The 72089-nt window shown below is 46.7% G+C and overlaps 2 protein-coding genes across 2 annotated transcripts; one reads left to right on the top strand and one right to left on the bottom strand.

Annotated features, from left to right (window-relative positions):
* Nucleotides 1-2188: 2188 nt before the first annotated feature.
* On the top strand, nucleotides 2189-4130 carry LOC127295471 (uncharacterized). Its single transcript, XM_051325424.2, has 3 exons — nucleotides 2189-2397; nucleotides 2498-2599; nucleotides 2691-4130. The coding sequence occupies exon 3, from the start codon at nucleotides 2741-2743 to the stop codon at nucleotides 3800-3802; it is 1062 nt and encodes a 353-aa protein (XP_051181384.1). The 5' UTR covers nucleotides 2189-2397; nucleotides 2498-2599; nucleotides 2691-2740; the 3' UTR covers nucleotides 3803-4130.
* A 15908-nt stretch (nucleotides 4131-20038) lies between these two features.
* Nucleotides 20039-51440, bottom strand: LOC127347642 (uncharacterized). Its single transcript, XM_071818161.1, has 6 exons — nucleotides 51258-51440; nucleotides 32406-32541; nucleotides 32050-32334; nucleotides 31585-31954; nucleotides 20851-21079; nucleotides 20039-20077 (listed from the first exon to the last, which is right to left on the bottom strand). The coding sequence occupies exons 1-6, from the start codon at nucleotides 51438-51440 to the stop codon at nucleotides 20039-20041; spliced, it is 1242 nt and encodes a 413-aa protein (XP_071674262.1).
* Nucleotides 51441-72089: the final 20649 nt, after the last annotated feature.

The following is a 72089-nucleotide window of genomic DNA, read 5'->3' as shown; positions in this document are numbered from 1 at the left end:
AGACAAGGATATAGAGAATAGTTTTTTCCTAACTTCATCCATAGCAATACCTGCACACTTGAATAACCCGCATAATTCATGTAAAAACAGTAAATGATCTCCAGGATGGACTGTTCCATCCCCTTCATAGCGGTTATCCACAACACGTTCAATAATTTTCATAGGTATTTTGTATGGAACCTCTTTCTCACCTGTCGCCTCATCCACTACCTTTGCAGTAGTAGTAGATTTTCCAAATAGGAATTCAAGAGAAGATCTCTCCATAATGAATTATAACAGCAGACAGAAATAAAATCAGCACGTACAGTAAAGGTTTCCCTTACCAATTCCACTTACCAATAGCGCTTCACTCCCCGGCAACGGCGCTAGAAAATAGTCTTGATGACCCACAAGTATAGGGGGTGTATCGTAGTACTTTCGATAAATAAGAGTGTCGAACCCAACGAGGAGCAGAAGGTGTTGACAAGCAGTTTCGATAAAGGATTCACTGTAAATGCTCACAAATAAGTATTCAGGGGGTTTTGATATAGCAGATAAATAAAGTACAAGTAAATAAAATGCGAGAGTAATAGTTGCAGCAAGTGGCCCAATCCTTTTTAGCACAAAGGACAAGCCGGTTTGTTTACTTATAATGACCAAACTTTCTTGAGGACACACGGGAATTTAGTCTAGTGCTTTCGCTTCATATAGCTGATTAATCTTCATTGTTTTGATAAGTGTTGTGTGGGTGAACCTATGCTAATGCACCGCCCTTCCTAGGACTAATACATACTTGTGATTATACCCCTTGCAAGCATTCGCAAATACAAGAAAGTAATTAAGATAAATCTAACCACAGCCTTAAACTCTAAGATCCTGCTATCCCTCCTGCATCGATATACCAACGAGGGTTCAGGTTGCTGTCACTCCGGCAACCCCACAATTAGCAAACGAATACAAGATGTATTCTCCTAGGCCCATAAAGGTGAAGTATCATGTAGTCGACGTTCACATGACACCACTAGAAGAATAACACCACAACTTAAATATCATAGCATTGAATATTAATCAACATAGTTCACTACTAACATTTTGACTTCACCCATGTCCTCAAGAACTAAACGAACTACTCACGAGACATCATATGGAACATGATCAGAGGTGATATGATGATGAATAACAATCTGAACATAAACCTTGGTTCAATGGTTTCACTCAATAGCATCAATAACAAGGAGTAATCAATACCGGGAGAGTTTCCCCTATCAAACAATCAAGATTCAACCCTAGATGTTACAGCGGTGACGAGGTGCAGCGGTGGAGATGGCTGTGACGATGGTGGAGATGATGGTGATGATGATCCCAATGAAGTCCAGCTCGATGACGATGACGATGGCGTCGATTTCCCCCCTCCGAGAGGGAATTTCCCCGGCGGATTTCAGCCTACCGGAGAACTCTTTTCTCTCTGGTGTTTTCCGCCCCGCGGAGGCGGCTGTGTCTGTTCGCGATTATTCCCTGGAGCTTAGGTTTTCTGGCGAAGAAGTACGCGAAGGAGAGGCGGCCGAAGGGGGCTGTGGGCCCCCTCCCCACAAGGCGGCGCGGCCAGGCCAGGGCCCGCGCCGGCCTATGGGGGCCCATGGCGGCCCTCCTCGGTCCCTCCTTTTGGCTGGCTTCGTCTTCGGGAAAAATAAGATCTCCGGTGTAATTTCCGTCAAATGTTGATCTTCAGAAATATTGCATTCCGACGGTGTTTTTTTCAGCAGAATCCTGACTCCGGTGAATGATTCTTCAATAATCATGAAACATGCAAAATAGGTGAAATAACATAAGTATCATCTCTAAATATGAAATATATCAATGAATAATAGTAAATTATGATATAAAATAGTGATGAAAATGGACGTATCAGACCCCCCCCCCCCCCCCCGAAATCAGCCCGAGAAAAAACCAGGGGAGATGCTGGCCGTGATCGGAGCAAGTTCTCAACGCGCGGCGTCGCCGGCGAGAGGAAAAGTCCGAGTTCGCTTGGAACTCTCCATTCCTTGTATTTTCTAGTGAAGACTAAGTATATAGCAAGGATAAAAGATGAGAAAATTCAATGGCACCAAATATTTTGCCCGGCCCATTGGTAAGTGGTAATGGTAACTGAAAAAACAGACCGCTCAATTATTGGGCCCATGTATGGAGATTTTAATAGAGAGCCCTGGAAGGATCCATCCACTCCGCCGCTGCATCTTCTAAAAAACTAGGGTTTGATGCGAAACAAGATCAGGTCTCTGCGCCGCCGCCGCAGCTCTCGTGCTTCCCCTAGCCGGTTTTCACATGAGTTCATGTTGCTAGCTCCAGCAAACCTCGCCGTGCCGCTCGCCTGACGTTGTTTGACCATACAGTCCAACCGCAGCTCGGTTTGCTCAAAGGGTATACATCGATTTCTCTCTTCTTTGAGCATCTTATGTATATAATTATCGGTATAAATATCCTCCTTCCCAGCGGAACTTACGAGAATGTTTGGCTGCAGGTAGCGATCTTCAATATAATGTATTAAGCTGCAGAAGCGTAGGTAATTTAGATCCCGGCGGTTGTTACTTACATCTAGATCTTCTGACAGACGGCCGCAGGGGTACAGATCTGGTTCTCGTTTCTCCACATTTGATTTTAACAGTAAGAGACGTGGGGAGGTTGAACACTTATTATCTCTTTCGCCTTTTCAGAATCAGCTTGCCAATACCAACCGTCAGGAAAGACGAAGGGGGGATTGACGATGAAACGCCAGTTTGTTAATCTGGTACTTGGTACATTCAGGAGTGGCTCCTTCGGGATGCACCGCATCAAATCGTCGAGTCTCTTCCACCCAAAGAATCAGAACCGACGGTCACTGCCACTGACATCGCTGGAAGAAGCTGAGCTGCCTAAACCTGCATGGACACTCAGTCTTTCCATCCTCAAGGAAGATGGCGGGGACCTTATGTTCATGCCCTTTGGCAGCAGCAGGGACAAGATTGTCAGCGCAGACCAGGATGGCATCGTCCTTGTTCACGACATCTGCCAGAACAGGCTCTCCTGCAAGCCCAGGCTCAAGAATGGGTGGAATGCTAACTCCATCGCCATCACCCTTGGTGACGACTTGTATCTCATCAACAGGTGCCCTCGCGTGCCTGACCGGTTTCAGCCCTATCGACCCTGCTTCCAAGCCCTCATCAATGGTGTACCTCCAGCCGATGTCCGTGGTCTTCCAGGGTGGTACTGGCACTCTCTTCCACTGCCCCCTTACGTGGAGACGTCTGGGTACGAGCATAGCTGCGCTTCCAAAATCGTCTCCTCAACCGTGGTTCGTGACAGCATCTGGGTGTCTACCAGGGGTGACGACATTGGTACCTACTCCTTTGACAAGGTCAGCCATGAGTGGAGCAAAGTTGGCAGCTGGGAGCTCCCATTCTGCGGTGATGCTCAGTATGTCCCTGAGCTTGATCGCTGGCTTGGATTCTCATGTGGACGAGATGACCAGTTCTTGTGTGCTTCAGACCTCTCGGTGGCGGCTGCAGATGGGGCAGTGCCCACTGTGTGCCGCGTTTGGAAGGAAGACATTGCTACAAACCCGCAGAACTGGGAGCTCCTAAGGTCTGACCTTGTGCGTGTTGATAACGGCAGGTTCTGCATCGCCAGGCAGTTTCATGTCTATGATGACCACCCCTTTCTCGATGAGAATTTTGCTGTGTTGACGGGTGTGGAGTTGGAGCATACAGCTGAGGACGGGATCCAGGTGGTCAAGCACAAATCCATACGCTACAACTTTAATGGTAAGCTGCTCCAATTGGTATGTTAAGTGGAGTATTAGGTCAGAGGGATAGCAAATAATGATTTTCTATGATGGGATGGATGATGTGTGGATCAACCTCATGGCATGTGTGGGACGTAGGTAGATGAATGTTTGCTCTGGAATCACGATACTCAGTCAGCCCCTTGGACCAAAAAACTGAATTAAGTGAGCAAGTGATGCTGAGTAAGTTGATCAGAACTTCCATGATGTTTGTGTTTTGAGTTTATGCATCGTAGTGGGACTCTAGAGCTATTCGAATTTTCTTCGGATTGTAATGTACTTAATAATACTAGTAAGCTTGCACGTGACTATCAACTAATATGTATTCAGCCAACCATTTTACAACCACTTAAATTTAAATTGATGTATGTGGCAAAGTAACATAGCTCATGTGTCCAAATATTAAAAGAAACATGACAGGTTTCGTGCCGAAGTCAGTAAAATGATCAGCTTGCCAAATTGAGCGGCGTACATTTCAGTTTAGCTGCATAGTCTCCGTCGCGATATAATTTCCTGCGATTACTTGACCAAGACCTTTCATTGAGTTGTCGAGGAAGTTCTTCAAACCATGACCTTTCATCGAGTTGTCAAGGCCGTATGTACACGATGTTTGGTCAGTAAAACTGAACGCATCTCGGAGTAGCAGAGTTGTACCTAAGCATTTAATGGGTCTCAACAAAGCTGAATGACCACTTGGATCATTCCTTATACTATGTTTAGAATCGGAAATGCTATTTGGCTCCCGGGTCTATTTGCTCCCGGTTCCTAGCCACCACTAGCCATTTTCCTACCCCCGGTACAGATGGTGGGCAGACAACTTGTACCAACACCGATCTTGGATTTCTGCAACTGAAGTACTCCTAAATCCACTACACATTTTTATGTCCGGCCTTCATCCATAGGATTTTAGTTACAGCAAATCCATCAAGGTATCATATCTGATTATCTGGGAAACGTGAACCACATGGTGCTGGAGTCTATCCTAGACAACAGAAACACATAAAATGATTGTCTAGGTTGCCCGCAAACCTGCTCGTCAGCTAGCTTCACAGCCCGGCGTCGGAGACGATGGGGTAGTAGAACACGGCGACACCCAGCATCACGGCCACGTTGAAGCTGCTCCTTACAGTAATCCCCCTCGGCTTCTCCGTGATAGCAGCGGACACAGCACCGGCAGCCTGTTTGATGTTGCCAGCATCGAGCGACTGCTGCCAGCACCCCGTCCCCGGCCACACCGCCGCCTCGTCGTCGCTTGGATTGGAGGCATCACGGTCGGCAACGAGCCGCCACCTACCAATCACAGAGAAGAAATTGGTTAGCTATATTTGATACCATCAAGCGCATGGAACACCATTGGAACAAAGATGTGTATCAATGGCAGAAACATACGGAGACAAACTAAGAGATTCACGAACAAAAGCTCACGCGGTAGCTAGCAGATTCAAGGCTCTAAATCTGGCCAGGTTTGCATAACTCCTGCTTGCCTCGCTTAGCGAATCGAAAGTTGTACCAAGGCAAGGATCCAAACTTCTCTGCATACCCATGTATCTACTTCTCAAGGGCACTCGGTCTCGAAGGACATGGTGCCCTGTCAGGTGGTGCTTGACCCACCCTTACCCTGCATCAATTCACAGCAAGTACCGAGTTTTAATCCTGGCTAATTATTCCTCAAAGGAGGGACTGCAATAATTCTTTCAGCATTTTAACTATTGAAGCGGCCTCTACTATATTACACTGTTTTCACTCAGCTAGCCAGCAATGGAAATTCATGCCCACATGCTGTGTGTGAATTGGTCATAATTCTTGCTCATATTTTCTGCAACAAGTACACCAAATAACCGAACATTTCTGTCTTTATTCATGAATGCATTATTCGGCAGATCCAGCAATTCAGCAAACTATGAATGAACTACAAAGGACAATCCTTTTTTTTTGGCCACTAACTTGACCAATGTTCAAGAAATCGTTAATCTTAACTTATCGGTCGGCCTTAAAATGAAGATTAATCGTTTATCGGCCGGTTAATCGATTTTATCGGTCAGCCATTTATCGGTTTATTTTTTGCAAATCCTAATTTTTTACACTAAATATTCTGTAATATGCTATGCAAAAAAATAATATTTAAGCATTGCACATAAGTATTACCTTGATTCCTTGCATTTGAATCAATAATAATGGAAAATTTGAGCTAATGCACAATTCTACAAAATCATAGGACGAAAATATCAACTATCATACTAAATATCATTGAAATTTCACTGACAATCAGCCGAAATATCGGCCATGAGAGTTAAAATCGGACGAAATATCGGCTCTCATGCAGAAAATCGGCTGAAATGTCGATGGCGGGATAAACTGGCCGATATACCAAAATCTTATCGGTTACCACCCGATTCACGATAAATCTGCTCATAAATTGGTATCTCGGCCGATTTTTAGAACAGTGAACTTGACAGGCCTGCATCATTTACACACAAAAAATTATCTACAAAGCACGATCATGGGTTTCACTAACTCACTAGGTCTGCAGCTATTTTCCGCTTCCCCTGTTTTCCCATGTGTCGGTAATATCAGGCCTATCAAAATTAGATCACAGTACAGCTCTATATTAGGGATGTTATTACTCAATCGTTACTAGATTAGAGTCTATCAGTTACTTTCGCAGATGTCACAATGCAAATTTGTATCACATCAGTTGGGCAGCACGTTTACCTCTTGGTCCAGTCCGTAGATGCTTCGTTCTGAACTCTGAACTTTTGATTCACAGTACACTTTGCTGAATCAGCTTGCTCCTCACCATCTCCGTTGCCGGCACCAGCTACTGCTTGTAGGATGCCCGCCACAGACGGATCAGGCTCCACTGACCCGACATAATTGCACGCACTGTCTTCCACCGCTACATCACCATTTGCAGCAGCATCAGCAGATCAGCTCCACCGTCATACATTGACACACTGCAACAATGCCAGACAGAAATCCTCCCACTAAAAGCATCTTTAGCAGAGCCCGTAAAAATACAAACCGAAAAACTTGAGTTCAGTCTTCCGAAAAAGTGTTTACGGATCGCAAAACGGCTAGCGCAGAACAGACCCTGTAAAATAAAACTGAAAAACGAAATATTCGAAAAATAGTCATCTTCTTCGCAAGAACTATCTGCGTGCTGCCTAGATCTTCCGGCGCCACCGCCGCCCAAGCAGCAAAACACATAATAAGCAAGCACGCGCAAGCAGCTAGTAGATGCGCCTTAAGCAACAAAGCATCTAGCACCTAAGCAGCAAAGCATCGGCATGCGCAATTAGCAAAACCAGATTCGTCCAGGCAGCTCAGCACTTGTCCACGCAGCTCGGCCTCGCACAAGCGGCACAAGCGGAAGCAGCAAAGCAAAGCAAAGCACCCAGCTCGGCCACGCACCTTCCAGCTAAATTGATTCGTTGGGATTTGTCGGGAATTCGTGCCACGCACCGTTCCAGCGAATCGCTCCGTCGATCTCCTCAAGAACACCACCTAGCTAGCAAAATTCGTCGGGAATTGACATAGACATGGTTGGAATTAGAGCGGACTGATATGATGTTTGATTGGCGATGCATAATTTTAGTAAAGCAGATAGAAATCGGCGGCTGGAGGCGGTTGTACGGACGGCGGCGCTGGAGGAGTGGTGAGAAAACCGTTCAGTTTTGGGCATGTAAACTGCCCTTCGGTCTGTATTAATAGAGGTCGAGTGTGAAATTTTTTGGGCCCCTGAAAAAGTTTTTCGGGCCGGGCAGCGAGTTTAGTCTCTGTTCTGCGTCACTTTCAACCTGAACCCGTAAATCGACCGGAAAAATACGGTTTCGGCGTGGTTTACGGGCTCTGTTAGAGTTGCTCTAAGGGCATGAGCTACGGGGGCATATACATGTCACTTCCCCATCAATCCACCTAGGTAAAAGTCAGCTGGAGCATCTACCGAAACTACAATCTTCCAACGCGAGCTGCACCCTCTTGTCTTCACCTTCGTACCTTTTTCTCACCCGGTCCTGACTCTCTCTCTCTCAGCTTTCTTCCCTATGTAACCGTGTGTGCATACCTTTTTCTTTGCTTTCTCTCTACAATTTGTTTTTGGCAAGGAGGAGGTCGCCTCCTTTGCAAGAGACCACTTTCCTCTGCAAGCGACATGCAAAGCTGTCCCGGACCACCCGATCCTACGTATACAGCTGGGGAAGCTGTCCAGAATGGAGCGTTGACCATGCCCTAAGAATCCAAGACAAAATTGCCTACCACTGTTTCGAATCGGGAAAGTCACATCTTCTTACCTGCTTGCGGGTACCAAAGGGAACTCCATTGTATCGCTCATTTGCCCCCAGCACCGCTCTCAGCAGTGAACAGTGCCTCTCCTCCTTGAGAGTAGTTGAGCGGGGCACGGCTCCTCTCCCTCCCCTCTCCGGCGGCCTTGCCGGCCGGAGTTGGAGAGGGAGAGGAGGCTGTTTGACACGAGAAATAATAAAAGGTGGACTAAATATTATGTCTCTACGCGCCAGGGGAAAATGAATATGCGGGCGTGCCAGTGTACATAAGTACACAAATAAAATATAGGGAAACATGTATTTTTTATTAATCTCTCAATGGAGAAACGAAATTACAAGATCCCTTTACATATGCGCTCCGTGGCCTGCTAGCGTGGCCGATATGACTTGGGCGATTGTGTATTCTGGTTCATGGGGCCTCGGAAGGCTCCCGACTAATTACATCCGCGAGTCAACGCCGCGGACCACCTCCGATTAAGCTTCTGCAATGGTCGTCGTCTTCAAGTCTCGTCTTCTCCATGCACTTGGCGTAGACGATGATGATGTGATGGTGAGTGGAAAGCGGGACGGTACGTCCGTCGCCCCGGCGATGCTTAGCCATACTCTCCGGCTTGTCGATGTCCGATGATGAAGATGTCTGGCCTCGTCAGCTCAGACAGATGGGCGGCCTTCGCCTCGTCGGTGCCAGGCCTGGTGGTGTCCGCCTCGTCGGTGTCGGACTTGATGTCTTGCCTTCGCCTCGTCGGTGCCCGGCAAGAAATGGTTTGCTTCATCGGAGAAAAGACATGTTGGTGGAGTGGCTTCGCCTCGTCGGTGCTAGGCCGATGTTGGGAAAGAGGGTTGATGTGGTTGTCAGAGTAGACCTAAACGTCATTGCGTGGCAGCGTGGCTTGATGACGATGATGTATGAACTTGGCGATGTAGATCTTGTAATGCCGGAGGTGTGCATGGGCCCATGGAGGCTTGATATGTGCTGCTTGCGTGAGGCAGTTCCTTGTGACGGTAAAGCACACGTCCGTTGGGAACCCCAAGAGGAAGGTATGATGAGTACAGCAGCGAGTTTTCCTTCAGTAAGAAACCAAGGTTTATCGAACCAGTAGGAGATGAAGGCCACGTGAAGGTTGTTGGTGAAGGAGTGTAGTGCGGCGCAACACCAGTGATTCCGGCGCCAACGTGGAACCTGCACAACACAATCAAACTACTTTGCCCCAACTTAACAGTGAGGTTGCCAATCTCACCGGCTTGCTGAAAACAAAGGATTAAACGTATGGTGTGGAGAATTATGTTTGCTTGTAGAAAACAACAGAGAACAATGATTGCAGTAGATTATATTTCAGATGTAAAAGAATGGACCGGGGTCCACAGTTCACTAGTGGTGTCTCTCCAATAAGATAAATAGCATGTTGGGTGAACAAATTACAGTTGGGCAATTAACAGAATAGAGAAGCATATACATATCATGATGGCTACTATGAGATTTACTTAGGGCATTACGACAAAGAACATAGACCGCCATCCAGCATGCATCTATGCCTAAAAAGTCCACCTTCGGGTTAGCATCTGCACCCCTTCCAGTATTAAGTTGCAAACAACAGACAATTGCATTAAGTACTGCGCGTAATGTAATCAACACAAATATCCTTAGACAAAGCATTGATGTTTTATCCCTAGTGGCAACAGCACATCCACAACCTTAGGGGTTGCTGTCACTCCCCTAGATTCAATGGAGACATGAACCCACTATCTAGCATAAATACTCCCTCTTGGAGTCACAAGTATCAACTTGGCCAGAGCCTCTACTAGCAACGGAGAGCATGCAAGAACATAAATAACACATATATGATATATCAATAATCAACTTGACATAGCATTCAATATTCATCGGATCCCAACAAACACAACATGTAGCATTACAAATAGATGATCTTGATCATGATAGGCAGCTCACAAGATCTAAACATGATATCACAAGAGGAGAAGACAACCATCTAGCTACTGCTATGGACCCGTAGTCCAAGGATGAACTACTCACGCATCAGTGCGGAGGCGGGCATGGTAATGTAGAGCCCTCCGATGATGATTCCCCTCTCCGGCAGGGTGCCGGAGGCGATCTTCAGAACCCCCCTGAGACGGGGTTGACGGCGGTGGCGTCTCAGTAACTTTTCTCGTATCGTGGCTCTCGGTACTAAAGTTTTCGCGACAGAAGGAATAAATAGGCGAAGGGGCAGAGTCGGGGGACGCCCGAGGGGCCCACCCCATATGGCGGCGCGGCCAGGGGTGGGGCCGCGCCCCCCTATGGTGTGGCCGCCTCGCGTCCCCTCTTCGTCTCCTCTTCGGTGTTCTGGAAGGCTCCGTGGAAAATAGGACCGTGGGCTTTTGTTTCATCCAATTCCGAGAATATTTCCTGTGTAGGATTTCTGAAACCAAAAACAGCAGAAAACAGGAACTGGCACTGCGGCATCTTGTTAATAGGTTAGTCTCGGAAAATGCATAAAAACATTATAAAGTATGACTAACACATGTTGGTATTGTCATAAAACTAGCATGGAACATAAGAAATTATAGATACGTTGGAGACGTATCAAGCATCCCCAAGCTTAGTTCCTACTCGCCCTCAAGTAGGTAAACGATAAAAATAATAATTTCTGAAGTGACATGCTACCAACACAATCTTGATCAATACTATTGTAAAGCATATGAGATGAATGAAGTGATTCAAAGCAATGGTATATAGTTTTTCTAACAAAAAGATAATGACTAAACAACTGAATCATATAGCAAAAACTTTTCATGAATAGTACTTTCAAGACAAGTATCAAAAAGACTTGCATAAGAGTTAACTCATAAAGCAATAGATTCTTAATAAGAAGTGTTGAAGCAACACAAAGGAAGATTTAAGTTTCAGCAATTGCTTTCAACTTGAACATGTATATCTCATGGATAATTGTCAACACAAAGTAATATAATAAGTGCAATAAGTAAACATGTAAGAATCAGTGCACACAGTTGACACAAGTGTTTGCTTCTAAGATAGAAAGAAGTAGGCAAACGGACTCAACATAAAGTAAAAGAAAGGCCCTTCGTAGAGGGAAGTAGGGATTACTCATGTGCTAGAGATTTTTATTTTGAAAACATGGAAATAATTGTGTCAACGGTAGTAATAATTCATATGTGTTATGCATAAAACCTCCTATAAGTTGCAAGCCTCATGCATCGAATACTAATAGTGCCCGCACCTTGTCCTAATTAGCTCGGATTTCCATGGATTATCATTGCATTACATATGTTTCAACCAAGTGTCACAAAGGGGTACCTCTATGCCACCTGTACAAAGGTCCAAGGAGATAAATCGCATTTGATTTCTCGATTTTGATAGATCTCAACTTGAGGACATCCATACCGGGACAACATAGAAAACAGATAATGGACTCCTCTTTTTAATGCTTTAAGCATTCAACAACAAATAATATTCTCATAAGAGATTCTGAGGATTAATGTCCAAGCTGAAACTTCCACCATGATACATGGCTTTGGTTGGCGGCCCAATGTTCTTCTCTAACAATATGCATACTCAAACCATTCAACTCATGGCAAATCTCCCTTACTTCAGACAAGACGAACATGCATAGCAACTCACATGATATTCAACAAGGGTGTGACAGGTTGATGGCGTCCCCAGAAACATGGTTACCGCTCAACAAGCAACTTATAAGAACTAAGATACATAAACAACATATTCATTACCACAATAGTATTTTAGGCTACTTTCCCATGAGCTATGTATTGCAAAGACAAGGAATGAAATTTTAAAGGTAGCACGCAAGCAATTTACTTTGGAATGGCAGAAAAATACCACATATAGGTAGTTATGGTGGACACAAATGGCATAGGTTTTGGCTCAAGGTTTTTGGATGCACGAGAAGCATTTCCTCTCAGTACAAGGCTTTGGCTAGCAAGGTTGTTTGAAGCAAACACAAGTATGAACCAGTACAGCAAAAACTTACACAACAACATATTGCAAGCATTATAAGACTCTACACTGTCTTCCTTGTTGTTCAAACACTTTTACCAGAAAATATCTAGACCTTTGATGTCTACGCACGCTTCTATTCCTGTAGACAGTGTTGGGCCTCCAAGAGCAGAGGTTTGTAGAACAGCAACAAGTTTCCCTTAAGTGAATCACCCAAGGTTTATCGAACTCAGCAAGGTAGAGGTCAAAGATATCCCTCTCAAGCAACCCTGCAATTAAGATACAAGAAGTCTCTTGTGTCCCCAACACATCTAATACACTTGTCAGATGTATAGGTGTACTAGTTCGGCGAAGAGATAGTGAAATACAAGTAATATGGATGATTGTAAGTAGTAATTGCAATCTGAAATAAAAATGGCAGCAAGCGAACATGTAGCAGAACTTGTTGGAAACGGTATTTCAATGCTTAGAAACAAGGCCTAGGGATCATACTTTCACTAGTGGACACTCTCAACAATGATCACATAATAAATAAATAACTTCTCCTCACTTGTGCTACTCTTAAACACTCTTTTGTTGGATAACAAACACCATTCATTGTGTAGGGCTACAAGAGCACCCTCAAGCCGGAGTAAACAAGCTCCACAACTTCATAAAGGAATCACACACGATGCGCACACTGTCACCGTCACACCGTGGAGAGTGAATCCGGAGTTCATATTAAAGTAACCTCTAGAGTGCATAATAGAACGTTGCAATTTAGACCGAGTACTAACATAGCATACACACTATCAACAATAGCTATGAAAGGGGGAATAGATTGCATCAATACTGTCATAGTAATAGTTAACTTCATAATCTACAAGAGATTACAATCATAACCTATGCCAAGTACTACATGATGCACACACTGTCAACTTTACATCATGGAGGAGGAATAGACTACTTTAATAACATCACTAGAGTAGCACATAGATTAATAGTGATACAAAGCTCATGATCACATAAAGATCACACCATGTGAGAGAGAGATGAACCACATAGCTACCGGTAGAGCCCTCAGCCTCGGGGGAGAACTACTCCCTCCTCATCATGGGAGACAGCAACGGCGATGAAGATGACGATGAAGTCGTTGGAGATGGATTCCGGGGGCACTTTCCCGTCCCGGCGGCGTGCCGGAACAGAGACTTCTGTCCCCCGAACTTGGCTTCGCGATGGCGGCGGCTATGTAACTCTTCGTGGAATATGACTGATTGTTTTAGGGTTTTCGCGACGGAGAGAATATATAGGCGGAAGGGCTGCCTCGGAGGAGCCAGGGGGTGGCCTCCCCATAGGCTGGCGCGCCTGGGGGCCTGGCCGCGCCGCCCTGTGGTGTGGGCCCCCTGCTGGCCGCCTCCGACTCTCCTTCGATGTTCTGGAACCCTCCGTGGAAAATAGGAAGTTTGGCTTTTATTTCGTCCAATTTCGAGAATATTTCTTGTGTAACATTTCTGAAACCAAAAACAGCAGAAAACAGGAACTGGCACTTCGGCATCTTGTTAATAGGTTAGTCCCGGAAAATGCATAAAAATGATATAAAGTGTGAATAAAACATGTAGGTATTGTCATAATATAAGAATGGAACATCAGAAGTTATAGATACGTTGGAGACGTATCAAGCATCCCCAAGCTTAGTTCCTACTCGCCCTCGAGTAGGTAAACGATAAAAAGAATAATTTCTGAAGTGACATGCTACCAACATAATCTTGATCAACACTATTGTAAAGCATATGAGATGAATGAAGTGACTCAAAGCAATCTTATATATTTACTAATTGGAGGCACCGTAAAAGACTCCACGTTAATCCATATCATTAGAATAATTAAGACTGTTAGATCTAAATTTTACGGTTAAGATTAGTCTAAAAATCGTTATTTATAATGTACCATTTAAAATCACGTTGACTCGTTACCTTTGATTTCTGTTGCATCGTAAGAGTTTTCACGTTTATCGTAGGAGTAATCAATTGCGATTCCAGCGCATCCTAATTCTGCCCGTTTGATCGCACCATGTTGTAGTCCATATCATTCACGTCTCTTTTCTTTCGTTAGGCTCCACGATTTCTTCCTGTCCTACTCCAGATTCGTATTTTTTTTTCTCCGGTAAGTCCGGCTATGGATGATAGAGGCGGCTGACTGATCATACTCCAGATTACTCCAGATTCATTTTTTTTCCGGTAACTCAGGCTATGGATGATTGAGGCGGCTGGCTGATCATACTCCAGATTCGTATCTCCCTTTCTCTGGTAACTCCTGCGATGGATGATTGAGGCGGTTGGCTAATTCGTCGAGATTGTTTCTTCCTTGGGTTGACCGATGCTCACCAGTAGGCATGTTGATTTGATCCCAGAAAAATAGTATCCAGAAACCAGATGTTGTTATCGATACATTGCATGACCAGCGGCCTCTATCCTCAAGAAAATATGGCGCTGAAATTGCAGTGTGAGGCTATGAATGACTCATTGCTTCTCCCTAATGGATGTCATTGCACCGCTCTTCTCAAGTTTTGATTTGAGGTACGAAACACACATTGCTTCTCCCTAATGGATGTCATTGCTCAACATTATTTAATATTTGTGGCGTATGCATGCTCTTCTCAGTGTATCAGATTTTCTTGCTGCAAATTGATGCGTATCAAAACGTCCGGGATTGATGGATCATGTCATTATTTTTATGCAGTGATTGCTCTAAAACATTAAGGTTGAACTTTTCTTTTTCCTGTGCGTTTAATATCATCAGGTGGAGATAATAATTTATCTCGCAGCATGATGGTATATACGCATTTAAGTTCAACATAAGTTAATTAGTCAAAGTGGATTCCCTGTAAAAAAGTACAAGTGGAATGTCTACCACAAAAAGATTTAATTATTTCACAAATGTTATTTTTTGTGTGCCAAAAAACATACTTTGTGACATCATTTACAGCCGTTTCTTCTGTTTCAAATGAAAACATAATTTTGTAGACCATGCAAGGAAAAAAAAATGTTAGTTTAGCTAATATTTATATAAGCAGGAGAAACTCAATTGTTTTTTGAAAAACTGATAGGAAGAACTGATGAAAGCTATAGTAATTAAAAGTGGGTTTAAAAAAAATTCCTACTAGCATGTAGGACAATGAAGACGTTGTATTCATATATCAGTTAACGAAGGTAACAACTCCCTTCATTAATTAGAATCTAGGTTAACCAACTTGGATTTATAGACACTAGTGGAAAACTGCTCTTTTGCACCGGTTCAAAAGGCCCATATGCACCGGATGGCCAACCGGTGCAAACCATCTGTTACAAACCGGTGCTAAAGGGGGCACCACGTGGCCGTCTGTGGAGAGTCCGGCGGGGGACCTTTTGCACCGGTTCGTAATACGAACCGGTGCAAAAGGGTTGTGCCGCGGCAGGGTTTTGGTGCCATTCCCTGCCGCGGCAGACTCTGCCGCGGCAGGAATTTTCACTAAAACGCTGCCGTGGCAGACTCTGCGTCCATTCGAAACACGGTATAATATTAATGCAAACAATTCAAATATATATATAGGAAACCATTGTATTACATATATCGATCAAAGTGACACACGTTCATGCATATATATATATGTCTACATCAACATTGATATTGGCGGTTGTCCACATAGTGTTCTCCATCTGGAGCTATGACTTGCTCAAGTAAGAACCCCGCCAGTTCTTCTTGAATTGCTCGTACACGCTCTGTTGCTAGAAGACCGTCCCGCAACCGTTCGATCTAATAATTTGAAGAAGGTACGATGGTCAGTATATATATATGTGTGTATGTGAATGAAACACAAGGTGATAAAATAAAGCCATGAATGTTGTTTAATTACTTACATCAAGTTGTTCCAAAATGTCCCTCACATGATGGGTATTCTGGCGGATGAACTCGCAAACGTAGAACCCGCATAAATTATTCCCGTCCTCTTGCCTCAAGCACTTTACGAGAACAAAGTTCAATCAAAATAATATATATATAATCAAGGATGATAATAATTGTATTGAAACTAGAATCAAAGAGATGCGCGGCCTAGCCATTAGTACTTACCGGTACATGTTTTATTCGAAGATCTTTATTCTTTAAACCCGGAGCTTTGTTGGTGAACCGTTTCCAAGCCTTGTGGAGGATATCAGCCATGTCCCCCCACGCCTCAAGGGGTTTACTCTTCGAGTCCATGACTTCTACTATCCCGGTGTCGGGTTCAATGACTAGCAAGATATAGTGAAACCTGCGGACACACACATATATATAAATGCATATAACTCATCAATTACACTTAACACATGGAGTAAGGGAAAAAGATTTAATGTGTGAAGAGAGTAACACTCACGCGAAGTTGTAAGGAAATAGTATTGCCCTTTTGTATGAGTTTTTCCTTAAGACATGTACCAAGTTATTCTCCGTGTCCTTGGGAGAGTTGTCGACAGTATACCCATTCACGGTATATGGGTCAACGAACCCAAGATCATAGATTTGCCCCTTGCGGCATTCGCGAATCTTCATTCTGCATAATACAGTGAGAGTATGGTTATATGCTAGCAATAATGGACGAGCCGCGGTAGAGACTTAATTACATAAATAATACTTACAGACAGTATGCACTCAGCAGAGATTTGTCGAGGGCGTCTTGATTGAATAACTGAAATAATTCACAAAATTCGATGTTCATCACGTCAGTTCGCCCGTAGTGCTCATCTCTTATTGCCACCATGATCCAGTTCTGGCCGTCCTTACATGCATCCAAGTACCAATTATGTAGTCTTCGCAGCTGTGTTGATAGATTAGGCAACTCCGCAGCTCTGACAAGAGGTTCCCCGTATGTGTAATGGTATGCTAATTGGACATCGTCCGTGGCCATGAATTCGATGCGGCTTAAGTACTCGGGAATACTCATACCGCCGCATCTGCCTCATCTTTGTATAGTTTTACCATCGTTGGATCAAGGCACGCTAGGACATCGGGATACACTTGGAGCGGGGGGCACGAGTTTTTCTGGGCTCCAAGCTGGGAAACTGGTTTCCCATCTACCTTACTTTTTTCCCACCGCTCTTTTGCTAACACATTTGACTTGCGAATAGACCGGTCATAGTTCGATGAAAGACTTGGCTCAGGTTGATGAAGGTTCTTCAGCAGTTTCAACTTCTTTTCCAGAGATATAGCTGGCTCCAGCTCAAGCTGGGGCTTTTTAAGTTTCAACATTTGTTGCTTGTGCTGTTCAGCTACGATCTTGGCATTTTCCTCAACTGTATAGTCATAAGGTCTCTTGGGAGCAACCTTAGGCACTCTTGGGAGGGGCTCTTGTTTGTGTCTCGGTGATTTGTTACGACTCAGCTGTGTCGTAGCGGTCCGCCTAATTTTCCTCTTATACTTGGGCGGCGGAGAAGGCTCTCGCGGCGGCGGAGATGGCTCACGCGCCGGCGGGGAAGGCTCACGCGGCGGCGGAGATGGCTCACGCGCCGGCGGGGAAGGCTCACGCGCCGGCGGGGAAGGCTCACGCACTGGAGACGGCTGCATCGGTGGAGAATGCTGGCTCGGTGGAGACCTTGTTGGCGCCTTCCAACCCGGAATCACAATGAATTCCTTTCGCCATAGAACTGTAGTGTTCTTGGCCTCTCCCAGCTCTAGCAAATCCCCTTCACCGGCAGGGTGGTCAAGCCTCAGCGGCCCATACCCATCCATAACTTGATCCACCCCGGCAACAGCGTATCCAGGTGGAACTGGCTTGAAGTGATATCTTTGATCAGGTACCGGCGGTAAGACATAGCCGATCGCCGCCTTGAGCGTTAAGTAGCCCATCGTTTGGAAATGTAGCTCACAAGGTGTCGACTCTGTGATAAAGTCCACAGGGTAGAGATCAGAAGGCATCTGCGGATCCACAGGGGAGGGAGGAGCCATCTGCGGATCCACATCTACATCATCACCAGGCAGCTCCGTGGAAGCCACGCTGCTCTTCCGCTGAGATCCCTGGCCGGTAGCATCGAATGCAACTTCTTCTATCCGCGGATTAGGTTGAGGTTGGGTGACTGTGATTGAGCCTGACATTATCATCCTCACTTGCTCCTCTAGCTTAGCAATGCGTTCTTGAACCACATCCTTTTGCCTCTGACGGCTTCTATCGGGATATTTCTTCGTTTCTGCAGGAAACCCAATACACCACGGCTTGCCACCTGGTATGGTTCGTGTTCGTCCTGGGTGTTCATGATTCCCAAGGGCGCGTGTGAGCTGGTCCTTCTCTCTTTCGGGACGGAACTTCCCCTCTTCAACTTCCTTTGCAGCATTTCTAAAGGCTTCGATGGGAAGTGGGTTTTCCCGATGTCTTTGTGTATATATGCAGAACCCTTGTGCGTCCAACATGCCCCCATGCGCGTAAAACCAATCCCTTGACCGCTGGTTCCATTTCCGTACCTCTGGCTGGATCCCGTTCTTAATTAGGTCATTCTCCCATTTCTCCCACTTAGGTCTGCCAGCCTTGTAGCCTCCTCGCCCCATGGTATGGAAGTACATCTTATTAGCAACATTTTTCTTGTTGGTGTCTGACCTTGTCTTTGCCCTCTCCGATGTCTTGTACTTCACAAATGCCTCCCAGTGGTCTTTTATCTTCTCATAGGGGCCCTTGAAATCTGGAGTCTTCTTTTGCTTGACAAAGGAGTTGTCCAATTTCTTCTTGTAGTCGTTGAACTGCGTTGCCATCTTCTTAAGAGCCCACTTCTTGACTCTTCGTTGTATGCTATTCAGCTCGGGATCCTCGTGGTCCTGGCCTTTTATTATCACTATCAGAGTCAGCTGGCTCCGGAAATGTGAAATTTACCATGAGTTTCCTAAACATCAGATTTTTGGATCTCGTATCGACGTAAGTAACTCCTTCGTCCTCCTTTGCAGGTTTCTTCCATTCTTGAGTGGTGATCGGGATGGTGTCCCTAACAATAACTCCGCATTGACTTACAAACTTTTTTGCGTGATCCTTGGGAGAAATCGGTTCGCCGTCTATAGCGATTTCCGTGATGATGCACCTTTCATGCTCTTCCATCTTTCGGCCGCGCCTCGTTTAGTTCTGCCGTTAGAGTGTGTTGATTGGGAGGTCTAAAAGAAGAAACAACGTTAATATATGTATATGCACATATCTGTAGGCTTGGTTAATTAATATATATACACCTCGACGTGGTGAGCTTCTCCCTCGCAGTCGTCACCTTCTCCTCACCGGAGCCGTCTCCACGGTGGTCTTGATCATCTTCCTCATCGGAGCCGTCTCCTCGGGTTCGCTCGTCTCCCTCGCCGGATTGGTTTAGGTAAAGAGAGGTGATATCGTCATCATCACGGATAATCTCCTCGACGAGGTATTCTTGTTCTAGGTCTCTTTCCATAGTTTCTGCAAAGACTTAAAAGTTATTCTAATGCTATAAACACAACGAAGCTAGATTCTACAAAGACTTACAAGTTTCTGCAAAGACTTACAAGTAATTAAGAATAATGCTCAATACATGATCAATAATAGTGCTGAAAGCAGATAGTGCAGTTACATGCATACATAGATCGATAATACATCAATCACTACTACAAACACTCAACCGCGCAGACCGGGTCCTAGAGGGCGCCGACCGGGTCCTGAGCCGCGCTGGGTGTACCCCCAAAGCCACGGAACAACAACGGGAGCATAGCTAACATGAGATCCCTGCATAACGCTCCATCCGGTCCTATACATGTTGTCTAACGCATACATGTAACGGCGAACGTGCTGGTCCTCCGCTTCAATGCGCTGAGCTACCTCCTCCGGCGGGGCCGGCTCCCTCTGAAACGAACGTGGCCCATAAGACCTCCACCAGAGAATATCCGGGTTGACGACGGGACCCGGATTCCGCACCAAGGTGCGCGCCCCGGAAGATAACACCTCCCGAGTGCCACCGGCGGAGCCGGTCCCGGACTTCCCCATCTCGCCGCATCTCCTCTAAAACTGTCCTAGCTCCAGGACGCGGAGGCCGCGGCATCGTATGCAAACTAACAAATATAATAATAAAGTACTTATGAATATGAATGAAACTAACTAAATTTTGTCTAACACATACTAATAAAGTACTTACTACTTTTTTCTAACACATACTAATAAAGTACTTACTACTTTTTTCTAACTAAATAACTAAATTTTCTAACTAAATAACCTAACTAAAATCTCGAACTAAATTTTCTAACTAAAACTAACAAATTTAAACCTAACTAATTAAAATCTAACAAAACCTAACAAATATTCTAATAAAACCTAACAAAAATGTAACTAAAATCTAACTAATTCTAACTAAAATCTACTAAAATCTAACAAAATCTACTAAAATCTAACAAAATCTAACTAATTCTAACAAAACTAAAATCTAACTAATTCTAACAAAACCTAACAAAAATCTAACAAAATCTAACTAATTCTAACAAAAATGTAATTAAAATCTACTAAAATCTAACTAAAAAAAGAAAAAAAGGAGGGCCGGGGGGTGCGGCCTCACCTTGCCGGCGCGCGGCGGAGGGCGGCGCGGCAGGAGGAGGCGACGGCCGCGGGCGGCGGCGGCGCGGAGAGGCGTGCGGGCGGGCGCGCGGAGTGGTGGGGCGGCGGCGGCGCGGAGGAGGAAGAGCAGCAGGCGGCGCGGGCGGGCTGGCGGCGGCGCGCGGCGGCGTGCGGCGACGGCCGGCGACGGCGCGGGCGGCGGCGGCGATGGCCGGCGACGGCGAGCGGCGGCCGGCGACGGCGCGCGAGGAGGAAGAGGCGGGCGACGGCGGCGTACGGCGCGGAGGAGGAAGAGGCGGGCGGGCGCGGCGGCGGCCAACGGCGGGCGGACGGCCGGGACGGGCGCGGAGGAGGCGGCGGCACGGTCGACGACGGCGCGGGCGGCGTGGGTGCGCGGCCGACGGCGGCGGCGGGGGACGGAAAATTTGGGCAGAGTTTCACTACGATTTGTGTCCTCGCGCGAAATGGAGAAGAAGGGGCGCGCGGGGGCAGTTATATCATCGACCCTTTTGCACCGGTTCGTGGCTGGAACCGGTGCAAAGACCCTTTTGCACCGGTTCCAGCCACGAACCGGTGCAAAAGGGTCAAATTTCGGCTGAAATTTTTTGCTTTCTTCCCGCCTTTTTTCTCTGATTCGCGCGGGATCGAGTTCCCGCCACAACGCTGCGCGGGTTTCCGCCACGACGCCGCGCGGGATATGTTCCCGCCACGACACCGCGCGGGACATTTTCTGCGCCACGACGCCGCGCGGGATATTTTCCCGCCACGACGCGTAGCGCGGAGATTTCCCGCCTAAACGCCCTCTATAAATAGTACGCCCCCGTGTCTCCCATTTCACTCATCACCAAACCCTAGCCCATTGCACAATGCCCCCAAAGCCGCACCCGCCGCCGGTGGAAGTGGACCCGCAGCTCGCGGAGATAGAGGAGTGGGAGGAGCTGCTGCGGCAAGAGGCGGCAACCAGGAGGGCAGCAGCGGATGAGGTGGACCCGCAGCTCGCAGAGATAGAGGAGTGGGAGGAGGCAGCGCTAGCGGCTACCATAGAAGCATTTGAGAGGCAGAGTCTCCAGGAACTGCATAAGCGGCCGCGTGTGACGGATCTGGATAGTGAGGAGATGCATAAGCGTCGTCGTGAGGAGGAGCTGCGGCAGGAGGCGGCATCCAGGAGGGCAGCAGCGGATGCGCGGAAGAACTAGTAGAAGTTGTTATTTTAGTTTAAGTTTAGTTAACGTATCTTGTTAAATTTCAATAAAGTCGTTGTCGTTTTATCCCGGTTAATGGCTGGAACCGGTTCTAAAGACGGTTGATTAGTTTATATACCCCTTTTATCCCTAAGCATCGGCTGGAACCGGTGATAAAGATGGTGGATTAGTTTATATATCCTTTTATCTCGGTTCCTGGCTGGAACCGGTGCTAAAGATGGGGGGCTAAATCTGGGGGAGGCTTATCTGTTATTTGCCTTATCTGGGGTGGTTTCATCTGGGGGGAGGGGATTATCTGGAGGCACACACCGCTATATATCTGGAGGCACACAGCGCGGAGTTTCTCGAAGATGTCTTAGATGGACGGCCGTCTTAGACATCTTCGGAAGCTCCGCCCGAGTAACTCTTCCCGCAAGTCCCGCTCGGAAGCTGCTACTATACACCCAACAACTAGTAGGTGAGGATAAATTTGCAAACATGTGTATCTACAAAATAATAAACTTGGATAATTGCATTTAGTTCAAACGACCAATGTTACTGATACATATCACAACAAACGCTTCACAATATGAGCTCAAGGTACATTATGATCGCTTCGACCGTAACCATGGAGTATCTTCAGCATTTAACGCGATGGTTGGATCAATGTTCACTGTGAAGGGCGGAATTTCAGCAAACTTATTATAATCTTCTGACATGTCCGTCTTGTCCTCGACTCCCACGATGGTTCTTTTCCCTGAAAGAACTATGTGACGCTTTGGCTCATCGGATGAGCTCGTTTCCTTATGTTTTCTTTTCTTCGGTCTAGAGGACATGTCCTTCACATAGAAAATCTGAGCTACATCATTGGCTAGGACGAATGGTTCGTCTCTGTAACCAAGATTGTTGGTATCCACTGTTGTCATTCCGTACAGCTGGTCTACCTTTACCCCTTTTCCATCCAGCTTGAACCATTTGCACCGAAATAAAGGGACCTTAAAAGAAGGTCCATAGTCAAGTTCCCATATCTCCTCTATGTAACCATAATATGTGTCCTTTTTGCCACTGCTAGTGTTTGTTGCATCAATGCGGACACCACTGTTTTGGTTGGTGCTCTTTTTATCTTGGGCGAACGTGTAGAAGGTATTTCCATTTATCTCGTACCCCTGGAAAGTCACTATAGTCGAAGATGGTGACTGTTGTGGGTATACTTCATAGGTGTACCATCGACAGTGCCTAGATCCGGCAAGCCCGGGTGGCCCACAGATGGTGATGAGGCATGTGGCCCATCGGGCGGCCCAGTTGCTGTTGATCATGAAGGAAGAAGTCCAGCCCAGGATCAGCAGGCCGGATCCGTACCGACCTAGGAGTGACCCGGATCCAGGGAGGCCCATGAGGAACCCGGATCCAGTACGACGTGTATGGAAGGCGGATCCGTGACGTGCACGGCAAGATATTGTACCGTAGCTAGGCTATCTGTAATCCGGCTAGGACTCTCCATGTAAACCCTAGATCCGTGCGCCTTTATAAGCCGGATCCCGGGAGCCCTAGAGGCACAACCACAACTCATTGTAACAACGCGAAAGCGCCCAGATAATATCAGACAAGCAGCAGTAGGCCCTGTCATCGTGCAGGTGTTCCGAAGCTGGGTAACTCGCGTACCACCGTCCCGTGTGCACTCCGCCCTATGGCCCCTACTTCTTCTCCCCCTCGTGAGGATCCCTCCTCCGAGGTACCGTCGATTAGGCAACGACAGTTGGCGCCCACCGTGGGGCCTGTGGCGTCTGGAGGCCGGAACCGGGAGGGTTCCGCCATGGGAAGCTACGACGACACCATCGCTGTGGGGCGCGTCCTTTACGCCGGAAATCTGCCGATCGTCCCTCCGGATGAGTGCTGGATTCCGGCTAGGACAAACCCCGTCAAGCTCTCCATCGTCCCAATTGGCGGCATTCACATCTTCATCGGGGAAACCGTCGATTCCGACGGAAACCCACTGGTAAGTAACGCAGACGCGACCGCCGCAGAGCTGGACGCTGTCGCGAAGATCCGATCTGAGATGCAGGAGCTTCCCAAGGAAGATTCCGCCTCGGATCTGGAAATTTCAAAGCCCACCCAATCCGCCCCCGAGCAGGAAACAAAGGTGGAAGACCAATGCAGATCCGCCAGGGTTTCCTGTGTGTTAGAAAAGCAGAGGTGCCACTTCGTACACTTCTTGGCCCATACCGCCGGAACCGCCCCTCAAGAAGACGGAGTTGGTCCTGAGCAGGTAGAGGCACCGGAAAGCGGCGCAGATCCGGATCAGGCTCAGCTTGTCGGAGAAAGCGAAGCTCCGGTTGAAGAGTCGATTTTGGGCAATCTGAGCCCAATTTCCGGCGACACCCCGTCCACGGAATCTGATGACTTCGTTCGCAAGATAAGGGAGTACGGATACGGCGATCAGCCTGAAGTCGACTCCGCCCAGCCCAAGCAGGTTCTCGCAACGGTAGCAGCGCTGGGACAAACTGGATCCGGAGACCAAGTCAGCCAATCGACCCCCAACCATCCCATCAAGGATCTCCAATGTCTCGAGTGCGACCCCAAAGGGATTCTCCCTCGGAGGAAATCTTGTCGGCGAGAGGAGGTGGCCGCGCGAGCAGTTCTTAACACACCTATAACCCCGGGCGACGCCGCAGATCCGGAGGCCCTAGAGACCGCCAGAAGGAAATGCTGGCCACAGCCAAGAGGCTCGCCGATACCGAAGCTGCGTTAAGGATAGGAAGGGCAGATCATGCAGCACGGACGGAAAACTTCGAGAGACAGGACCGCGAGATTGCTGCCACACTCGAGCAGGTCAAGAGCATGAGGGCTGAGTGGGAGGTAAAGATGACCTATGCGCAGGCGGAGGCCGATCGAATTGTTAGAGAAGCAATTCCGCCTCGCAGAATACCCTTCAACACGCCCGCAGATCACCAGCCGCTGGAAACTCCAAAGGACAACATGCAGAAAGCTGCGGAATTGCTGAAGAAGAAGGACGAAGAAGTTGATATCAACTATCTCCGCACACTTGTCGCTTCAGCAATGCAGCAGCAGAACAAGGCAGATACTTCGCGCAGGTTGGAATCCAATCCGGATAACTGTGTATCTACCGCGCAGAAGGACGATGAATCGCACACCGGATCGTCGGAGCGCAGAAGAAGGGCCAGGGAGCACCCAAATCCGATCCCCGTTCCGTCACAGACGCCTCCGTCGGATCCAAGGAAGGGAAAGGACGCGATGTACTCCGGAAGAGACAAATACCGCAACCCCTCACCTCCACCCAACGGTTACCCGCGACCCCCTCGCCGCCGTAGTCCAGCCGGAAACACCAGGCCCGTAGGGCATGGTGCGCTTGTTATCCGCGACAACGTGCTGCCAAGAAACAGAAACAGGGAGCGCTCGCCGGAACCTCGCCGGAATCAGAACAATGTTCATGAGCCTGAGCCCAGGAGGAGTCGGAATGAAGATCGCGGTCCAGAGCCTCGCCGGAACCGCGATCCAGAACCTCGTCGGAGCCGCGATCCGTAACCTCGCAGAGCCGGGACCCGAGCCTCGTCGGAGCCGTGACCCGGAGCCTCGCCGGAACGACCAGGGCAGCCAGCGCCAAGGCGAAGGCAGCCACAGGAGCCGGAGTCAGCACCAGGAAGGCCGAGGAGATTCAGATGGCGGAAGCAAGAAGTCAGACCGCCCACCTCGCAGGTCTCCCTCACCACCACCTAGCGGTGGCGGCGGAGGTGGAGGCGGAGGCAATGGCCGGAGATCTCGCTCTCGCTCCAAGTCTCCTCGCCACGGCTCGCGCGACGCGCGGGACCGCCTTAACGAGTACAGAACCGACTACATTGGTCCGAAGTGCTTTGGCAGGATGATTCGAGAGGAACCAAAGCCAAGGATGAACCTCAAGCTACCCGGAAATCTGAAGCATTATGATGGCACCGAAAGGCCGGATACCTGGATTGAGGATTACTACAATGCTGTAACCTTCGCCGGAGGAACCCCTAACATCGCCTGCCGCATGCTCCAGTTGTACCTTGTAGGTCCAGCCCGGATCCGGCTCGGCGACCTCGAGAAGAACTCCATCTTTTGCTGGTTCGACCTGAAGAACGCTTTTGAGAAACACTTCAGGGCACCTACAAGAGACCTGCCACAACAAGCGACCTACAGGCTTGCATCCGTAAGAAGGGCGAAACATCAAGGAATTTCCTTACCCGATGGTTGGCATGCGTAAACGAGTGCGAGAACGTTGACAACCGCACGGCAATGCACGCCTTCATTGGGGGCTTGCAGCGAGGAGGATTGCTGCGACACAAGCTAACCTGCATGGTCAATGCAAATCAACTGACGTTGGATGACATGATCACCATCGCTAGCGATCACACTGCCGCCGACGACGACGCAGGCGGTGATCTCGCAGCCACAGCAATCCCCCTGCACCAACAAAAGAAGAACCGTGACAACGGCGGCAGCAGCAGCCATAAGCGCAAGAACCCTGATGACCAGAAGAGTGGCGGATCCGAGATGGTCGCCATGGCGTTTCAACGCGGAGGTCCAGGAGGCGGAAGAGGACGCGGACGCGGAGGCGGAGCCGGCAGGGGTCAGCAGCATACCTCCGAGGTCACTGCTGCCGGATCCCGCGCACCGCAAACCTATGAGGAGTACAGAGACATGCCCTGCCTGGCCATCTGGATCCGGTTACAGGGAAGTCCACTCATACCAACCGCAATCGCAAGTGGGTCAATGATCTAAAGAACGACCCGGAGGCCGGATACAAGCGCGCCCGGAAGCACCGCCCTCGCGGAAAAGGTGGCAAGGGCAAGAACAAGGACAAGGAGGACGATAGTTCCGAGGCGATGGATGAGGATGATAACTCGCCGGATCCCAAGGCAGGATCCGCAGGAAAATCCAACCCATTCGACAAAAAGAGCGTGGGGGCTTACCACACTTTCCTCGGAACCCCAACAGTACGCGCCTCCAAGTCAGCTACCCGGATCCTGAACGCCATAGTTCCGGCTGTGCCGCAGTACGTCAGGTGGTCGGAAATCCCGTGCACATTTGATCGGAAGGATCATCCCGCAATTGTGCCGAAGGAATGCTACGCCTTGGTTGTAAGTCCCCGCATCGATGGGTATGACTTCTCCAAGTGCCTCATGGATGGTGGAGCTAGCCTGAACATCATGTACCTGGAGACTCTAGAGCGGATGAACCTCACCAAGGAACAGCTCAAACACAAAGCACCACCGAGTTTCATGGCGTGGTTCCGGTAAGAAGGCGAACTCCTCGGCAGCATCACACTTCCCGTGGCTTTTGGCGATGTTCATAATTTCCGCGAAGAGAAGATCACGTTTGAAGTTGTGCCCTTCAAGAGCTCCTACCACGTCATCTTCGGCAGGCCCACCTACCACAAGTTCCACGCAAGAGCGTGCTACATCTACAACAAGCTCAAGATTCCGGGTCCTAAAGGTATGATTACCGTATCCGGAGACTACAAAAAAGCTCATGAGTGCGAGTTAGGCGAAGCCGCCTTCGCATAGTCTGTGATAGCCGGAGAAGAGCTGAAAGGCTACGAGCCGCGGTGGATACTACTGAGATGCAGACCACCAAGAAGCAAATCTCCGAGCAGAAAACCTCCTTCAAGCCCGCGATAGAAACCAAGAAGCACGACCTCATCCCATGTGACTCTTCCAAGCAGGTTTCAGTCGGAGCCAACATGGACCCCAAATAGGAAAGCGCGCTCGTCGAGTTCCTCCGCGCTAACATGGATATCTTCGCATGGCAACCTTCTGACATGTCCGGAGTACCTAGGGAACTCGCCGAGCACTACCTCAACATAAATCCGGCCAAACCAGTGAAGCAAGCTATGCGACGCTTTGGAGATAAGAAGCGCCGCGCCATAGGAATGGAACTAGCAAAGTTACTAGAAGCAGGTTTTGTAATAGAAGTTATCCATACCGATTGGGTCGCGAATCCCGTCCTTGTACCCAAAAAGAACACTGAAATACTAAGAATGTGCATCGATTACTCTGGCTTGAACAAACATTGCCCGAAGGATCCGTTCCCCTTGCCGCGCATTGACCAAGTCATTGATTCGACGGCGGGGGCGGAACTTCGTGTTTTCTTGATGCGTATTCCGGGTATCATCAGATCCGGATGAAGGAATCCGACCAAAAGGCGACTTCATTCATTACCCCGTTTGGTACTTACTGCTATGTTACTATGCCTTTTGGTTTGAAAAATGCAGGTGCTACTTACCAACGTACGATGCAGCGGTGCCTGAAGGACCAAATTGGCCGGAACGTGCACGCTTACGTCGACGACATCGCGGTCATGACCCGGAAAGGATCCGACTTGATCAGCGATCTCACAGAAACCTTCGACAACCTCCGCAGGTACAAGATGATGTTGAATCCGCTGAAGTGCGTCTTTGGCGTGCCAGCCGGAAAACTCCTTGGCTTCATAGTCTCTCACAGAGGCATTGAGGTTAACCCGGAAAAGATCAAGGCAATCCTGTGCATCAAAAGGCCAACTTGTCTCAAAGATGTGCAACGACTAACTGGTTGTGTTGCAGCAATCAGTAGGTTTGTCAGCCGTCTTGGCGAGAAGGCACTACCTCTGTACAAGCTGCTGAAGAAAACAGACAAATTTGTCTGGGACGACGCAGCTGATGCAGCTCTTCGAGGGTTGAAGGAGATACTCACCTCCCCTCCTATCTTGGCAGCTCCAGCAGAGTCAGAGCCAATGCTCCTTTACCTGGCAGCTACCAACAAAGTCGTCAGCCTCGTCATCGTGGTGGAGCGAAAGGAAGAAGGTCATGAATATGACGTCCAGAGACCTGTCTACTACATCGGCGAGGTGCTGACGGAATCAAAACAGAGATATCCTCACTTTCGGTAAGCTAGCTTATGGCGTGTTCCTAGGCAGCCGGAAGTTGAGGCATTATTTCCAAGAGCATCCAAGAATGTGATCGTGAGCAAGGCTCCGCTGTCAACAATCCTCAACAACGCTGACGCAACAGGACGTACGGCTAAATGGGGCATCGAATTATCCGCCTTCGACATCGCTTACAAGCCAAGGACTGCGGTAAAATCTCAGGTTCTGGCAGATTTCGTTGCAGATTGGACAGAAGCTCCGGATGCAAGTCTGGAGCCGGAACCAGAAACATGGGTCATGCACTTCGACGGATCCAAGCAGCATCAAGGCTCAGGAGCCGGAGTCACCCTGAAGTCCCCTACCGGAGAAGAATTGCAGTATGTTCTGCGAGATCCACTTCGAAGCTACCAACAACATGGCGGAATATGAGGCTCTACTACACGGTCTGCGCATCGCTAAGGAAATAGGGATCAAGCACATCATATGCTGTGGAGATTCCGACCTGGTGGCACAACAAGTAGCCGGAACCTGGAACGCCAGAAATTCCGTCATGGCGGCCTACAGAGACGAAGTTGACGAGATTGCCAAGAGCTTCCTCGGATACGAAGTCAAGTACGTCAGGAGAGACGATAACACAGCGGCAGACATGCTATCCAAGCTCGGATCCGGCAGGAAACCAATTCCGCCTGGCATTTTCCTGGAGCATCTCCGGATACCCTCAGTTAAGGGCGCTAACCCGGAAAACCCAGAGGTGGCAGTGTCTCCGGCTAGGGAAGTGATGGCTATCATTCCGGCCTGGACCCAGCCTTTCCTGGACTACCTCATCGATCAGAAGTTGCCAGAGGACGAGGTCCTCGCACGACGTATCGTCAAAGCGAGCACGAACCTACACAATAGTTGATGGACAGCTCTACAAACGAAGTGCAGCAGGGGTATTTCTTAAATGCGTCTCCAATCAAGATGGCATTGAAATCCTCAGAGAGATCCACGCAGGGGACTGCGGGCATCACGCCGCTCCCAGATCACTCGTTGCAAAAGCTTTTCGGTTAGGTTTCTATTGGCTTACAATAAAGAAGACGCTGATAAAATAGTCAAGACCTGCCGAGGTTGTCGGTATTTACGCTACTCAACCAAACGCTCCAGCCCAAGAGCTGAAGACCATACCTATCACCTGGCCATTTGCGGTGCGGGGGCTTGATATGGTTGGTAAGTTAAAAAATCATCTCCTGGCGGTTTTGAGTACCTCCTGGTCGCTGTTGACAAGTTCGGCAAATGGATCGAGGCTAAGCCGTTGAGAAAAGCCGACGGTGCTACCGCACTACACCTCGTCTGCAGCCTCGTGAAGAGAATCGGCATCCCGCACGGCATAATCACAGATAATGGCACGAACTTTGCTCAAGGAGAATTGAGGGATTATTGTGAGACAATGGGGATACGATCGGACCTCGCATCTGTGGCTCATCCACAGTCCAATGGTCAGGTTGAAAGGGCTAACGGCCTAATATTATCAGGAATTAAACCACGCCTTGAAGGACCGCTGCGACGAGCAGCCGGAGCTTGGGCTGATGAGTTGGAGGCTGTTCTGTGGAGTTTACGAACTACCCCTAACAGATCAACAGGGTTTACCCCTTTTTTCCTGGTATACGGATCCGAAGCCGTACTTCCCTCCGACATCATCCACGATTCACCGCGAAGTTTCCGCCTACAATGAAGAAACAAATTGACGAGGCAAGACAGCTATCTGTGGACCTGATCGAGGAAGCTCGGAACTTAGCAGATCGTAGATCCGCCATCTATCAGCAAAAGCTCCGACGTTATCACAGCCAAGCCGAGTTCGGAAACGCTCCTTCATGGCAGGAGACCTGGTCCTCCGCCTTCGACAGGTGAAAGACCATAAGCTGCAATCTCCATGGGAAGGACCCTTCGTCGTTAGCAAAGTGCTTCATAACGGGTCGTACTACCTTGTCGATTTCCGCGAGTTAAGGGATAGACCTGCTAATTGGCACCGGAAACGCAAGCGTGAGGATCCGGATGACATCTACGATGAAACAGATCGCCCTTGGAATATCGCACAGCTACGTCCTTTCTACACTTAGCATATATTTTCCGAGTTCTAAACTCTGTAATAGTTATACATGATCAATGAAATAAAGCTTCTGGTTCACTCTTTTGAGTCTTTTACCTCCTTTACTTGTTCATTTTAGATCGTGTATGTTTTTTCCAACTAAAACCGCAGAGCTGGATTTTTTCCGCCTAGGCGTGTATGAAAGTTGTGATTTTCAAAATCGTCCTTTAGGACGTAAGCTTAAGTTTTCTCGATAAAGTTGTTATCTCGTTGCGAACTCGTGGATTCCTAGTAGCGATTTCCGGCACCTATGCCTGGGGCTTGTTTCCACGGTTATGGACGGACTGCCATTGGGCTTCGTCGCCGCTGGCGAGCGTTTCCGGCTAAGGTTTTCCGGCTCGTGGAAGGTCAAGCGAGCAAGCCGGAAAATAACGAAGTCAGCACTTGCTTTCCGACATAAAACGAAACATGCACACAATATTTAACGGATAGCAGGATAAGTGTTTCCGCCCCATGCATAATTGTTTCGTTCCTAGCTACTTAAGAATTTAAAGTCTTATTACAAACCCTCGCTGGGGCCAAAATGATGCATTGCTTTTCCCGCAGGAATAAAAGTTCTCACTCCCCCTTAGCCGGAGAAGTTTTGCCCTCTGGATCTTGTTCCTTGGCGCCTTCGGCCGGAGAAGATACGTCTTCTTCACTTTCCTTTTCTTCGGAAGCAGCAGTGCTGGTCTTGGGTTCTTCTTGGGGCGCATCCTTGGAGCTGGTCCAGGTAAACTCGGCTCCGGATTCCGCAGGTCGAGCCTGGGCGTCGAGATCCTTCAAAAGTTCCGCTTCTAAGGCCTCGTCAGCAGCGAGGACGACCTTGTCGTAGAATTCCTCGTGCCGGATCCTGCGCGCGATGCGGGTGTCGTAGCCGCTCACTGCATCCAGCAGCTCGCCGACATCCGCATCCGGAGGAACGCCCGTGGTCACTTCATCAAGATCAAGACCCGGAGTATGTGCTAGGCACATGGTCAAGGCCATTGCAGCTGCGCCTCGGGCTGAAGATGCTTGTAGATCAATCACCAGCTCCGGCAGAACGTCCATCTTACCAATAAGCTTGCGCACGTCACAAGTGCGGCTCCTTTTGATGTTCAAATTATGGCATATTTTGCGGGAGGCGGAGATGAGATCCTTGCAGTCATCACCCGCGAGTTGCAGAAGATCGTCTCGTGGGAACAAATTCCGGCGCTGTTCCGGGTACCCAAGCGGCTCTACATAAAAAGATAATCAGGATATAGGCATGCAATTTGAGCGCAAAGTAAAAAAGAATCGGAGCAAATATCTTGACAAGGTTCCGATATCATACCCAAGATGTTCTCATTGAGCAAGTCCCAGTGCTGCTCCGCTGTCTCCATGAATTTCCGGAGTCCGTTGAGCTCCTTTTGCTGCCTCCTGATGGTCTCGCTGTCAGCATTCTTTTTCAGCTCCAGCTCGCCCTTCTCCCTGATATGCTCGGAGTTTTTCTCCGCCAGCTGCTTTTCGGCCTGCTCCCTCTTAAGTTCCGCCTCCTTTAGCTTCGTCTCCAATTCTTGGTACGAGGAGCGCAGGTTCTCAAGTTCAGTCGAAGCTGTTGCAAGGGAGGAGGATGCGCCTATAATAATATACGTTAACAGCAAATTTGAAGTCGGAATTTGGTTAATAACGAAGAAGGTGGAAACCAACCTTGGGCGTCTGCCAGTTGTTTAGCCAGTTCCGCATTCTCATCCTTCAGGGTCCGGATATTTTCCGCCTGACTCAGAGTAACGCGGCGCTGCAGGGCAATGTTCTTGTGCAGCTCGTAGTGCAGCGCCTGCTGTTCCTGTAAAATTTAAACGGTGCAGGAGTAAAATTTCCGCCTGTAGCAGTGGTTTCTTTTAAAGCATCATTGCCGGAACTTTTCCGCCATAATGCTTGGGGGCTACTGGTCCATTCTAAAAAAAAAACTTTCCCGAAAGTAATTTTTCTCTAAGCATTTAAGCGCTAACTACTTTTTGAGTTTCCGCCTACATGCTTGGGGGCTACTGGGGAGTACCTTTTGCTTGCAGATAAGTTGATCGCAGAACTGGCCAATGTTTTTCTTGAAGTCCTGAATCTCCGATGTCCTGGAATCCGGCTTCCCCCAGGCGTTGTTCAGCATGGCGTTGAGCAGGTCTTGTTCAAGTTCCCACTTCTCCGCCTCAGTCAGCTTGTTAAAAAACTTGGTGGCATACGCCTTGGGGGTGGAAGTGGTGTCCGCCGGATCTCCGAAGTTCTTCGGAAAAACGACTATGTCGCCAGCACCCTCTCCAGCCTTCTCGGAAGTGACTTCCGCATCTCCTTGGCCTTGTGTTTCCGCCTCTTCTTGGGCAGGGCTTTTGGCCTTGGGATCTTCTTCCTCCAGGTGCCCGCTGCTAACCGGAATTATCTCCGGTGGAGTGTTTGCGGCAGGCGGGGGAGATGGGTCAGCCTGAGGAGGCGACGGTTGAGGAGTTGGGTGGGAAGCGCTGGGTGGAACTGGAGTAGAGGGACCAACAGCCGGAGATTTCTTCATGTACTTCGTGATGGGCTCCTGGCTGGTGGTCCGCGTGGCAGCGGTTTTCGGATTCCTGCAAACAAGTGAAAGGGTTTAGACAAGAAATAATTTCGCTAAGTAAAAATCGCATCATGCTCGGAAACTCACGGGGCGCCGGGAATGATGGGGCGTGTGCCCTGGCCAGCCGTCGAGAGCATCCGTAGACGCGCACGCTCCGCCTTCCTTGAGTCAAGCGGAGGTGGTTTCGTCGTCTTTGGCTTCTTGGCGGAGGCCTCGCCGCTAGCTCCGGCTTCAGAGCCGGAAGCCTTGGCGCGGGGACGCTTTGTAGGTCGAGGGGCCGCCTTGCGGGGTGCCTGGTCCTCTTCCTCCTCGTCGTCTTCCGGAGCCTCCTCCGCCGTGTCGCTGGTAACGGGGACGCGAATGATGGTGCGGAAGTTGTCCTCCGCCAAAGTATTGAGCTGGAAGGAAAATGAACAGAAGTTAGAGTTATCCTTGTGAAGTTTGAAGCAACGGAAAGAACGAAGCTTACCGGAGGACACTGATCGTTCGTGTAGATATCCTTGAACAGTTCCGGGACCGGTTGGCCCCTCGGAATCTTCACCAGCGTCTTGAATCTTCTTTTCAGAGAGTCAGCCGGAAGATCATGGCGGGTAACCCGGAGAAGATCATCCGCCCCGGTGTAAGAGCACATCAACCGCGCGTTGTAGCGAAGGGGCTGGATTCTCCGGGAAAACCAGCTAAGTGTAAGCTGGGCTCCGGTAAGTCCGTCGTGGACTAGCCAGGAGATTCTCCGCGCAGCTTTCTCCAAGGTTGGAGTCAGGGCGAGTGGAGGGACGAAGCTCCAGCTTGCAAGTTCTTCCGGAGGTTCGTTGACGAAAAGGCCTTCGTGGACATCCGGAACAGGAGCATTCTTCTCGTAGAACCATCCGGCGTTCCAGTACCGGACGGACTCGTGTGAATCATGGGGAGGATACATACGATTAGGGCGGAGCATAAACGTCATGCTTCCGCAGTTCACCATTGCTTTGTCCTTAGTTTCTTTCTTCACTCGGAAAAAGAATTGCCACAACTTGACATCTGGCCGGATCCCAAGATGTCCTTCGCAGAGAGTCACGAAGTTGGACAAGAGAAGGTATGAATTGGGGCAAATGTTGTGGGGCTGGAGCCCGTAGGTGTTGAGGATGGAGAGAAAAAATTCCGAACAAGGGAGTGAAAGACCGCGTTCCACCCAAGCCTTGGTCATGACAACTTCTCCGGCTTCTGGCTTTGGGGCGTCGGAGTCACGAACGAAACTCCAGTGTGTGGAGATCATTCCCTCGTTCTGGAGCTCTCTAAGCTCCACGTCGGTGGTTGCGCAAGGCCACCATTGACCTCGTTCTCCTTCACGGATCCGGGCCTTGGACGCCCTCTTGTTTTCCGCCTCCTGCACCTTTGCTGCCATCCGAGCTTGTCCCTCGAGTTCTTCTTGGAGCTCTTGGAGGGTAGGGATCCGGCTTGGAGCGGTGCTGGAAGATGCGGAAAAGGTTGAGCTAGTCTGATGTCGGAAACATACGGTGGCAGGAATGATATAGGATCCGGGCATATGGGTTCTATTTGGTTGGGATCCGGGCTACTCGAAGAGCTACCAAAGGCAAAGTGACGATTCGAGTGGCATGCTTCCGGCTGCACCCATACAAAGTGTCTGAGTACCCGGATCACTAAGCCTATCTTCTACACTAGGTTGTCTTCTACAAGTCCGGCGTACTTACCGCTAATGGCGCGGTGGTGCGACGGAGCTCCGGCGGAAGATGAGGTCGCCGAACTTGAAGGAAATCGGCCCGCGTGACCACGAATCGGCGGCGGAGCAAGTTTCCCGTTCAAACGTGAGAATCTTGGAGCGAGGGAAGCCTTGGTTCGGCGGCACTCGAAGTTCACCGGGGCGAAGTTCGCCGGAATCAAGATCTGGCGGGCGGCGCGGCGCGAGGAGGAAGACGATGTGGTGAGAGGGGGTGAAAGAATGAATTTTTACCGGGCCGCGGGGTATTTATAGGCCGCGCTCGGAGATTCGGGATCCGGATCCAACGGTGGAAACTGAACGGTCGCGCCGTTGGATGGATGACACGTGTTTAGGTCAAATGCGGTCAAACGACGTGGAGGTAACTTAACCATGCACTCGAAAATTCCGGTTGAAGATTTGCATCTGCGAAACTTTAGCGCGGGAAATGAGTAAGTTGTGCGCGGGAAATACGGAACTTCCGTTGTTAAGCATGATCTGAAGATGAAGGATTTCCGAAACCGTTAGAGTCTTTTAAGATTCCGGGTGATTCTGTGAAGATAAGATTGGCTTTCGTTCAAGCAGGGAGTAACCCGGAAATGTTCTTTGGAACGTCGATGGATGAAGTCCCTCGGGATGGGAGCATTTTCCGGCTATAAGTTGGAAAAAGAAGAAAATGCAAAGTTGGAGCTCTTCAAGTTTCTCCGCGTTACCAACGTTTGCCGGAGATCATGATGGACCAGCAAGACGGAGACTGCAGGGGAAACTCGGAGAACTCTGGGGGCTACTGTTGTGGGTATACTTCATAGGTGTACCATCGACAAGGTTTCAGATCCGGCAAGCCCGGGTGGCCCACAGATGGTGATGAGGCATGTGGCCCATCGGGCGGCCCAGTTGCTGTTGATCATGAAGGAAGAAGTCCAGCCCAGGATCAGCAGGCCGGATCCGTACCGACCTAGGAGTGACCCGGATCCAGGGAGGCCCATGAGGAACCCGGATCCAGTACGACGTGTATGGAAGGCGGATCCGTGACGTGCACGGCAAGATATTGTACCGTAGCTAGGCTATCTGTAATCCGGCTAGGACTCTCCATGTAAACCCTAGATCCGTGCGCCTTTATAAGCCGGATCCCGGGAGCCCTAGAGGCACAACCACAACTCATTGTAACAACGCGAAAGCGCCCAGATAATATCAGACAAGCAGCAGTAGGCCCTGTCATCGTGCAGGTGTTCCGAAGCTGGGTAACTCGCGTACCACCGTCCCGTGTGCACTCCGCCCTATGGCCCCTACTTCTTCTCCCCCTCGTGAGGATCCCTCCTCCGAGGTACCGTCGATTAGGCAACGACAGTGACCCAGCCAACATGTACAACTGATCTACAATATTGTTGTTATTAATGAGATGTTCTCGGAGCCAACCGCCGAATGTCTGCATATGTTTATGCGTAATCCAGTCTTCAGACTGCCCCAGATGTTCTGAGCGCACAATATTCTTGTGATCAGTGATATACGGGGCCACCAAGGTGGAACTTTGTAGAACTATGTAGTGTGCTTGAGTGAAAGAAATGCCGTCCCTACATATCATTGATTTCCTTCCTAGCGTGCCTTTTCCACTTAGTCGCCCCTCATGTCGCGATTCAGGAACACCAATCGACTTAAGGTCAGGAATGAAGTCAACGCAGAACTCGATGACCTCCTCTGTTCCATAGCCATTGGAGATGCTTCCTTCTGGCCTAGCACGGTTATGAACATATTTCTTTAAGACCCCCATGAACCTCTCGAAGGGGAACATATTGTGTAGAAAGACAGGACCGAGGATGGCAATCTCTTCGACAAGGTGAACCAGGAGATGTGTCATAATATTGAAGAAAGATGGTGGAAACACCAACTCAAAGCTAACAAGACATTGCACCACATCCTTCTGTAACCTTGGAAGACTAGCTGGATCGATTACCTTCTGAGATATCGCATTAAGGAATGCACATAGCTTCACAATGGGTATTCGAACATTTTCCGGCAGAAGCCCCCTCAGTGCAACCGGAAGCAACTGCGTCATAATAATGTGGCAGTCATGCGACTTCAGGTTCTGGAATGTTTTCTTCTCCATATTTATAATTCCCTTTATATTGGAGGAGAAGCCAGACGGGACCTTGATACTGTAAAGGACTTCAAAAAAGATATCCTTCTCTGCTTTGGTAAGAGCGTAGCTGGCAGGACTTAAGCGACTCCCTGTATCCTTGTAATCCTGTTCTTGCTTGTCTTTTGGGACTTTCATACGATACTGGTCCTCCCGTGCTTCTGGTGTATCTTTTGTCTTCCCATACACGCCTAAGAAACCTAGCAGGTTCACGCAAAGATTCTTCATCACGTGCATCACGTCGATTGAAGAGCGGACCTCTAGGACTTTCCAATAGGGCACCTTGGGTCTCATCTAAACAGTGCGTGCATGCATTGTATCCCTTGTTTGTCTGTCCTGAAAGGTTACTAAGAGCAGGCCAATCATTGATGGTCACGAAAAGCAACGCTCGTAGGTTAAATGACTCCTGTTTGTACTCATCCCATGCATGTACACCTGGTTTGCTCCACAACTGTAAGAGTTCTTCAAATAATGGCTGTAGGTACACATCAATGTCGTTGCCGGGTTGCTTTGGGCCTTGGATGAGCACTGGCATCATAATGAACTTCCGCTTCATGCACAACCAAGGCGGAAGGTTATAGATACATAGAGTTACAGGCCAAGTGCTATGACTGCAGCTCTGCTCCCCAAAAGGATTCATTCCATATGTACTTAGGCCAAACCTTAAGTTCCTCGCGTCATCTGCAAAATCCGGGAACTCTCTATCGATTGTCCTCCACTGCGACCCATCAGCGGGGTGTCTCAGCATCTCGTCTTTCTTACGGTCTTCTTTGTGCCATCGCAACAACCTGGCATGCTCTTTATTTCTGAACAGACGTTTCAACCGTGGTATTATAGGAGCATACCACATAACCTTGGCAGGAACCCTCTTCCTAGGGGGCTCGCCCTCAACATCACCAGGGTCATCTCGCCTGATCTTATACCGAAGTGCAGTGCATACCGGACATTTTTCCAAATTTTCATACTCAGCGCGGTAGAGGATGCAGTCATTAATGCATGCATGTATCTTCAGCACCTCTAATCCTAGAGGGCAGAGAACCTTCTTTGCTTCGTACGTACTGTCAGGCAATTCGTTATTCTTTGGAAACCTCCTCTTCATTATTTTCAGTAACTTCTCAAATGGCTTGTCACATATACCAGCCTCTGCCTTCCATTGCAGCAACTCCAGGGTGGCACCGAGCTTTGTGTTGCCATCTTCGCAATTTGGGTATAACTTCTTTTTGTGATCATCTAACATGCCCTTTAACTTTCGCTTCTCGTTTTCTGTTTCTGCATCTCTGTGTGCATCGGCGATGGCCCGACGAAGATCATCATCAACGGGCTCATCTGATGCCTCTTCATCTTGATCACCTCCTCCTGCATCTTCATCTTCATCATGCCCTGTTGCAGTATCACCGTAGTTAGGGTACATATCATCATCCTCTTCTTCTTCTTCATCGTCTTCCATCATAACCCCTCTTTCTCCATGCTTGGTCCAACAATTATAGCTGGGCATGAAATCTTTCCAAAGCAGGTGTGAGTGAATGACTTGCCATTCAGGGTATTGCTTCAAGTTATGGCAATCAACACATGGACAACACATAAAACCATCCGCCTGTGGGTTTTCCTGAGCCACACGGATAAATTCTTCCAGGCCCGATCTGAACTCGGGTAGACGTCGGTCAACGTACATCCATTGCCGCCGGTTCATCTACATCAAATAATTAATTAAGTTTATCAATAAACAATTACAAAACATCATAATATTTATAAATAGTGGAAATTAGCACCGTACAAATGAAAGGGTTAAGTTGTTGCTTAAACCTTGATCGAGGAGGAAAGAAAGAGAAGAAAGCTTAAGTGTCGCTCCGGCACCTCATCTCATTTTTGTTGGGTGTAAAATCAAGCGGCATCACTCTCACACACATTTCATCGAGCACCTTATGTGCATGCCAAAGAGAAGCAACTTAGCACTCAACACACACACCTTCTCCTAGCAAAAATGAAGTGAGCTGGGCTGTTTGGCCGGTAGCTGAGCTGAAATAGGGCTGGGGACCTTTTAGCACCGGTTCGTGTTACGAACCGGTGCAAATGGTCTATCTTTTGCACCGGTTCGAACCGGTGCTAAAGGTTCCTCGGCTGACACGTGCCTGGTGACGAACCTTTTGCACCGGTTTGTGTTACGAACCGGTGCAAAAGATGGATCATTTGCACCGGTTCGTAACACGAACCGGTGCAAAAGGTCCCTCGGCCGGCTGCTCCCCACGAACCGGTTCGTGCCAAATCCGGTGCAAATGACATTTGGGGCAAAAAACCAAAGCCCTTGTTTCTACTAGTGAGAAGATCTACTTTCACTTCTCGCTCTTTATTTCTCATTGTCTTCTTGCCTAGATATATTGTCCAGGGATGTAAAGCCACCGGCAACGTCTGAAGCTCGATGATGTATGTCGTCTGGCCATCTAGGACTTAGACGCCACGGACGACATCCAAAGCTCGACACGGCAATGCGTCTGGCCACCGTGAGGCCTATGTTTGGAATTCAATTTCAGATATCCATCTAGCGCGCTGTTCATCAACATCAAACATGGTTGCGGTGTACACCAATATCTGCTCCCAAGTCTATAATGTATGCATGTACATATCACTATCTTCATAACGCCGGTATCGATCATGGGCCATACCTAACATGTTCTTTATTTCGATGAATCATACGTATGCACAGGAAGTTCCAAACCATACAAGTGGTGGCTGGACATGGACTGCAATATCAACTACGAGCAATTGAATCCGGTGTCCACATGAAAGCACCGGCTGCTGCAAGAACATACTTTCGGAAGGGTGAAAGAAGAGTCCAGTAGAGAAAAAAATATCACTACATATTTGCGCGTCATCATACAATACATGCATCTCCTTTACATTATTCATATCTGCGCCTGGTCTCCAATTTTTCCCAGGTAACATGAGTTTATCTTATTAAACCACATGTGTAGCAAAACATTTGCTAAAGCTCTGAGATAATATGAATAGCTGACTAAATAATTATGCATGTTGCTTTGATCTTTTCCTTTGAAGCTATCAGTTCAACGTGTTCATCATGAGCCAACCTAAGATTCAGTTGGTCTTTGGATATCGACAGCACAATTGATTTCTGAATGGATGCATGAAAATACGGAAATCAGATTGATTTTTCTCCAAAGCATGACGAGGGCATGTTCAGACTTACAAATACAGACAACACAACCATATAAGAATATTAAGTTAAAAGCCTGAGAATTACTGTTATTTCTTCATCTTGCATTAAATAAGAGTAAGAATAAATAATTATTAACCAGTGAATAAAACATGGAAACTATTTATCAAAATAAAAAATAGCTAGTGTTTCTATGTCTTAAGATATTTTGAATCCTGCAAACTGACCTGCACAATAAATTTATGAATCTTTACCTAAGATTCACTAGCCCGTGCAGGGCACGGGTTGCCGACTAGTGGTCTATAGTTTGCTAACAAAAAAATAATGACTAAACAACTGAATCATATAGCAAAAACTTTTCATGAATAGTACTTTCAAGACAAGCATCCAAAAGTCTTGCATAAGAGTTAACTCGTAAAGCAATAGATTCTTAATAAGAGATTTTGAAGCAACACAAAGGAAGATTTAAGTTTCAGCAATTGCTTTCAACTTTCAACATGTATATTTCATGGATAATTGTCAACACAAAGTAATATAATAAGTGCAATAAGTAAGCATGTAAGAGTCAACACACACAGTTGACACAAGTGTTTGCTTCTAAGATAGAAAGAAGTGGGTAAACTGACTCAACATAAAGTAAAAGAAAGGCCCTTCGCAGAGGGAAGCAGGGATTAAATCATGCGCTAGAGCTTTTTAAGTTTTGAAATCATATAGAGAGCATAAAAATAAAGTTTTGAGAGGTGTTTGTTGTTGTCAACGAATGGTAGTGGGCACTCTAACTACCTTATCAACCAGACTTTCAAGAGCGGCTCCCATGAAGGACGTTATCTCTACCAGCAAGGTAGATAATCCCTCTTCTCTTTTGTTTACACATGTCTTTTAGTTTCATTATTGATGACACTCCTCCCAACCTTTTGCTTACACAAGCCATGGCTAACCGAATCCTCGGGTGCCTTCCATCATTCACATACCATGGAGGAGTGTCTATTTGCAAAATTAAGTTGCTTACTGATAGATCAGGGCAAAACATGTGAAGAGAATTATTAATGCAAGTTAATTAATTGGGGCTGGGCACCCAGTTGCCAGCTCTTTTTGCAAAATTATTGGATAAGCGGATGTATATGCCACTAGTCCATTGGTGAAAGTCTGTCAGAAGTAAATGACAAGGTTGAAAGATAAACACCAGATACTTCCTAATGAACTGTAAAACATTGACACAAATAAGAGATAATAGCTTTTAAATTGTTTAAAGGTAGCACATGAAGTATTTACTTAGAATGGTAGGAAATACCACATAGTAGGTAGATATGGTGGACACAAATAGGTTTTGGCTCAAGGTTTTGGATGCACGAGAAGCATTCCCTCTCAGTACAAGGCTTTGGCTAGCAAGGTTGTTTGAAGCAAACACAAGTATGAATCGGTACAGCAAAACTTACATAAGAACATATTGCAAGCATTATAAGACTCTACACTGTCTTCCTTGTTGCTCAAACACTTTTACCAGAAAATATCTAGACCTTAGAGAGACCAATCATGCAAACCAAATTTCAACAAGCTCTACGGTAGTTCTCCACTAATAGATTTAAACTACATGATGCAAGAGCTTAAACATTATCTACTTGAGAGCTCAAAACATATGCCAAGTATCAAATTATTCAAGATAATATACCAATTACCACATGAAGCATTTTCTGTTTCCAACCAAATAGCAATAAGTGAAGCGATCAACTTTCGCCATTGAACATTAAAAATAAAAGCGAAGAACACTAGTGTTCATATGAAAAAGCGGAGCGTGTCTCTCTCCCACACAAGGATGTTTAGGATCCGATTTTATTCAGAGAATGAAAATAACAAAACGAAAATAAAAGCACACAGACGCTCCAAGTAAAGTACATAAGATGTGACGGAATAAAAATATAGTTTCACTAGAGGTGACCTGATAAGTTGTTGATGAAGAAGGGGATGCCTTGGGCATCCCCAAGCTTAGATGCTTGAGTCTTCTTTAAATATGCAGGGATGAACCACGGGGGCATCCCAAAGCTTAGACTTTTCACTCTTCTTGATCATATCATATCATCCTCCTCTCTTGACCCTTGAAAACTTCCTCCACACCAGACTCAAAACAATCTCATTAGAGGGTTAGTGCATAATCAAAAATTCACATGTTCAGCGAGGACACAATCATTCTCAACACTTCTGGACATTACCCAAGGCTACTGAAATTTAATGGAGCAAATAAATCCATTCAAACACAGTAAAAGAGGCAATGTGAAATAAAAGACAGAATCTGTCAAAACAGAACAGTCCGTAAAGACGAATTTTTTCGAGGCACTTAACAGGCTCAGATGAAAAAGCTCAAATTGAACGAAAGTTGCGTACATATCTGGGGATCACGCATGAATGTTTTCAGCATTTTACGAGTTTCCTACAGAGAGATCTACTGAAATTCGTGACAGGTAAAAATCTGTTTCTGCGCAGGAATCCAAATCTAGTATCAACTTTACTATCAAAGACTTTACTTGGCACAACAACGAAATAAACATGATAAGGAGAGGTTGCTACAGTAGTAACAACTTCCAAGACACAACAAAACAGTAGCAAAATAAAAACATGGGTTATCTCCCAAGAAGTGCTTTCTTTATAGCCATTAAGATGGGCTCAGTAATTTTAATGATGCTCTCGCAAGAAATAAGAGTTGAAGCAAAAGAGAGCATCAAAAAGCAAATTCGAAACACATTTAAGTCTAACCCGCTTCCTATGCATAGGAATCTTGTACACAAATAAATTCATGAAGAACAAAGTGACAAGCATAGGAAGATAAAACACGAGTAACTTCAAAATTTTCAGCATGTAGAGAGGTGTTTTAGTACCATGAAAATTTCTACAACCATATTTTCCTCTCTCATAATAACTTTCAGTAGATTCATGAATAAACTCAACAATATAACTATCACATAAAGCATGTTTTTCATGATCCACAAACATAAAAGTATCATTACTCTCCACATAAGCATAATCAATTTTATTAGTAATAGTGGGAGTAAAACTATCGCAACCATCATTGTAATTATCATAAATTGCAGGCATGGTATAATCATAATAAACTTTATCCTCCATAGTAGGTGGCACCAAAATACCACTATCATTATAATCATCATAAATGGGAGGCAAAGTATCATCAAAGAAAATTTTCTCCTCAAAACTTGGGGGACTAAAAATATCATTTTCATCAAAACCGACCTCCCCAAGCTTAAATTCTTCCATAGCATTAGCAATAATAGTGTTCAAAGAGTTCATGCTAATAACATTGCTACAACTATTTTGCAAACAAAGTTCCATGGGTTTTTTAATTCTCTCTTCAAACACATCATGTCCTAATACAAGATAAAGTTCATAAAGATCTCTAATTTTTTTGTTGTTTTCCATTAAGCCTAACTAGTGAAAATAAAAACAAGAGACAAAAAGATAAAATTGCAGAATCTAAAGGAGATACCTTCGAGCACTCACACACCGGCAACAGTGCTAGGAAATAGCTTAGTAGTCGGAGGATGTGAATACCTTTTACCTTACCTACAATGGCGCCAGAAAATAGCTTGATGTCTACGCACGCTTCTATTCCTGTAGACAGTGTTGGGCCTCCAAGAGAAAAGGTTTGTAGAACAGCAGCAAGTTTCCCTTAAGTGAATCACCCAAGGTTTATCGAACTCAGGGAGGTAGAGGTCAAAGATATCCCTCTCAAGCAACCCTGCAATTAAGATACAAGAAGTCTCTTGTGTCCCCTACACACCTAATACACTTGTCAGATATATAGGTGCACTAGTTCGGCGAAGAGATAGTGAAATACAAGTAATATGGATGATTGTAAGTAGTAATTGCAATCTGAAATAAAAATGGCAGCAAGCGAACATGTAGCAGAACTTGTTGGAAACGGTGTTTCAATGCTTAAAAACAAGGCCTAGGGATCATACTTTCACTAGTGGACACTCTCAACAATGATCACATAATAAATAAATAACTTCTCCTCACTTGTGCTACTCTTAAACACTCTTTTGTTGGATAACAAACACCATTCATTGTGTAGGGCTACAAGAGCACCCTCAAGCCGGAGTAAACAAGCTCCACAACTTCATAAAGGAATCACACACGATGCGCACACTGTCACCGTCACACCGTGGAGAGTGAATCCGGAGTTCATATTAAAGTAACCTCTAGAGTGCATAATAGACCGTTGCAATTTAGACCGAGTACTAACATAGCATACACACTGTCAACAATAGCTATGAAAGGGGGAACAGATCGCATCAATACTATCATAGTAATAGTTAACTTCATAATCTACAAGAGATTACAATCATAACCTACGCCAAGTACTACATGATGCACACACTGTCAACTTTACATCATGGAGAAGGAATAGACTATGTTAATAACATCACTAGAGTAGCACATAGATTAATAGTGATACAAAGCTCATGATCACATAAATATCACACCATGGGAGAGAGAGATGAACCACATAGCTCCCGGTAGAGCCCTCAGCCTCGGGGGAGAACTACTCCCTCCTCATCATGGGAGACAACAACGGCGATGAAGATGGCGATGGAGTCGATGGAGATGGATTCCGGGGGCACTTCCCCATCCCGGCGGCGTGCCGGAACAGAGACTTCTGTCCCCCGAACTTGGCTTCGCGATGGCGGGGGCTACGTAACTCTTCGTGGAATATGACTGATTGTTTTAGGGTTTTCGCGACGGAGAGAATATATAGGCGGAAGGGCTGCCTCGGAGGAGCCAGGGGGTGGCCTCCCCATAGGCTGGCGCGCCTGGGGGCCTGGCCGCGCCGCCCTGTGGTGTGGGCCCCCTGCTGGCCGCCTCCGACTCTCCTTCGATGTTCTGGAACCCTCCGTGGAAAATAGGAAGTTTGGCTTTTGTTTCGTCCAATTCCGAGAATATTTCCTGTGTAAGATTTCTGAAACCAAAAACAGCAGAAAACAGGAACTGGCACTTCGGCATCTTGTTAATAGGTTAGTCCCGGAAAATGCATAAAAATGATATAAAGTGTGAATAAAACATGTAGGTATTATCATAATATAAGCATGGAACATCAGAAATTATAGATACATTGGAGACGTATCAACCTTAGAGAGACCAATCATGCAAACCAAATTTTAACAAGCTCTACGGTAGTTCTCCACGAATAGATTTAAACTGCATGATGCAAGAGCTTAAACATGATCTACTTGAGAGCTCAAAACAATTGCCAAGTATCAAATTATTCAAGACAATATGAGGCATTTTTCTGTTTCCAACCAAATAACAACAAGTACAAATGCTGCGGCTTTTAGATTTCGCCATGAATATTAAAATAAGATGAATAACACAAGTGTTCAAATGAAAAAGCGGAGCTTGTCTCTCTCCAACACAAGGATTGCTGGGATCCGAATTTATTCAAACATAAACAAAAATAAAAATAAAAACAAACAGACGCTCCAAGTAAAGCACATAAGATGTGACGGAATAAAAATATAGTTTCACTAGAGGTGACCTGATAAGTTTGTTGATGAAGAAGGGGATGCCTTGGGCATCCCCAAGCTTAGACGCTTGAGTCTTCTTGAAATATGCAGGGATGAACCACGGGGGCATCCCCAAGCTTAGACTTTTCACTCTTCTTGATCATACCATATCATCCTCCTCTCTTGATCCTTGAAAACTTCTTCCACACCAAACTCAAAGCAATCTCATTAGAGGGTTAGTGCATAATCAAAAATTCACATGTTCAGCGAGGACACAATCATTACCAACACTTCTGGACATTACCCAAGGTTACTGAAATTTAATGGAGCAAAGAAATCCACTCAAATACAGTAAAAGAGGCAATGCGAAATAAAAGGCAGAATCTGTCAAAACAGAACAGTCCGTAAAGACGAATTTTTTAGAGGCACTTAACTTGCTCAGATCAGAAAACTCAAAAATAATGAAAGTTGCGTACATATCTGAGGATCACGCATGGATTTTTTCAGGATTTTACGATTCTTCTACAGAGAGAAAAACGCGAATTCGTGACAGCTAAAAAACTGTTTCTTCGCAGAAATCCAAATCTAGTATCAACTTCCTATTAGAGACTTTACTTGGCACAACAATACATGAAAATAAAGATACAAAGGTATTGCTACAGTAGTAACAAGCACCTTGACTCAAATATAAAACAAAAATTCCAGAAGTAAAATAATGGGTTGTCTCCCATAAGCGCTTTTCCTTAACGCCTTTCAGCTAGGCGCAGAAAGTGCAAATCAAGTAACATCAAGAGAAAAAGCATCAACATCATAATTTGTTCTAATAATAGAATCAAAAGGCTTCTTCATTCTCTTTCTAGGGAAGTGTTCTATACCTTTCTTAAGAGGGAATTGATACTTAATATTTCCTTCTTTCATATCAATAATAGCACCAACAGTTCGAAGAAAGGGTCTTTCCAAAACAATAGGACAAGATGCATTGCATTCAATATCCAAGACAAAAAAATCAACGGGGACAAGGTTATTGTTAACCGTAATGTGAACATTATCAATTCTCCCCAAAGGTCTCTTTATAGAATTATCAGCAAGATTAACATCCAAATAACAATTTTCCAAAGGTGGCAAGTCAAGCATATCATAAAGTTTCTTAGGCGTAACAGAAATACTTGCACCAAGATCACATAAAGCATTACAATCAAAATCATTGACTTTCATTTTAATGATGGGCTCCCAACCATCTTTCAACTTCCTAGGAATAGAAGCTTCAAGTTTTAGTTTCTCTTCCCTAGCTTTAATGAGAGCATTTGTAATATGTTTTGTAAAGGCTAAATTTATAGCACTAGCATTAGGACTTCTAGCAAGTTTTTGTAGGAACTTAATAACTTCAGAAATATGACAACTATCAAAATCTAAACCATTCTGATCTACAGCATTCTGAAAAATTTCAGCACTTTTATCACAAACAGTTTCAGCAGTTTCAGACAATTTTGCACGCTTTGCAGTAGAATTAGAGACATTGCCAACACCAATTATTTTACCATTGATAGTAGGAGGTTTAGCAACATGTGAAGCATCAACATTACTAGTGGTGGTAATAGTCCAAACTTTAGCTACATTATTCTCTTTAGCAAGTTTTTCTTCTCTTTCCTCTCTTTCCCATCTAGCATGCAATTCAACCATCATTCTAATATTGTCATTAATTCGAACTTGGATAACGTTTGCTGTAGCAAATGAATTAATATCTCTATCTTCATTAGTCATAACTTTCAATTTTAAAAGATCAACATCAGCAGCAAGACTATCAACCTTAGAAGCAAGAACATCAATTTTACCAAACTTTTCTTCAACAGATTTATTAAAAGCAGTTTGTGTACTAATAAATTCATTAAGCATGACTTCAGGACCAGAGGGTGCACTCCTACTATTGTTGTAAGAATTACCATAAGAATTATCATAACCATTACCATTATTAGAAGGATATGGCCTATAGTTGTTACCAAATTTTTTCCTAGAAGCATTGTTGTTGAAATTATTATTTTTAATGAAATTCACATCAACATGCTCTTCTTGAGCAACCAATGAAGCTAAAGGAACATTATTAGGATCAACATGAGATCTACCATTAACAAGCATAGACGTAATAACATCAATCTTATCACTCAAAGAAGAGGTTTCTTCAACAGAATTTACCTTCTTACGTTGAGGTGTTCTTTCAGTATGCCATTCAGAGTAGTTGATCATCATATCATCAAGAAGCTTTGTTGCAGCACCCAAAGTTATGGACATAAAAGTACCTCCATCAGCTGAATCCAATAGGTTCCTTGAAGAAAAATTCAATCCTACATAAAAGGTTTGGATGATCATCCAAGTAGTTAGTCCATGGGTGGGGCAATTCTTTACCAAAGATTTCATTCTCTCCCATGCTTGGGCAACATGTTCATTATCCAATTGCTTAAAATTCATAATGCTACTTCTCAAAGATATAATCTTAGCAGGAGGATAATATTTTCCAATAAAAGCATCTTTACATTTAGTCCATGAATCAATACTATTTTTAGGCAAAGATAGCAACAAATTTTTAGCTCTTCCTCTTAAGGAGAAAGGAAACAATTTCAGTTTTATAATATCTCTATCTATATCCTTATACTTTTGCATTTCACAAAGTTCAACAAAATTATTAAGATGGGCAGCAGCATCATCAGTACTAACACCAGAAAATTGCTCCCTCATAACGAGATTTAGTAAAGCAGGTTTAATTTCATAAAATTCTGCTGTAGTAGCAGGTGGAGCAATAGGAGTGCATATAAAATCATTATTATTTGTGCTAGTGAAATCACACAACTTAGTATTTTCAGGAGTATTCATTTTAGCAGTAATAAAAATAAACTAAGCAGAACCGAATTAAATAAAGTAAAACAAGTAACTAATTTTTTTGTGTTTTTGATATAAAGAAAGCAAACAAGACAGAAAATAAAATAAAGCAAGACAATAAATAAAGTAAAGAGATTGGGTGTGAGAGACTCCCCTTGCAGCGTGTCTTGATCTCCCCGGCAACGGCGCCAGAAAAGCTTGCTGCTTGCGTGAGGCAGCTCCTTGTGACGGTAAAGCACACGTCCGTTGTGAACCCCAAGAGGAAGGTATGATGAGTACAACAGCGAGTTTTAGGTTTATCGAACCAGTAGGAGATGAAGACCACGTGAAGGTTGTTGGTGAAGGAGTGTAGTGCGGTGCAACACCAGTGATTCCGGCGCCAACGTGGAACCTGCACAATACAATCAAACTACTTTGCCCCAACTTAACAGTGAGGTTGTCAATCTCACCGGCTTGCTGAAAACAAAGGATTAAACGTATGGTGTGGAGAATTATGTTTGCTTGTAGAAAACAACAGAGAACAATGATTGCAGTAGATTGTATTTCAGATGTAAAAGAATGGACCGGGGTCCATAGTTCACTAGTGGTGTCTCTCCAATAAGATAAATAGCATGTTGGGTGAACAAATTACAGTTGGGAAATTGACAAAATAGAGAAGCATATACATATCATAATGACTACTATGAGATTTACTTAGGGCATTACGACAAAGAACATAGACCGTCATCCAGCATGCATCTATGCCTAAAAAGTCCACCTTCGGGTTAGCATCCGCACCCCTTCCAGTATTAAGTTGCAAACAACAAACAATTGCATTAAGTACTGCACGTAATGTAATCAACACAAATATCCTTAGACAAAGCATTGATGTTTTATCCCTAGTGGCAACATCACATCCACAACCTTAGGGGTTGCTGTCACTCCGCTAGATTCAATGGAGACATGAACCCACTATCTAGCATAAATACTCCCTCTTGGAGTCACACATATCAACTTGGCCAGAGCCTCTACTAGCAACGGAGAGCATGCAGGAACATAAATAACACATATATGATAGATCAATAATCAACTTGACATAGTATTCAATATTCATTGGATCCCAACAAACACAACATGTAGCATTACAAATAGATGATCCTGATCATGATAGGCAGCTCACAAGATCTAAACATGATAGCACAAGAGGAGAAGACAACCATCTAGCTACTGCTATGGACCCGTAGTCCAAGGATGAACTACTCACGCATCAGTGCGGAGGCGGGCATGGTGATGTAGAGCCCTCCGGTGATGATTCCCCTCTCCGGCAGGGTGCCGGAGGCGATCTTCAGAACCCCCCGAGATGGGGTTGACGGCGGCGGCGTCTCAGTAACTTTTCTCGTATCGTGGCTCTTGGTACTAGAGTTTTCGCGACGGAAGGAATAAATAGGCGAAGGGGCAGAGTCGGGGGACGCCCGAGGGGCCCACCCCATATGGCGGCGCGGCCAGGGGTGGGGGCGCGCCCCCCTATGGTGTGGCCGCCTCGCGTCCCCTCTTCTTCTCCTCTTCGGTGTTCTTGAAGGCTCCGTGGAAAATAGGACCGTGGGCTTTTGTTTCGTCCGATTCCGAGAATATTTCCTGTGTAGAATTTCTGAAACCAAAAACAACAGAAAACAGGAACTGGCACTGCGGCATCTTGTTAATAGGTTAGTCTCGGAAAATGCATAAAAACATTATAAATTATGAATAAAACATGTTGGTATTGTCATAAAACTAGCATGGAACATAACAAATTATAGATACGTTGGAGATGTATCAATATGTCGTGGTCGTGTGACTCGGCTAGAAGAAGGGCAGCGTGCCGATGTAGTTGGCGCCCTCGCCGCCTTGTCACAGAGTCGATGAAGACGATCTTCGTGTCGATGTAGTTGGCGTCCGTGTGTGGTACGGGTTGATGAAGATGTGCATCGGCTGATGGTCATCTTGACTTGTTGGGTTCGAGCTGGGGTCGGTGTAGTCCTTGACGGGAGCTCCGTTGAAGGCGATCGAGGCGCGTTGATGTCAAGCTTTGTTGTGGGTGGGACGGAGCCGAATCCTCGGCGTCCATGATGAAGCGATCTCCGGACATCGGCACAGGGACCTCGTACGGTGATGCATACGTCCGCTTGAGTTTAGCTATTTGGCTATTTGTACCTGATAACACAACACGACTTGCATGTGGTAAATTAATTAATCAATGTATCCATATATACCTTGTTATTAGGATCAAAGGGCCATGAGCTTTATGCATGGCTCCTTCTCGTATGTCACGCGGGCATCTGTAGCTAGATGAGATGCCTCCCTTTCTCTTCGTACCACGCTCGCAATGGGTGGGCGTTGTACCGCGCTGGAGATGAATACGAGCGCTCGGCTGCCCACTGGCGTAAGCACCGGGCCAGCCGTGTGCATCAGTGTTGACGATGTGGGGTGTATATGTGTAATATCACCGTGTTGGCGACAATGATGATGTCCACCTAGATCCTATCGCGCATGGTGTGTCGCCGCCCCAGCGTCGGCTCCATAATGACGAAGGAGGTCTCTGTGGTGATCACGATGGCGAGGTCTTGGCACCACATTGGTGGCGCACGTGCGTTTATGGGCGTCGATGGGCTCGATGAGGGCCAAGTTCACCATCACCGGGTGCACGCCGATGGGCTGCAGATGGAAGCTCCAGCAGCGGCGTCCTCGTCGACGGAGGCAATCTTGTTCGCAGCGGCCTGTGGTGGCGTCGAGGAGCAGGACCTCCAAGGCCATGGTTGGCATCGTCGGCGCGACGGCTAGCTTGCCTTGTCAGCGTCGCGGAGAGCTTTGCTTGATGTGCATCATGGCGTGGCATCGGGTCACTGCCAGACACGTCATGTTGCCGACGTGCTTGACATCTGCCGATAGGCGACCTCCGTCTTCAAGTTGGGCGTCCGTTCTGCCGCACCAGGTCTCTGCATCATGGCTCCAGGGCGTGTGCTCGGCGCATCATCCACCGTCTCCGGCCTCCGGATATAAGTGGCTCAACTGCCGTCGTTTGGGCGCGTGTAATAGTTCGCCGCCGCCGTGTACCAACTTGGCACGTCGTCCGCTGCCAGTGGTCTTGCTGGTGTCGCATCTCGGCGGCACAACGTGCATTTCTGCAACGGCTGGCATCATCGGTGCATGCCATGGGCTACCTGTAGACAGCTCCGGTGAGACCATTCGCGTCGACGGAGCTGATCTTGTTTGTCCCGGATGAAGACGGCCTCCATTGGTCTTGTCAGCGTCATCGGTGTGATGGTGCCAGGCTGTACGCCGGCAGCCTCGACGTCGTCGTCGGTGACATGGTGTGGAGTTGAAGATGGCGTCACGCTGCACGCCGGCAACCCCGGGCGTTGTCGTCGCGCCCTATAAGTGTGGTGGTGAAGGCGCCGCACTGCACGCCGGCAGCCTCGGCACGGACGTCGTCGCCGTGCTTCACGGATGTGGTGTTGATGGCGCCACGCTGCACGCCGGCAGCCTCGGCACGGACGTCGTCGCCGTGCTTCACGGATGTGGTGTTGATGGCGCCACGCTGTATGCCGGCAGCCTCGTCAAGGTCGTCATCGTCGCGCCTCGCGGGTGCCATGGAAATGGCGCTGCGCCGCAATGTGGCAGCCACATCACGGACGTCGTCGTCGTGTCTCGCGGGAGTGGTGTTGATGGCGCCATGCTACGCGCCGGCAGCTTCGTCTTGGCCCGACGCCAAGTTTATGACGATCGGCTCACTATTGGTGTCGCAGCAAGCTCCGTCGGCTACCTTTCCAGCTTGATGCGCATCATGGCGTGGCGTGGGATCCCTACCAGTCACGAGTGTCGCCGACGTCTTCGACCTCCAGTGATCGGCCACCTCCGGCTTCACGTCGTGGGGCTCATCAGATCCTTGTGTTCTTCTCTTGTTAGGCGCGTGGTCCGCTGCCGCCTCTTCCTCTGTGTCTCCTCCTCCCCTCTTGTGCAACGCTTGCTATGTGCCTTTTATAGGCGAGCGTTGGGCTCGAACTGAAAGATACAAGGCGCACGGGTTGTTATGCCGTTGCTCTGTTTACGGTACGTGTGCTTATCTTATCCCGCAGCTGGCCAGAGCCTCGTTTATCAATTAACCAGCTTTCCGATCGATCGGCACGAGGGTGGTGCGGGATGTACGCGACACGGGCGTGACGCGAGAACACGGACATGTTGCACTCGACCACCGAGACGCTTCCGTTTCGTAGCCTGGCCTGGATGCATAACATGTACACGTACATGTACGTCCATGACCCATGTCAGGCCTCGGGCGCATCGTGAGCTAGCAAAGGATTGATCCATGTGCATGTATATAAACACGCACTTAAATAATAGATTAGCATAGGCAGCCGCAAGTATTTATACGGCCACCCGGATCTCATTTTCTTGAGAAAGGTCTCTAACTTTGACAGTTGCACCTTTTGTAATTGCACTTCATACACACCATTATATCACGTGATTTTTATTTGCCGAGTACAAAATCACGTCGCACAAATCCCCCCTCACCAAGTTGAGTTCGAGCACGAAGCAGATCAAACTCCACTCGGTGAGAAAACAAAATCAAGCGGCGCCATTTTCTTTGCTGCCTTTCTTTCTCGTTTTTAGAACATGAAGATTGCCGTGTGGTCTGAGGGCACCACCTTGGCAAGATCTAATCCCAAATGACGACGCGCACCGAGTCAAGTTCGAGCGCTAAGCTAATTGGATTCGAGGAAAGTAAATAAAAGAAGAAATAAGTGGCGCACAAAATAGAAGCATGCAGCCTGACACCATTAGTTGCCTTGACGTTGAGGGAATATTTCACCATTAGTTGCAAAGGTCTTCATCAGCTTTGTCTGGTCATCGAGCACGGCGGCGCCCTGGACGACGGGTGCTGAGATCTTTTCAGTGTTCGTACAGGATTGTTCCTTCGCTGTTGAGCTCAGCACTAGCGGCTCGGCCATAGCTCCATCGGGCAAGCTCATTATTTTAGTCTGCTCCAATGTGAAGAGCCAAGGCGAGAGGAAAATCTGTGAGTTTATATATTCATATATTCCATACGCGTGCTGTCCAACGATCAAGTAATCGATCAGCCATAAGCACTGCTGTGGTGTTTGACATTATTTTGTACTTCGTGTTACTTGTTTCAGCATCAAAGACGAGAAACAGCAGATAAATACGATTAAATCTGGACACGGTTGACGAGATTATAAATCACCTGCTCTGCGATACCATCAATATAAATAGGGATTTCTATTTCCCTGCCCTCAGGTCCTTAGTTGTGCTCAGTTTTCCCCCGCTTGTTAGTTTTTCCCTAGTTTTCCCCTCCCTCTAGTTTGAAACCCCTCGCAGACGCTCGGACGGGAGGGTTGCCGTCAGGTCAGAGGCCTTACCGTTACCGTTAATCTGACGGGTGGGGTTGCACAGAGGGCAGTTCCTCTCTGACCCGTCTCGTGCTGACAAATGGGGCCGCTCTATAGGGCTGCCGCAGCCAATGACCAGTGGGGTCATCTATTTTTCAGGAAAAGACATATATTTGCCGCTCTGTGGGGCTGCCGCAGTCAATGACCAGTGGGGTCGTCTATTTATTTATAGAAAATCATATATTGCCGCTCTGTGGGGCCTCCGCAGCCAATGACCGCTGGGGTTGTCTATTTATTTAGAGAATATAATATAGAGCCGCTCTGTGGGGCCGCCTCAGCCCATGGCAGGTGACTATTTTCGTAGCTTAATCTAAAGTGACTCTTATGCTAAACATTGCACATAATATATATAAAATAGCTAGATCTCTAAATATATAGAAAATAGCTAGTAGATCTCTAAAGCGATGCATATGAAGCTACATATATATTTTTGGTCATAATCCCCTTATCTAAAGGGGATGGATGCATGGCTTCACGTCGTCGTCACTTTCATCGTCAGTATCTTCGTCGTCTGAGTAGTAGTACTTCCTGCACATTGTTCCGTCAAACACCTTCACTGTGAGCACATCATCGCCTTCATATTTGAAGTGTACGTAGCAGCCGAAATCCACACCGTGCGCGATGGCGAAATTCTCCCAGCCCTTGTCGAGATACATCCGGCCTTGTCCGTCAAATAGGACCTCCACGGTCCAGAGACGAGGACCGCAGTCAGCTGCTCGCAGATACACCTTAGCTGGCTCCTGGCCGTCAAGATAGTCCGCAAAATTTTTTGGGAGTGCCTGCAAAGAGATCGAGCGCCGATCGTTTGAAATTAAAGGTTTTTTAGAACATGCCCATGATTAATCACATGCATCATATATGTGGGAACGCGTACGTACCTTCTTGACCAAAGGGTCTTCGTAGATGACGATGAAGAACTCCTCTATGATCAATGGCAGTGTTGACGATGGTGGTGGTGGCAATGATGATGATCCACCACCCATGCCGCCCCTTCCCCTTCCCCTTCCAGTCCGCGTCCGAGACGTGGAAGCCATGGCAATGTATGATCAAGTGTATGTGAACGAAGAAGAGAGAGGCAGAACCTATTGACACAAGGGATGGCCGTTGTGGGTGTTTATAAGGGAGAGATGATCGTTGTAGGGGTTTACACAACAAATTAAGGAGGAGGTGACCGTTGTGGGGGTTTACACAATAATTTAAGGAGGAGATGACCGTTGTGGGGGTATATATCTCAACAAAAAAGTAATGCGGACTATTTTGACGGAAATGGAACTTCGTGATTTAGTTTATCATTTTACCGTGAAAAGTAATGGCTAAAAAAATGGTAATTCGTGATAGTTTATCATTTTACCGTAATGGCTACAAGAAATCGGTGATTGTTCATCATTTTTTGCGTGAAAAGTAATGGCTACAACGAATCAGTGATGGTTTATCATTTTTTGCATGGAAAGTAATGGCTACAAGAAATGGGTGATGGTGTATCATTTTTTGCGTGAAAAATAATGGCTACAAGAAATGGGTGATGGTGTATCATTTTTTTGCGTGAAAAGTAATGGCTAAACAAATTGGTGATGGTGTATCATTTTTTGCGTGAAAAGTAATGGCTAAACAAATTGGTGATGGTGTATCATTTTTTTGCGTGAAAAGTAATGGCTAAAAAATTTGGTGATGGTGTATCATTTTTTTGCGTGAAAAGTAATGGCTACAACAAATTGGTGATGGTGTATCATTTTTGCGTGAAAAGTAATGACTACAACAAATTGGTGATGGTGTATCATTTTTTGCGTGAAAAATAATGCCTAAAAGAGTTTATAATTTAGCTCGTGAAAAATAATGCAGAAAACCAAACTTTAGCGTACTGGGTAACCGCCCTTAAGCATATATAGAGGGTGGAAGCTAACCGCCGACACAGAGAGAGAGGGTGGTGGCCCCGACCAGAGAGAGAGAGAGATAGGGGTTATCCTGCCCGTTAAATCCTACAATCAACGGTCGGCGGGCACGATCCGCGTGACATCGGCTAGACCAATCAGGGCAATGTTGGGCGTCTGTGAGAATTTGTGAAGGGAGAGGGCAAAACTGAGTAGTATCAAGAAACCAAGGGCAAGTGAGTAGTAAACATACTAAGGGATTCAAATATGAGATTTAAAAAATGGAAAATGCGTGTTTGGTACAATGAAACCCATTGACGTGGGCATAACCCTTTGGGTACTCAACATTGCCATACCCGGTGCAAACTATGAAGGTGGACCAGCACGAGGACTCGGCAAGCTGGACCTGCACGCGCCTCAACTTGGACTACAAGGAAAGAAGTCTCCAATATGAATCCTACTAGGACTCTTGTAAACCCTAGCTTGGCTGATATATAAAGCCAGGCAGGGGCACCCCTTAGGGACAAGCACAATCAGAAACATAATTTTAGAGGCAACACGCCTAGACACCGCAATCCGCGGATTAGAACTAGACTAGATTCAACAACTCCGCCAATGGCGGCCCCCTGTACCTATATATTCATATAGTGGATTGCTAGCAGGACGTAGCGACCCTCCACCGCGGGGGCGTGAACCTGGGTACGTCGTGTACCGCCTCGCTCCCGGAACTTCCGTCGTCGCCTTTCTCTAAAACCCAAGCCCCTCATGGTGGGCATTGCCGAGGAACCGCCTCGTCAATTGGCGCCGTCTGTGGGAATAGCGACGCTGGATTTTGTCATCTGGGCGGGACCAGTCACGTTCATCATCGTCAATGAGACTGAAGACAAGAAGAAGAAGCAAGGCCCATCAGTATGGTTTTGCCCTTGGCTGCGCTGCAATCGACATCGCATATTCACCCGTCGATCCAGACAGGATCCCTCATCATCAAAGACTGTCAGGCCTATTGAATCTGGAAAGGACAGCGTTTGGCCGGCGATATTATACGCGTTTCTTTGGAGCAATCAACTAGATTCTGCAGCCTCGCTGGATTATGGATTATGGCAGTTGGCAGGCACGCAAAGCCCGAAGGCCACGTATCTTCAACAAGAAAGTCAAGAAAAGAAGACCAGCATACGTTGGATAAATACATAGTGGCCAAATCTGAGCTGGTCACAGCTTCACGACTGAATCAGCTTATGGAGCTTATGGAGGAAGCAACGACCAAGAAATTGATTCGGTTCCGGAGGAGACCCGATGAGAAAATCGTCGATTGCTTAGAAAAAGAAAAAGGAAAAAAAGATGGATCTGAAATTTACGTCAACAAGCAAAGAGAAGTTTGCACAAGAAGACGGAGGCACGGCGGCTCGGCCAACTTTAAGCAACACGTGCCGCCAAGAGATCCTGGACGCAAGACCCGACAATATATTTGGGCTGCAAACGTAGCTCACTATGGAACACAAAAACTATGAGCTTCGCAATGGCTGTCAGCAACTTCAACTGCGGCAGAGCAAGCTTTGACTGTTTCAATACGTACAGTCGCCATGCTCGGGAGCTCGCTTGCTGCGTCGCGGACTTGATATATTTAGAGCTCGTCCATCGACTGTTCTGCTCGGACGACCGCGCCCGCTGTCATGCACTCGTCATACTGGGACTTGCATGTCGTGGACCCGACGGCGCGGACTTGATATATTTGGATGCTCACCCGTAGCGGATCGGACATATCAGCTACACGTCTTCTTAATCGGCACCGCTGGCCAGGTGCCGCATGGACTATCTCTGGCCGCGGAATTATTTCGGCTGCGCTTGCCGCATGGACTATCTCTGGCCGCGGAATTATTTCGGCTGCGCCTGCCGCATGGACTATCTCTGGCCGCGGAATTATTTCGGCTGTGCCTGCCGCATGGACTATCTCTGGCCGCGGAATTATTTCGGCTGCGCCTGCCGCATGGACTATCTCTGTCCGCAGAATTATTTCGGCTGCGCCTGCCGCATGGACTATCTCTGTCCGCGGAATTATTTCGACTGCGCCTGTCGCCTGGACTATCTCTGGCCGTGGAATTATTTCGGCTGCGCCTGCCGCATGGACAATCTCTGTCCGCGGAATTATTTCGGTTGCGCCTGTCGCCTGGACTATCTCTGTCCGTGGAATTATTTCGGCTGCGCCTGCCACATGGACTGTCTCTGTCCGCGGAATTATTTCGGCTGCACCCGCCGCACGGACTATCTTTGGCCGTGCAACTATTTCGACTGCGACTGCAGAACTAAGTGTTCCTCTTTCTTTCGCCACACCCGATGATTGGGGAGGCGCCATTACATCGTTACCTCCAGTACTCTCGATTACTCGGTGGATTTATTTTCCCCGAATCAGTGGATTTATTTTCTTCATCATCTATGATTACTCGATGGACTTATCTTCTTCAGCTCTGGATATATCTCCTCCCGATGCACTCTCGGGTTGATGGATTCATCATCTGGAATATTCAATGGATATCATCTTATTTAATATCGACCCGATGCGATCCCATCGGGAGCGCTGGAATTACTCGGGGGCTCCTGGAATATCTTCGAGCTATTGCGGTTAGTCCCATCGGGAGCGCCGGTGTACTGGAATTCAAGAAGATATGAAGACTATTACTCCCATCGAGAGCGTCGGTGTATTGGAATTCAAGAAGATATGAAGACTATTACTCCCATCGGGAGCGCCGGTGTGCTGGAATTATTACTCCCATCGGGAGCGTTGGTGTATTGGAATTCAAGAAGGAAATGAAGACTTCTTATACCTGAAGTTATCATCTAAAAGCCTCTGAAAATACGAGTGCTGCAATGGATGGTAATCAACGGGGACATTGCTCTTTTCCTTTGCTATAGATGCCTCAAAGAGTGCCGCAAATAGCAAGGATCATGAAGCAACGGGGACCTTGCTCTTTTCCTTTGCTATAGATGCATCAAAGAGTGCCGCAAATAGCAAGGATCATGAAGCAACGAAGACCTTGCTCTTTTCCTTTGCTATAGATGCCTCAAAGAGTGCCGCAAATAGCAAGGATCATGAAGCAACATGGACCTTGCTCTTTTTTTCTTTGCTATAGATGCCTCAAAGAGTGCCGCATATAGCAAGGATCATGAAACACGTACGAAAACGACCCACGGTCAAAACATACATCAGTTGAAAGCAAAGTTGCACATACAACGGGTTTAGCAAGACCTGCAACACGAGCTGATCACTCAAACAATTTGCTGACCAACGAATACACATACGCTTAAACGGGCAATTAAGATTTGCTCCTTCAAAATTTGCCAACGGCATTGACACGGTAAAAGTGCATATACATGTACCTACCAAAAAAAAAACTTACAAACAATGGCATCAACGATGCTCAAGGTGCGTTTTGTCTCTTGAAATAAACAAACAATGTGTCAACGGCACCTGAAGAAAATTGTAAACATCGGGTTGCTCGACTTGAATCTACTCACGGTTGCAAGCATCAGTGCCCAAACTCGGGGGCTACTTCCATCAGGAGCGCTGGATGCGCACCCGATGAAATTATCGGCTCCTCTGGGCCATCACCCCAATCATCGGCTCGTCTGGGCCATCATCTAAATCATCGGCTCCTCAGGGCCATCATCCGAATCATCGGCTCCTCTGGGCCATCATCCCAATCATCGGCTCCTCTGGGCCATCATCTCAATCATCATCTCCTCAGGGCCATCATCTCAATCATCGGCTCTTCTGGGATATCATCTGAATCATCAACTCCTCTATCTATGGCATCACCAGAGTCATCGGCATCAAGTTCTCGGAACTTGAAAAAGTCTACGGTGTTTGACTTAGCATTTTTTACACCCTATACATAACTATTTCGTATTTATCTACAGGCTCGGGGGCTACTCCCATCGGGAGCGCTAGTCGTGCACCCGATAAAAAAATGGCAACCTCGCCAACAAAGAAGAATAAAGTTGAAGACTTCGACATCAACAATCAAGATCTTCGAGTAGTACAACTTGAGTATATGCGTGGCTGCAAGCACCCGCCCATAGACTCGGGGGCTACTCCCATCGGGAGCGCTTCGCGCACCCGACCAAAAGCAACTTCGACTCTACATCAAGCACAAGATTCAACAGATGATCAAGACATTCGGCGAAGACAACTTTAGTCCCTGCCCGAAGCTTCACTTCGGCCAGACACTCGGGGGCTACTGACGTGGGCATAACCCTTCGGGTACTCGACATTGCCATACCCGGTGCAAACTATGAAGGTGGACCAGCACGAGGACTCGGCAAGCTGGACCTGCACGCGCCTCAACTTGGACTACAAGGAAAGAAGTCTCCAATATGAATCCTACTAGGACTCTTGTAAACCCTAGCTTGGCTGATATATAAAGCCAGGCAGGGGCACCCCTTAGGGACAAGCACAATCAGAAACATAATTTTAGAGGCAACACGCCTAGACACCACAATCCGCGGATTAGAACTAGACTAGATTCAACAACTCCGCCTATGGCGGCCCCCTGTACCTATATATTCATATAGTGGATTGGTAGCAGGACGTAGCGACCCTCCACCGCGGGGGCGTGAACCTGGGTACGTCGTGTACCGCCTCGCTCCCGGAACTTCCGTCGTCGCCTTCTCTAAAACCCAAGCCCCTCATGGTGGGCATTGCCGAGGAACCGCCTCGTCACCCATCTTGGCCTACCTCAAACTATTTGCAATACAAATATACATGAGTGTGAAAATTATGGCCTCATTCAGACAAAGTATGTTTTGGGGAAAGCTGTTTTGGTTAGGGCTTATTGTGGAAAACCATGCACCTTCATAGCTACTAGGTGATTTGAGAAGTGGCAATTTGTGGTAAAACTTGATTTATCTATGATTTGAGAAGTGGCAATTTGTGCTAAAGACTCCATGAGTAAGTGCCACTCTTTTTCGGAATTTTTTGCACATTAAATAACTCATTTAACTAGTTAATCCCATTTGTTGACTCTCTGTTGACCAGCCACTTGAGGGTAAAACTGAGTATATTGCACTAGCCAGTATTAGCACTCAAGGCGAAAACTGAGCACACAAAAAATGCTTGTATATGACTCGAGGGTATACCTGAGTATATCTAAATTTCCAGGGTTACACTCGAGGACGCGTGTTGCAGTGCAGAAGTGGAAGACGTGCCATTGTTCACGCGTGTCGCGGTGCAGACGTGCAATAGTGGACGCGTAGGACGCGGGTCGCATTTAGGACGCGTATGCCCCTCTCTCCCTCCCTCTGCACACAGTACATCTCATTCTCGCTCACGCACGAAACCACCCCTCTCACGTCCCATCAACTTCTCCAAAAAACCCCAACCGCCGTACGAGCGCTCCCCTGCCGGCGATGGAGAAGAAGAATGCGTCGGCGGCCATCGCCCCCGAGCCCATCGCCTCCGAGCCCGTCGCCTCCCAGCCCGTCGCCTCCGAGCCTGTCGCCTCCGAGGGCGGTGCATCCAAGCGCGGCGCCTCCGTGAACTGGGCCTCTCTCACGGCTGACGGACCACTTCACAAGATCGGCGAATGCTTATTGGCGAATGAGGAGTACGTGGACACCTACTCTGCTATGAGGCAAGTCTGTAGAAATTGGCGCTCAGGTTTACCTGATCCCGACGTGCACCTGCACGAATGGATCATGCTAGACCACGCCCTTCCACGCGCCGCTGAGTTCACCTTCCTCCATCTCGGCACATCCCGCTACGTCACCATAGATCTATCTGCAGTTCGTGCAAGGTTCAAATTCCTCCATATCTATAGGGTTAATCTATTCTTATTTTCAATCTTAGTGTTGAATGTTATCTTCATCAATATATTTTAGATACTACTTCGTCGGCTTTTTCCGTGGCGTCATCGTGCTTGCCCAGAAGAACCCGCCGCACAAGATACGGCTTCTGAACCCACTCACAAAGACATCGAACACTATGTTTGAGGCGCAGATGCCATCTATTTTTCTGGATTCAGTCGCTATAATCAACTCCCCGACTATGGTCTTCGCTTGCGGACATTACCCGGAGGAACTTGGTTGGGTCGATGAGAGCACTCCAACTAAGGATATATCTGAAGATTGGGGAGAAGGAAGATTTTCGATCAAGAACCATAGTATGCGTTGCATTACCCCGTTCAATGGTGAACTGTATGCAATAGCTGTGGACAATTTTGAGTCCGGAAGAATAGTGTGCACCAACGTACAGTTGCAGCAGCGCGCGAGCACTGTCAAGATGGAGACACTAATTTCATTTCCAGAACTTGGAAGTGACAAGTTCTACCTTGTGAAGTCTGATGGTGATCTGCTGCCTGTGTTGATGCACAACACGCCTGTGGTGTACCGTGTGGACACTCAGAGCCGCTCTCTCCATCCGGTCAGTAACATTGGCATTCATGCCTTCTTCGTGCATTATATCCGGTGTATCTCCGTCGACACCAGAGTGCACCCGACACATCGACCTGGCTGCATCTACTACGCGGATTTGGGTTATACCAGAGAGTACTTTCATGATACAAATTCCTGGGATGAGTGGCCACAATATGTGGATAGATTAGGAAGTTACGGTCTGAGAAATGAACACATGCCATACCGTTTGGAGGATGTATTGGCCGCACAGTGCAGACGGCGGGAGTTCAATGAATATTTCCTTGGGATAATGCACGAATGGAGCGACGCAGAAATATATGAGGAATGAATAACAAATTCATTCATCCTGGGGCTTCTAGATTTGCTACTAGATTTGCTGCCATATTGGGCAAAAAACGAGGGCCAAAAGGCATAAATAATTGAAGAAAGACAGAAATAGAAGCTTCTCTAGATTTGATACTAATTTGGTGAAAAAGACAGAGAGAGAAAGAGGGGAAAAGGTGCTCTTAAAAATGCCAATTTGATCCGAGAGAGACAAAACCCAGCTCTCACGTACAACCAAACACGGTCTCGTGCTGTCCCACGCGGTCCCTTCCTACCGACCCCACACGACGCGGCCCCACAGATGACGCGGGTCCACACGTCAGCACGGAACGTTCAAATAAACGGATTCCTTCCGGTTGAGCTCTTTTTGCGGGTTTCAGACAAAGGCTTGGGAAAAACTGAGGAAAAACTAAGGAGCCGGGGAAAACTGAGCACAACTAAAAACCAGAGGGCACGAAAATAGAAATCCCATATAAATACATGGCCTTCTTTTAATCCTTCACGTTGCATGCTTGAGCACCAAGTGCAAAGAATAAGAGAAGCAGGCGTGCATATGATGCACTGCCGGCCATAGAGGGCATTTCTATACATGCGCCTATTCATTTTTATACATTTGCTCAGAAGCATTTTTTACATATATGAAGATGAGAATGCCACACGTCCAGTTGATTAAGGATGTCGGTGCAACATCGCAAGCCAAAACGTCGCGAGGAAATTTTAGGGTCGTGCCGCGGGTGATCTACCTGCTGACAGATGCGGGCTCCATAGCCGTAACGACGTGGTCACGGCCGCATGCCTCCATGTGCAGCCGCATAAACATCTTGTATAGAACAACATCAATAGGTAAGTCAATAGTGTGAATTTTCCTTGAGAAGAGACTGTTATAGTCTAGTGCAGGCAAGTTCATCCGCACTTGCATTGGGCGTGAGGAGGCTTGTTGCGACCATGAAACAGTCACGGTGCCATGCAATAAGACAACCTCACATTGCCTTCCTTCGACGGCGAAATACCATGCCATGGCTTGAATAATTTTTATCAATCTAGTCGCGACCGCTTACAGTTGCAGTGCCAGCCGACTAGGTCGAAGGGTTTCACAGATTCACGCTGGCCGCCCTGGCGCGCTACACTGCTCCCATAAACTTGGTAGAGACGCACGAACAAAGCGGTAGAATCCCTCCGCCTTGTTGTGGTCCTATGCAAAGAAGAAGCGTCGGAAAGCCATCGACCGCTCTCATTTAAGTGAATAATGGTACGTCGGGGCAGCCATCGGCTATGTTGATGACCGAGGGGTGGTGTTGCCCTTGGCGTTATTGTAATTGTAGAATAGGCGCTGGGGCACCATCAGCGTCATAGAAACACAGGTGTTGCCAACCCATGTGCTCGTGATATTGTTGATGTAGATTATAAAGGTGTCGTAAAGTAGTCGGCGATGTCACGGCGCATGGGTGTTACTGCCCCCAGTGCTGTGGTGTAGGTTGGTGTGGATGATCGAGCGCCGAGAAGTCGCCGGCGGCGTCATGGCGCATGGGCGTTACTGCCCCCAGCGCCGTGATGTAGGTCGATGTAGAAGATCAAGCGCCGACAAGTCGTTGGTGATTTCATGGTGCATGGGCGTTATTGCCCCCAACGCCATGATGTAGGTCGATACAGAAGGTCTGGTGCCGAGAAGAAAACGGCGATGTCATGGCGCATGGGCGTTACTGCCCCAGTACCATGACGTAGGTCGATGTAGAAGATGGAGCGCCGAGAAGTCGCCGGTGATGTCACGGCGCACGGAAGTTGCTGCCCCAGCACCATGACGTAAGTCGATGTAGAAGATGGAGCGCCGAGAAGTCGTCGGTGATGTCACGGCGCATGGAAGTTGCTGCCCAACACCATGACGTAGGTCGATGTAGAAGATGGAGCGCCGAGAAGTCGTCGGCGATGTCACGGCGCATGGAAGTTGCTGCCCCAGCACCATGACATAGGTCGACGTAGAAGATCGAGCACCGACAAGTCGTTTGCGATGTCATGGTGCATGGGCGTTGCTGCCCTAGCACCATGACGTAGGTCGATGTAGAAGATCAAGTGCCGAGAAGTCGTCGGCGATGCCACAGCGCACGGAAGTTGCTTCCCTAGCACCATGACGTAGAAGATCGAGCGCCGAGAAGTCGTCGGCGGTGTCATGGCGCACAAGAGTTGCTGCCCTAGTACCATGATGTAGGTTGATGTAGATATACGGATGACAGGGAGCCATCGGGCCACCTTCTGAGCATGGATGTCGCCTACCCCAACCGCCAATGTTTATTCGTTGTTGGCATAAGCCACTAGACGTCGTGAGGTCATAGGCGGTATCATGGACACACTGATATGGTGGTCCTGTAGCCATCTTCTTAGCGCAGGTTCAACGTGCGCGCCATGATGATTATAGCTGCACCAAGTATGAATGCAAAGAATATGCAAGCAAGAATGTTTTGTAACATGTTTAAAAAAAATCTTTAAACCATGAGGCATAGTGGTGTAATCGGAAAAGGCTACCAAAGGACTCGTCATTGGGGAAACGTCAGAGGACCATGACCGTGGCAACTCAATATTGATTTTCCTTTAGAGAGTGTGTGTGTGGAGACGACATGCTTCATGGATGCTTCCGAGAGGTAGCAGAAGATCGTATTCTGGCCCATCATCGTACCGAGTGGAACCCCACAAATCGAACATTCCCCCGGACCGAGCCTCAAGAACACAAAGACTTAGGTGAGGTCAATTGGGGTAAATGGTTTTAGGACAAATGGCCGAAAATAATCCATGCCTTGATTGAGGGGTGGTGAATGACTGATCCCGCCTCCTTTCGAGTGGTCCCCTTACTGCCCATGATTGCTTGACTTGCTTCTTTGAACTCTTGAAGATATTTACTCTTGTGAGAATTACTTTGCACGAACTATTTGTACAACCGTGGACTTTATAAGATCACTTGAACTTCTGGAGATTTTCTTTGTTCTTCTCAGGATTGCTGGAACTTCTTCGGGAATATTCTTCGATTTTGGTCAGGGACCCACCTTGAGAACTTGGAAAACAGTCATTCACCTTGTTGGACTAAGAAAACTCTCTGGCACTTTATCTGTAGCTTATGGTGGCACGCCCCGGGGTTGCCAAGGGGCTACGCACCGAACTTCAACTTGTGTTGGGCCGGGCAGCGTTTTCTTGATCTTTTCCTATAGTCTTCCCCGGGACGCGAGCCTCCGTGAACCTGAGAAACACCAGGAAGAATGATGAGCATGGAGGCTCAGTGTCAGAAGTGCCCAAATAGTCTTCTCCACCGCCTCCAGAAGCATGCAATTGACATGTGTCGTGCATTATGAATGTGAGAGCAGCTCCACTGCAGCACGGCATGTTCTGACGCCCTCTGACAAGTCCGAAGGTAGCCAATTCTTCAAACACTAGAGGATATTTGTAGGAAAAGCTATTATTTCTACTTAGTAATTGCCTCAGATCATGCAAAAAGGTGGAATAATGTGATGCATGTGGTGCAAAAACCAAGTACAACATGTGAAGGCTATAGATGCCATAGCTCTTCCGGTAGAACCTACGCTTGGTGAAGATATCCGCTCAGCACATCATCCTCGCATCCGAGCCCAATAGGTCGAAGAAGAAGGGCAAGAGCCTAGTAGGTCAGAGAAGACGAGCCATTCACTTCTTCATCAAAGGAGTATGCCACCCTTCCATCAATTAGAGACGTCGTGTTCATGGGGCGACCTAGGATAGGTTCAGTTGCCGGTGTACTAGGCTTCTAGTCAAGATTGATGAAACTTGTTTTTGCCTGGAACAAGGTAAATTCCCGCTTCACGAAACTGCCCCAAGTACAACTGGGTGTGATTCGGAGATCGGCCAAGCCTTCCATAAAAGGTGGACGATGACATGGTCTGATGTCTACTCACGCTTCTTTTCCTGTAGACAGTGTTGTGCCTCCAAGAGCAGAGGTTTGTAGAACAGCAGCAAGTTTTCCCTTAAGTGGATCACCCAAGGTTTATCGAACTCAGGGAGGAAGAGGTCAAAGATATCCCTCTCAAGCAACCCTGCAATCACGATACAAGAAGTCTCTTGTGTCCCCAACACACCTAATACACTTGTCGGATGTATAGGTGCACTAGTTCGGCGAAGAGATAGTGAAATACAAGTAGTATGGATGTATATGAGTGGTAATAGTAATCTGAAATAAATACGGCAGCGAGTAAACATGCAGTAGAACAGTAAGTAAGCGGTGTTTGCAGTATTGGAAACAAGGCCTAGGGATCATACTTTCACTAGTGGACACTCTCAACATTGATCGCATAATAAATAATAACTTCTCTCATTTGTGCTACATACACTCTTTTGTTGGATGACAAACACCATTCGTTGTGTAGGGCTACAAGAGCTCCCTCAAGCCAGAGTTAACAAGCGCCACAACATTCAGCATTCATATTTAAGTAACCTTAGAGCATAATAGATCTTTGCAAAATAAACCGAGAACTAACATAGCATACACACTGTCCACATTACACTATGAAAGGAGGAATAGATCACATCAATACTATCATAATGATAATTAACTCCATAACCTACAAGAGATCATGATCATAGCCTACGACAAGAACCACACGGTGCACACACTGGCACCTTTACACCATGCAGGAGGAATAGACTACTTTAATAACATCACATGAGTAGCACATAGACTAGTAGCGATACAAAGCTCATCATATGGATCTCAATCATGCCAAGCAATTCACGAGATCATTGTATTGGAGTACAGAGAGAGAGATTAACCACATAGCTACCGGTACAGCCCTCAGCCTCGAGGGAGAACTACTCCCTCCTCATCATGGGAGACAGCGATGGCGGTGAAGATGGCGGTGGTGTCGATGGAGAAGCCTTCCGGGGGCACTTCCCCGTCCCAGCGGCGTGCCGGAACAGAGACTCCTGTCCCCCAGATCTTGGCTTCGTGATGGCGGCGGCTCTGGAAGGTTTCTCGTACCGTGGCTTTTTTGTATCGAAGATTTAGGTCAGGGAGGCTTAAATAGGCGAAGATCTCGGAGTCGGAAGGGTTACGGGGGCGCCACACAATAGGGGGGCGCGCCTGGCTCCTTGGCCGTGCCGCCCTACTGTCTGGTGGCCCTGTGGCCCCCCTCTGGTTCCTCTCGGGTGTTCTGGAAGCTTCGTGGAATTCTAAGATGCTGGGCGTTGATTTCGTCCAATTCCGAGAATATTTCCTTACTAGGATTTCTGAAACCAAAAACAGCAGAAAACAGGAACTGGCACTTCGGCATCTCGTCAATAGGTTAGTTCCAGAAAATGCATCAAAACGATATAAAGTGTGAACAAAACATGTAGGTATTGTCATAAAACTAGCATGGAACATCAGAAATTATAGATATGTTTGAGACGTATCAAGCATCCCCAAGCTTAGTTCCTACTCGCCCTCGAGTAGGTAAACGATAACAATAATAATTTCTGAAGTGACATGCTACCATCATAATCTTGATCAACATTATTGTAAAGCATATGACATGAATGAAGTAATTCAAAGCAATGATCTATACTTTGCTAACAAATAGATAACATATAGCAAAACTTTTCATGAATAGTACTTTCAAGACAAGCATCAAAAAGTCTTGCATAAGAGTTAACCCATAAAGCAATAAATTCAAAGTAAAGGCATCGAAGCAACACAAAGGAAGATATAAGTTTCAGCAGTTGCTGTCAACTTTCAACATGCATATCTCATGGATAATTGTCAACACAGAGTAATATGATGAATGCAAATAAGCAAGTATGTAAGAATCAATGCACAGTTGACACAAGTGTTTGCTTCTAAGATGGAAGGAAATAGGTAAACTGACTCAACATAAAGTAAAAGAAAGGCCCTTCGCAGAGGGAAGCAGGGATTAAATCATGTGCTAGAGCTTTTCAAGTTTTGAAATCATATAGAGAGCATAAAAGTAAAATTTTGAGAGGTGTTTGTTGTTGTCAACGAATGGTAATGGGTACTCTAACTACCTTATCAACCAGACTTTCAAGAGCGGCTCCCATGAAGGACGTTATCTCTACCAGCAAGGTAGATCATCCCTCTTCTCTTTTGTTTACACATGTACTTTAGTTTTATTTATTAGATGACACTCCCCCCAACCTTTGCTTACACAAGCCATGGCTAACCGAATCCTCGGGTGCCTTCCAACATTCACATACCATGGAGGAGTGTCTATTTGCAAATTTAAATTGCTTACTGATAGATCAGGGCAAAACATGTGAAGAGAATTATTAATGCAAGTTAATTAATTGGGGCTGGGAACCCCATTGCCAGCTCTTTTTGCAAAATTATTGGATAAGCGGATGAGCCACTAGTCCATTGTGAAAGTCTGTCAGAAGTAAATGACAAGATCGAAAGATAAAACACCACATACTTCCTCATGAGCTATAAAACATTGACACAAATAAGAGATAATAGCTTTTGAATTGTTTAAAGGTAGCACATGAAGTATTTACTTGGAATGGCAGGAAATACCACATAGTAGGTAGATATGGTGGACACAAATGGCATGGGTTTTGGCTCAAGGTGTTTGGATGCACGAGAAGCATTTCCTCTCAGTACAAGGCTTTGGCTAGCAAGGTTGTTTGAAGCAAACACAAGTATGAACCGGTACAGCAAAACTTACATAAGAACATATTGCAAGCATTATAAGACTCTACACTGTCTTCCTTGTTGCTCAAACACTTTTACCAGAAAATATCTAGACCTTAGAGAGACCAATCATGCAAACCAAATTTCAACAAGCTTTACAGTAGTTCTCCACTACTAGATTTAAACTACATGATGCAAGAGCTTAAACATGATTTATGAGAGCTCAAAACAATTGCCAAGTATCAAATTATTCAAGACCATATGAAGCATTTTCTGATTCCAACCAAATAGCAACAAGTGAAGCGATCAACTTTCGCCCTTGAAAAAGTAAAGCTAAGAACACATGTGTTCATACGAAAAAGCGGAGCGTGTATCTCTCCCACATGAGCATGAATTTATTCAGAGAATGAAAATAACAAAACGAAAATAAAAGCACACAGACGCTCCAAGTAAAGTACATAAGATGTGACGGAATAAAAATATAGTTTCACTAGAAGTGACCTGATAAGTTGTCGATGAAGAAGGGGATGCCTTGGGCATCCCCAAGCTTAAATGCTTGAGTCTTCTTAAAATATGCAGGGATGAACCACGGGGGCATCCCCAAGCTTAGGCCTTTCACTCTTCTTGATCATAGTATATCATCCTCTTCTCTTGACCCTTGAAAACTTCCTCCACACCAAACTTTAAGCAAACTCATTAGAGGGTTAGTGCATAATAAAAATTCACATATTCAGAGGTGACACAATCATTCTTAACACTTCTCCATTGCCCAAAGCTTCTGAAAGTTAATGGAACAAAAAAACTCATTCAACATAGCAAAAGCGGCGATGCGAAATAAAAGGCAGAATCTGTCAAAACAGAACAGTCCGTAAAGACGAATTTTACAGAGGCACTTAACTTGCTCAAACGGAAAAACTCAAAACTAATGAAAGTTGCGTACATATCTGATGATCACGCACGTAAATTGGCAGATTTTTTTGACTCATCTACAGAGAGATCTACGCAAATTCGTGGCAGACAGCAATTCTGTTTCTGCGCAGCAATCCAAATCTAGCATCAATTTTACCATAGAGACTTTACTTGGCACAAAAACATGATAAGGAGAGGTTGCTACAGTAGTAACAACTTCCAAGACACAACAAAACAGTAGCAAAATAAACATATGGGTTATCTCCCAAGAAGTGATTTCTTTATAGCCATTAAGATGGGCTCAGCAATTTTAATGATGCTCGCGCAAGAAATAAGAGTTGAAGCAAAAGAGAGCATCAAGAAGCAAATTCAAAACACATTTAAGCCTAACCCACTTCCTATGAAAAGGAATCTTGTACACAAATAAATTCATGAAGAACAAAGTGGCAAGCATAGAAAAGCAACACAAGCGCAATTTCAAGATTCTCAACATAAAGAGGGGAAACTTAATATTATTAAGATGCATATAACCATGTTTCCCTCTCTCATAATAACTTTCAGTAGCATCATGAACAAACTCAACAATATAACTATCACATAAAGCATTCTTGTCATGAGCCACATGCATAAAATTTTTACTCTCCACATAAGCATAATCAATTTTATTAGTTGTAGTGGGAGCAAATTCAACAAAGTAGCTATCATTATTATTCTCATCAAGTGTAGGAGGCATAGTATAATCATAGTAAAATTTACTCTCTATAGTGGGCGGCACCAAAAGACCACTATCATTATAATCATCATAAATAGGAGGCAAAGTATCATCAAAGAAAATTTTCTCTTCAATGCTTAGGGGACTAAAAATATCATGCTCATCAAAACCAGCTTCCCCAAGCTTAGAATTTTCCATATCATTAGCAACAATGGTGTTCAAAGCGTTCATACTAATATCATTGCTACTAGCATGCAAATAAGATTCCATAGGTTTTTTAATTTTCGCACCAAACAATCCATGTCTTAACTCAGGAAATAAAATAAGAAGCTCACTGTTGCTTTCCATTATGCCTAACTAGTGTAAACAAGAAACCAAAAGATGCAATTGCAGGATCTAAAGGAAATAGCTTCGAGCACTTACAACGGCAACAGAAAATAACTTAGTTACCTGGGACCGGAGTATGAGTGCCTTTTACCTTTCCTCCCCGGCAACGGCGCTAGAAAATAGCTTGATGTCTACTCACGCTTCTTTTCCTGTAGACAGTGTTGGGCCTCCAAGAGCAGAGGTTTGTAGAACAGCAGCAAGTTTTCCCTTAAGTGGATCACCCAAGGTTTATCGAACTCAGGGAGGAAGAGGTCAAAGATATCCCTCTCAAGCAACCCTGCAATCACGATACAACAAGTCTCTTGTGTCCCAACACACCTAATACACTTGTCAGATGTATAGGTGCACTAGTTCGGCGAAGAGATAGTGAAATACAAGTAGTATGAATGTATATGAGTGGTAATAGTAATCTGAAATAAATACGGCAGCGAGTAAACATGCAGTAGAATAGTAAGTAAGCGGTGTTTGCAGTATTGGAAACAAGGCCTAGGGATCATACTTTCACTAGTGGACACTCTCAACATTGATCGCATAATAAATAATAACTTCTCTCATTTGTGCTACATACACTCTTTTGTTGGATGACAAACACCATTCGTTGTGTAGGGCTACAAGAGCTCCCTCAAGCCGGAGTTAACAAGCGCCACAACATTCAGCATTCATATTTAAGTAACCTTAGAGCATAATAGATCTTTGCAAAATAAACCGAGAACTAACATAACATACACACTGTCCACATTATACTATGAAAGGAGG

Source organism: Lolium perenne, chromosome 4 (genome assembly GCF_019359855.2).
Source record: "Lolium perenne isolate Kyuss_39 chromosome 4, Kyuss_2.0, whole genome shotgun sequence".
NCBI classification, from domain to species: domain Eukaryota; kingdom Viridiplantae; phylum Streptophyta; class Magnoliopsida; order Poales; family Poaceae; genus Lolium; species Lolium perenne.
The sequence above is the reverse complement of the archived record's forward strand: the minus strand, read 5'-3'. Positions and strand labels throughout refer to the sequence as shown.

Coding starts and splice junctions, on each gene's coding strand:
- LOC127295471 (XM_051325424.2), top strand. CDS start 2,741: ATGAAACGCCAGTTTGTTAATCTGGTACTTGGTACATTCAGGAGTGGC.
- LOC127347642 (XM_071818161.1), bottom strand. CDS start 51,440: ATGGCCTTGGAGGTCCTGCTCCTCGACGCCACCACAGGCCGCTGCGAA. Junction 31,955..32,049: donor GCTCAATGAGAACATCTTGG/GTATGATATCGG, acceptor CTTTTTATGTAG/AGCCGCTTGGGTACCCGGAA. Junction 21,080..31,584: donor CGCATCGCGCGCAGGATCCG/GCACGAGGAATT, acceptor CCGGTGCAAAAG/GGTCGATGATATAACTGCCC.